General features: G+C 43.9%; 1 protein-coding gene across 2 annotated transcripts; it reads right to left on the minus strand.

Annotated features, from left to right (window-relative positions):
* Positions 1-17,981: 17,981 nt before the first annotated feature.
* LOC126252897 (protein hairy) lies at positions 17,982-50,026 on the minus strand. 2 transcript variants are annotated; one of them, XM_049953867.1, is made up of 4 exons: positions 49,479-50,026; positions 33,398-33,493; positions 23,303-23,602; positions 17,982-21,323 (listed from the first exon to the last, which is right to left on the minus strand). In XM_049953867.1, the coding sequence occupies exons 1-4, from the start codon at positions 49,659-49,661 to the stop codon at positions 20,556-20,558; spliced, it is 1,347 nt and encodes a 448-aa protein (XP_049809824.1). In that variant the 5' UTR covers positions 49,662-50,026; the 3' UTR covers positions 17,982-20,555. The 2 variants fall into 2 exon arrangements, with proteins under 2 accessions (XP_049809824.1, XP_049809825.1); XM_049953868.1 differs by lacking the exon at positions 49,479-50,026 and adding an exon at positions 38,776-38,866.
* Positions 50,027-72,089: the final 22,063 nt, after the last annotated feature.

Raw genomic sequence — 72,089 nt, forward strand, 5'->3', positions numbered from 1 at the left:
TTGGTTGTATCTGATCCTCCTTTCCCCTATATCTGCATCCAGAACCGGACCGAAGATCTTCCAAAGCACTTATCTCTCAAAAACAAGGAGCATATGGAAGTCCTGTTTCCGGATACTCCATGTCTTACATCCATATAGAACAACAGGCTGGATCAGGGTTTTGTACAGTCGAATCTTGAACTGTCTGGAAAGATATTTGGACCGAAGCAGTTGTGCTAGGCTGTGGTAAGATCGGTTTCCTGCATGTATTCTGGTATTGATCTCCGCTTCACATGACGAGTTCTCAGTGAAAAGTGCCCCTAGGTATTTGAATTCCTGCACTCTCTTGTAGGAATGGTCCCCAACCTGCAGTGAATGTAGATGATCAGCAGTCTGACAATGACCACGCGTCATAACGTCATAACAGGAGACAGACATGTCACCGGGCCGGCTCAGTGGAACATTATCAGAGGTGCGCAAACAGGTAGCGTCAGACACAGAAAGAGAGGCAACCGCATCAGATGAGGCGGGGGAAGGTCGGTGTCCGGAGGTGGAAGCTGACTGCGGATGGAGGCAGGGAAGGGCGTCGCATCGTCAGGTGGCAGGGCGTCAGAAGACAGCGCACCATCAGTAGCAGGGTCGTCATCCTGTGCAGACTTCCGATAGAAGCAGTCATCAGAAGGGGTACGGCGTTCTCTCTTCCGTTTCCTCGGCGACCGTTGCTTCCTACCATGTTGCTCCGTGTCGGACGGCGGGCGGGTACCGTCCGACATGTGGCCAGATGGCAGAAAGGCGGAGGTAGGTACACCATGGGGTCGGGACAGACAGCTTGCACCTGCTGACGGTCGTCGTTCATATGTATTTCCTCCGGCAGGGGTGTAGACAAGTGAAACGTCCATCGCGTCGTCGAGAGGAACCGACAAATGGTGCCGACTGATTCAGAGAGGGCGTAGCAGACAGCGCCGCCACAGGCGCGTAAGACAGAGGTAACACAGTGGGCGCCGCAGGAGGAGCGACGTTTCCGATCTTCGTCTGAACCAGTCTACGTCGGAGACGTTCAGAACGGACAGGGGCTTCCTGGCCGCAACCTGAACAGGTGCGCGGCTGGCCGTCGTATATCACGACAGCCATGCAGCCCTAATTCCGTAGTTTCCGCAGTTCTATTTTTATCTGACGGGCATCTCTGAGGACACGGTATATTTCAAAAATATGGTTCAACTGGCTCTGAGCACTATGGGATTTAACTTCTGAGGTCATCAGTCCCCTAGAACTTAGAACTACTTAAACCTAACTAACCTAAGGACATCACAAACAGCCATTCCCGAGACAGAATTCGAACCTGCGACCGTAGCGGTCGCGTGGCTCCAGACTGTAGCGCCTAGAACCGCCCGGCCATTCCGGCCGGCCACAACGTTCGGAGGACAAAACCAGCATGAAACAACTACGGTCTCTATATGTCCGCCAGAGTATCGGAACTTGAGATCGTCAGCGTGGTGCCGCACAACGTCGGTGCACACATCGTCATTCGCCAGCTTTTTGTACACTGTAGTACTGAGAATCGAAAAATGTATTGCGCGAGCGTCCTGTGGCGGGGGACGCATTTCATCCCGTATAAAACGTTCAACTTCATACGCTCTCGGTTATTCGTGATCTAATCGAAAAGTTAATTTAATTGTGGCTTGGCGGTAAGAAAACGCCATGATGGTCAATGAAGTCGGAATCTGAGACAAGCCGCTACGCGGAAATAAACAAACGCCCGCTCGCTCGCAAGCAGCACAACAGGCGAGATGCAAACAAGGCGTGCGCTTCTCACCACAGCCAAAGGCCGACTACGCCCTGGACTACACAAACTCAAACAACTGCTTACTTTTATCCTGGGGTTTCATCTTACACTTTCATCTTTGAACCTCCTGAAGGCTCTTGCCATCAACATGTCATTAATTGACATTTAATCATAACTAATCGTACCGAGATTGACGAGTTTGTGACAGTATATATTCATAGGAGTAAGCAAAAACGACGAAATCCAAGATAGCGTTTCCTAACTTCATCACTTGTCGATTGCTGTCACGTTTCGTCACGTCTGTTTGCCACTAAGCTCCGAGCAACACTAGCTCTGAAGCTGGACTCCTTATACCAGAAGTCGTCCGCTACTGTTGCTGATGACTTTTTTATGTAGAATTTAAGCAGTGACTGGGGTCGAACTTGTGTTCTAGGACGTTTCGGTTGCTAGTCCCTCTTATGGCGGCCAGGTGGACGAGCCGCCCCGTGCCATCTGCTGAGGATAGGTGGCTCGCGACACCAGATAGCATCGCGCCTGCCTTCTTGCAGCCAATTTCGCTCCCCCCGAAGTCACGCGCTGACCAGCCATTACTGGCGGGCCAATTTCGCGGTCCCAGGAGCAAAACACGGACCCTTTTGTGGGGAGCCGCTGCTGCGGGCGCCATGGATCCAAACACACACGCACGCACACACACACACACGGGGCGCACGCGCGCTCTCGGCCCAATAACCGGAACCCGCCCGCAGGCGGCGACACCGCTTTTTGCTCGCTGGTTGAGCCATACACGGGAGCAAGGCGTGCAGCCGTCCTCATTGTGTGCCGCGCAGAAAACTAATTAAATTTCGGAACGCCGGGCCAGCGAGGCGGCGGCCCTGTACCTTTCGAGGGTCATTTTTAAGTGGTCGTCCGGGATCTCCAAATTGACAGGCGCGAGCCGAACAGAAAGGGTACTTTGGTACGGGTGGGAGGATGATGAGGGGGAAGCACACGGGAGTGTGGCAGAACGGCTTAGGTAATAAACTCAGGGCGAATTCGCGTTCTGTTTCCTTTTGTTTCCACTTTTTGCGGCGGTAGTCGTGCCAAAGTCGCCACGCCAAACCATTCAGATGGAAAACAAGGGTAATGACATCGGCCTTTTGAAGTTTTTCGCCCGTGAAGCAAACAGAGCTCCTTTGTAATGTTCGAAAGCCTCGCCGCCTTCTGGCTATACATTTTGGTTCAACGTTCCTCGACGGTTAAAGAATTTCAAAACTTGTTCCCGTCACCCTCATAACAAACCTCGCAGAGTCAAGGACTGAGCTAGACAGTCTCTGTCAGGTGGAATGTAAACGCAGTTGAGAAAAAAAGAATTGTTATCCCTGAGAACGCCCTGAACGTGGCGAGGGAGTGAGTCCACAAGTTGCTTAGGTTGAGCACGTCCTTCTGAAGCCATTCATTGATGATTAGATACAGTAGACCTAATAAATACTGTGCTTTATGACTGCAACGTTTTAATCAATATTGCAAGCAGTCACAATTTTAGGGGGCCAATTGAGGTACGATGTTCACCAAACCAGAAACGTATGCGTTGTGAGCGCAACTGTTGTTGAGAGACTGGAGTGTTCACAGCTTTCTCCCCATGGAGAGGCAGAAGCAAGCACAACACTTGGCCACGCCGGCGTGAATGGTCGAGCGGTTCTAGGTGCTACAGTCTGGAACCGCACGACCGCTACGGTCGCAGGTTCGAATCCTGCCTCGGGCATGGCTATGTGTGATGTTCTTAGGTTAGTTAGGTTTAAGCAGTTCTAAGTTCTAGGGGTCTGATGACCTCAGAAGTTAAGTCCCATAATGCTGAGAGCCATTTGTACCATTTTTTTGAACACTTGGTCACCAATAAACATCGCAGTTCATGCACGGTAATCTGAACGTGTGGCTGCAAGTCACTGCACTAGAAACAGCTTCTAAACATTGCAGGACTACCTCCAGACTGAACTACATTAAAAAAAAAAAAAAAACAGCATTCCAATCAATCATCTCTACCATCACAAATTTATTCCTCTGCCGGTTTCGGTCCAGAAAACCATCATCCTGGAGGGAAAGCTGGACACTGGTGACTTCACCCTTCATGTTCTGCCGATTAAAAGCTTTATTGGGCATTCAGTTCACTCGACGCATTCCGTCATATGAAATGAGGCAAAATCATGACTCTTCGAATCTACACGTCTCTAGCCAGTTACTGCCCAGTTTCTGTGTTTTCTGGTCCATTTAGGACGCGTAGCTTTAGCTACCGTTGTAATCGATGACCCTTTAAGAGGCAACCGGAGCAAAATGTCCACTCGATGCAGTTCTCTATGCGCTGTTCGCTCGGTACTGCATTCTCTGTGCGAATCCTCCACGCGTGGCATGTTATTCTAACCCAGAAAATTAATTGTGACTGGAGCCACGCTTTTAAGACCCAAGTTGTGAGTTTTCTATGCACAATTTCACTGGATAATGCTAATATTTAAGGGCCCGAGCGGTAGATCCTACACTGCGGATTCACACAAAGAGTAATTAATTTAAGGGGAAGGTGCTTAATAGACACAATGTATTGTTTTAACATGTTGATTTGTTCACTAAAAACATCAGTCATGTGCATGAATTATGAGAAAATGCGCAGTTATTTACAAACACAAATTGTGGAATTTTGAATAGTGTCATTAACTGACTAGCGGTATCACTCGACTGAACCACAAACTACGAGTATGCCCTTCTGACAGTAATATCGGTCAAAAAGTGAATCTTAAAGCGAATGAATTTTGCACGAGAAACAGTGACTGTAAACCAGGCTACTAATAGCAAAACGGACACATTAGACACACTAAGGTTGAATCTGAGACATGCTCTCGCACAGAAACGCAAGGGTTCAAAGATATCCTAACACGCCGACGCTGCTATTTATGTTCAACGAAATGATGCACGAGCGTCGTGACGAACGCTGTCTTCGTGTGAATGGTCCTCGACTAAACACATAGGCGCGTTGCAATTGCTGAAACTCTACTCCCGGTCCGTCTGGTAAGACGGCTGATATGCACACAACCACGCGTTCGCATGAAAATAATCTCTGTGCAATGTCTACCGTGTCTTTAAAAAAAAGAAATTTAAAGGAAGTTACGTTGGAACTTCTCCACGTCTTCTGAGGAGGTCCCTCTACATGCAAACGCTTGCGTGTCCTCCCAAGAAGTCTTAAGCTCCGCGCTCCTCCACGTCTTCTCAAGAAGTGTTAACGTTCAATTATCTTTCCTGCCGAACTGTGCCTGCACGTCAATAGCGAAAAATGCAGAAATGAGTGGTCCAATAGCGTGAATTTTTCTACTTACGGGATCGCACCAAAAATAACATGTCGAAATCTGACGCCAATGACGCCACAGAACTCCCTCCCACTTCTAACAAACGACTGCTTCAGAGGCGTCTCCGTGACGTCTGTGGCTAAAGTGTTCTCGAGACCAGCCACTAGCCTTGCACATGCATGAAACATTCGCGTCAATTCGATCCGCCAGGAAAAAACTGAGGTATTCACCTCTGTCAAATGATCTGATGCGTATTAATAGAAGCGTACAACGTAAGCATCGACGCGGTCGTTGGTCTCCGTATGACGTGACTACACTGCGTGTTAAGAGGCCACTCCGTTGGAGCCTGGCAGCACGCTGCATATTAGCTGTGAAGGGACTGCCGCTCATTAACATCGGCGTGATAACCGGAGAGCGTCGGCATTGGCTTCAGGCTTGTGGTGGTTCTGTGCCTATCACTTTCTATCGCTTACTGCTGTTTCACAAAGCGGTGGTCCGAAAAAAGGTACATTTACTGGAGGTCGGTAACATGACTGTTCTATGGTAGAGGATGGAAGATAAAACTATCGAAAAATGTGGGCGGGAGAAAGGGAATCAGAGAGAACAAAGACTTTCGTCGTTCTACAGTACTGGTTCTGGCTGTACAAATAATATTTTGAAACAATATAGCAGAGAACATGTCACAAGATGTCAAGTAAATGATTATATTGTGCTTACAAAAAGATTTAGAAACCATTTTCTCGATCACAAAGACAATACTGATATGACCACAGGCTCCATTAAAATTGGATAGGTTGGACAGGTTGCAGATGGGCAGATCAGTTCTTCATCCACAGAAGATTAGCCCAGCCCCTCATTTTAAGTCAGTCACCAAAATTGTGACCGTCAGTACTGCGACTTGCAGATCAAAAGCCCTCTCCCAGACCGGACAATTGTGGACCTTCATCACTGCGCTCCAATTTGGCAGCAGCTTGTAAACACTTGGCGAACTAGCCAGAGCGTCCTGCAACTTAAAAGAGCGCGTCTCCCATTGGTATCTGTAATGCAGATTGAATGACCTCACGCCACGAATAAGCTTGAGGTGGGCGGAGGATTTATAGCAGGCTATGACGTGATTACTTCCACACTGTTAGCTGAATATGGTCTCATTTTCTGATCCCCTGAGCGCTCTCGGCTACGCTAGGGTTGCAGGACTCTTTTTCGAAGTTTGCATTCTGGAAGGTGCTCTTATGACATCTCTACGTGGTTACTGCTTTTAGCATCATTACAGTAGAAAATGCTGACTGCAGCCCTGTTGTCAAAGTGCTGAATCAGTTGTTCTTGGTTTCCCTCTCGTATAACCTGATGAAACGAGCTCCCAACTTGTTTGTAGTCTGCGCCTCGCATGTTGACATTCGGTTACGATACTGTTGCGTAGTCGGCAGGAGCGCCCCACTAAGCGGCATCTCCATCGACTTGAAACAAAGTTTTGTTCCTGTACTTACCATTCTACTATGCAACAATGAGAATCTAGAACGAATCTTCCACGTGCAGTAGAGAGGGCACTTTGTTAAAACTCCCTAGGAGATTTAAACTGTGTACCAGACTGGGACACTTGTAGCGAAAGACAAGAGTCCGGGTTCGAGCTGCAGCCCAGCATTAAGTTCTGATCTCCCGGAAAGTTCTAACTTCCTTTCGTGTCACGTCCTGCCATCGACCGCAGTCGGCCGCGCAGAGGTGGTGGTAGTAGATTACGGCGCAGCACGTCCATATTGGGCACCAGCTGTTTACGACCTCCGAGGCCATGCGGGAAATTGCTTTTCCATCGCACCACACCACACCACACCACAGCACATCGCTCGGAATGGAGGGTCTCGTCAAGCGCCATCTGCACGACGCGGGACGAAATACGAGCGTTCGGCGCGCTCTGAGCGGCAGGGACGCAATTAACGCGGAGAGTGGGCCGCCCACGTGCCGAGCCGACCGCCGCCGAACGCGCCGCCCAGAATCTGAATACGAACCTTTAATGAGGGCGGAATGGCGCCGCGCGTCTGAGCACTGCCCGTAGAAGGCGGCCCCGCCGTCAGCGGCGGTGGCGATCCGTTCGCCTGGGAGATGGGACCGGCAGCCTGCGAGATTTACGGGAGCGCCCGCCTTGCCGGTATAAACAGCGCGGCGGCGCGGCTGCCTTTATGATCCAGCGGCGCTCCTGTCCGAGAGACAGATGCGAGGGGTTAATGGACGGTGTAGCACTCACAAAGGCTCCGGCTAAACTGACAAAGAAAACATGCCATCTAATACAGAAATTTCTGGTGTTTCGTCATTGCACCGGGATGAGGGAAATGTGGTAATTCTTCCTCTTAATAAAGATCAGTACTCAAGAAACGTCTCACTTTGGATTTATCGTCCCGTCCGGTCAGCTCGCGCTAATACCTGAATCTAACAATTTGTCAGCACATCAAATAGAAGGCTCACTTTCAGGACATCGTAACTGAATGTTACTACACAGCCCAGTCGTGTTAATGACGTGTCAAAAGCCTGAATAACCACCTTTTATAACTTGGACTACTGCGAGACGTGCAGGAAGGGAGTCAATGAGTTTTTACTAACAGGGATGTCGAACCATGCCGATTCCAGTTCCACGGCCAGCTGCGCTAAGTTTCTCGGCTGAGAAACCATGGTGCGAATAGCCCAATCGAGGTGGTCCCACGGATTCTCGACTGGGTTTTAATGTGGAGTATGGAGGCAAGCGGAGTACGGTAAAGTCATCCTGGTGCTCTTCGAATCACGTGCGTACACTAAAAGCAGTGTGAGACCTTGCATTGTCCTGCTGGCAAACACCATAGTGCCGAGAAAAAGCATGCTGCATATCGGAGTGGACATGGTCCCCGAGGATAGATGCATATTTGTATTGATCCATTACGTCTTCCAGGATGACGATACAGCACAAGCAATGCCACGAAAACGTTCCCCAAACCAAACCGTTCCCAAGTCTGACGTGGATCCTTCTGACGATTGTCTCAGTGCGTTTGCTTTCATATGTTCCACGCCGATGGAACATAAAACGTGATTCATCTGTCGTCACAGAGCGGACGGCCAGTTGCGGCATTGCCGTGCAAATTCCAACCTTCGTCGCCAGTGAACAGCAGTCATCATGGGTGCACGAGCCAATTACCTGCTGCAGAGTCCTATACGGAGCCACGTCGTTGAAGGGGCACCGTTGTAAGCCCCTAGCTTCATCTGGGCAATCAGCTGCTCTACAGCTGCATGTCTGTTCGCCCGTACCCATTTCTCTGCAGCTCTCGTTCATCCCTGTCATCTATGGCATATGGCGCACCATAAAGTGCCTAGACGCTAGTTATCGATAGCGCCGTTTTGCTAAGCGCTGTACAGTTTAATCACGGTTGTACACGAACAGTTTACTAACGTAGCCTTTTCGGAAATCCCATCAGACTTGGCCCAAGAGCCAATGATCTTAGCCTATTGGACATCAAATAAATAGCTCCTCTTCCTCGTTACTAAATCAACTGAACTGTTGGCCGCATTCCAAGGACAACCTTTATGTTCCCTCCACTGCTACCTGTGAGTGGTTATTGCAGACGTCGAACACAGACGGTGGCCACGATAATGTGACTGGACAGTGTATTGATTCAGCCCAAACATCCACGGTAGCAGAGAACTTGATTACTGCTATAGTTATTTAAAATGGGTGACATGTTGTCCACCAATATTAGTAATTAAACACACGCTTGACAGGGCGGCACTAGAACAGAAGTGTGGCAAAACAACAAGAAATGACCAATAATATCTATTAAGAGTACCTTACAAACCTTTACTTAACTCTGGTGACAGCTTGGTGGGTGGCACGTCGTGTCCTATTCTTAATACATGGAACCCAAATAATTTGACTCTCTCTTGGCAGTCTATGATATTGTCGTTTTCACTGAACATTCGTTTGACTGTACCTGTTGCTCCATAAATGGCTACTGCTAAGTCGGAATGTAATCTTCTTAACAGAACACTTCGAACTCTGCTCCATAGGGTAACTGCAGGAACTGTACTGAGCTGGCTCTAGGTGCTGAACTGAGTTGGTTAAGTGCAGGATTAGAACTCTGTGAGTGGCCGCGGCGCGTCTTCCTTTCTGCCTGTTGGTGAGGATTTCCATCTCCGCCAGTATCAGGAGAAGCAAAGTGGTCCACAGTTGGCTGTGCTCTCTTTGGCGCGACCGAGCGAGGTGGCGCAGTGGTTAGCACACTGGACTCGCATTCGGGAGGACGACGGTTCAAACACGCGTCCGGCCATCCTGATTTAGGTTTTCCGTGATTTCCCCAGATCCCTTCAGGCAAATAACGGGATGGTTTCTTTGAAAGGGCACGGCCGATTTCCTTCCCCATCCTTCCCTAATCCGAACATGTGCTCCGTCTCTAATGACCTCGTTGTCGACGGGACGTTAAACACTAATCTCCTCTTTCTGTCTTTGTAGGATGGCAACACTGTTGACAGGCGGATACAACGCGTTCATGGACGTGGCAAGGAAACAGAAAGGGGTCCGGATTTGTGAGCGCAGTCTGGAGGCTGCTGCTCGCAAGGAAAACTCCCCATCGCACCCCCTCGGATTTGGTAGTAAGTTAGCGGAAGAAGGTTTATCGAACTGTGGAAAAAAGAAGAAAAATAGAAACAGTGAACAGTACAAATTTTATATGTGCAATATCGAGCAACAGTAAGGACAGCTGTGTCTTGGTTGTGTGGTCGTGGTATTAGACGGTGATAGAGGAAATCCGAGTTCAAATGTCCTTCGCGCGCTGCATTTCTTTTTTTTTTTTTTTCACACACTTACGAATTGTCAGTCCGGCTATTGACGTGTCCGTTCGCCGTATCCAAATTTGTGTATGTGTCGTGACGTACTGTCCGTTTGCAACAGCGACATAAAACGAAGGGACCTCCTATTAGTTTTACACAGGTACCACATGATATGCCTCTTGCGTTCCGGTTTGGAAGTTTTGACTCTCGAATTCCTTAGTTGTAACATATTTAACACCTGTTTATTTGTTGTTTTCATTTCTGTTCAAATGGTTCAAATGGCTCTGAGCACTATGGGACTTAACTTCTGAGGTCATCAGTCCCCTAGGACTTAGAACTACTTAAACCTAACTAACCTAAGGACATCACACACATCCATGCCCGAGGCAGGATTCGAACCTGCGACCGTAGCGGTCGCGCGGTTCCAGGATATAGCGCCTAGAACCGCTCGTCCACTCCGGCCGGCTTTCAATTCTGTGAGCGATCTATGCGGCAGCTCGCCTACTCACACTATTCATCACAGAATATGAGGTAAGAATATATCACCGTCGCAAGTAAATGTGATGAGGAGTGAGAGCAGGCGAGATGCCTCATAGACATCTCACAGAAATGAAAACAACAAAGAAACGGGTGTGAGCTATGTCACAACGAAGGAATTCGAGAGTCAAAACTTCCAAACCGGAACGCAAGAGGCATAACTTGTGGTCCCCGTGTAGAACAAATAAAGAGGTACGTACGTCTGGACCACCCTTCGTTACACGTCGCTGTTGCAAAAGGACATTAGGCCACGACACAGACCCAAATGTGCATACAGCGAACAGACGCGTCGATGACCGGACGGACAGTTCGTAATTTTGTGAAAAAAGGAAAATATATATATCTACGGCAAAAGGGAGATTTGAACCCGGATCTCTTTCTTCGCAGTCACTGTTTCTATTTTGTTTCTTTTTTCCGTAGTTTGATCTGTTCAGTTTTTGACGGGATATCCAACAGGCCAACTTACTATTCATTCTGAAGGGGGTGCAACGGGGCGTTTTCCCTTGTCAGAACTAAAGCCACCAGGCGAGTAATTGCGACTGTGTGCTGGCAGCCTCTTGTAGTGTTTCTTGTGCATCTCGCAAGCCTGTTAAACAACGATCTTGTACGCTCAGTCATAAGTAAAGCAGGTGATAGACTTCAGTTCATTGATAAAATACTAGAAAAATGCAGTTAGTCTACGAAGCAGACTGCCTACAAAACTCGTACATCTCATCCCAGAATATTGCCCATGCGTAAGCGGGAGCCATATCAGACAGGACTAAGTGTGGGTATGATTGTGGTGGTGGTTGGCTGATACTCGTATCAGAGTTTTGATTTTTCTCTAGTATTTCCTTTATAGTATAGGCGGAGATGCCTTTGCTAGCACATCACATCAATCCTAGCATGAAACATGCAACCACATAGATTACACTAATAGACGGTTAAGGTGTGGCTAGGCCTGGCGAAGTTTGAATCTCTGACGTTTCTCGTTTTCCAGTTTTCGACGTACTCTCTCAAAATATAAAACAGCAGTTGAAGCAGTCGAGCGGCAGCGAATACCATCTTCTGCTTTAGTGCACCAGTTACTCGGGTAATATTTCGACTCTTCAAGTTCTTCTTTAATTGATCCTTATAGCGCTTCAGTGGAACACGGCGAAATCTTCTACCTGCGCTTATTCCGCTGTAAGAGATTTGTTGAAGAAGTCTGTCATTTCTCATTCGCTAGAGGAGCCCAATCCTTCTGAGTTGGTGACCAATGACGGTGGTCACTGTTTTGTCCATCTTAGCCTTCTCAAGAACGGTAGTGTTTGATACGACGTCATCCCATTTGATATTAAGAATGTGTATATTTTCTTTTTTGTTAGCAATATTAGCTTATTCCCAAGAGTTAGCAGCTTTAACTCAGTTAATACTAGGCAGAAATGAAATCTGCATGTGGAATGCACTTCCTTGACTCTTGCGCAGAAAGGAGTGCACTATTCTGCTGCATTCATTTTCAATAAGCTACTACAAGAATTCAAAAATCTTAGCAGTAGCCCAAACACTTATAAGGCGAAACTGAAGAGCTTCCTCATGGCTCACTCCTTCTATTCTGTCGAGGAGCTCCTGGAAGAGCTGAAAAATTAAACAAATTTCAGTGTTACATTGTTGATTTTCTTTATTTAAACTTACGAACTGTCGCCTGAATACGTTTCTTATATTTCATTTTATCTGTTTCTACTATCGTGTTATAATTTCATGTATTGACTCGTTCCCTGACCATGGAGACTTCTCCTTAATTCGATCCCACGGAACAATAAATAAATCAATAAAAATGTATTCCGTTCTCCACGTCCTTTCCTGATGAGAAATTAATTGATAATGTCCTTCCTAGATAGTGGAAGTGATCTAGTTGTCGCACAGGACAAACCATTCATGTGCACTACTCAACTTACGGCTCTACAGACGTATGAACCGAAGAACGATGTCGTTTGCACATTGCAGTTCACTTATTTGAGACTTGTGATAGTTTCAGAATGGAGTCTGGACTGATTAAATAGCCCCCTGTAAATCCGTGTTTACGTTCTGTACCTGTATTGTTTACAGGAGATTTCCCATAAAGCATGGTTGCGAGATACAGGGCAAACAATAGGACACAATGCAGATGTTTCATTCTGATACAGCATTTGCCTAGAATTATCATCAGGGAAAGTTTGAATCAGTCCAACAGGGTGTTCAGAGCACCTGTAGCTCTTTCAGAACTTACACGCAGCTCCTCTGGGCGCCATATTGAACACCTTATCTAGAAAATAGAACACTGATAGTTTAGGCTTATGTTGTTCTCTGTACATCCGATGCTGTCGCGCACAGAAGATTATATCTGTATTTCCAGAGGAGGGTAGAAATCCGCTTTAAGATTCGGTAAGCACAAGCCTCGGAAAGAGTCGGGAGGCGATTCAACAAAATTACAGCAAAAATTTCAGCAGCCACAGAGGGCAAGGATATGCCAGAGTAGTTACCACAGACAGCCTTTTTTAAAAGACGGTGACAACTGTGGAGTTCTTTATGTCAGCTAGTACCCTACATGTTTCCCACATCAGAACAGGGAGAAGAGTCTGGTTTTCAGACGCAAGCCACCAGTATGAATGATATCCAAGGAAATGTTGTCAGGTCCGGATGCCGTTCTCGGTTTCGTGTTGCCTACAATCTTGATAAATGGATGAAATATCGGTGAGACTGCCATCCAAGTTTGTGCTAGGGGTTATGGGATATGTTTGAGGACATCTTCAACAGCGGTAGTACTACGGCTCGAGAGTGAACTGAAGTGCTCTTTTCAGCAACTAAAAATGTCCTGACTGTCAGTGAGGATAGTCGTACTGTCGGGGGCTTCAAGTGTTTCTGATAAGGAACGAAAAATCCATATATCTCTTTTATTCCAACGTAAAACCGCTCCGCAAGTTGCTGTCATTTGAAAGTCTTTGCAACCCTTCGCTTTATGTTGCCACGAGTTCTTCTTATTTCAATTGGACTTTTTTGTTTGAGCTCTGGAAACCTATTTTCATCTCAGTATAGGATGGATCTTAAGCAATATATAGTAAACATCTCGCTTGACACTTATGACGTTCTTAATAATTTCGTTACTGTCATCAACCTGTGAGCTTTTCTTTATTTATTATTACCAAATTAAGACGTGCACGGTAGTGAGAAACAGTCTGAAAAGCTTACAAGGATGTTTCAAGGGAGGTCGTGCTGAGAAATAATTGTTGCGCCGTTTCTGATTTATTCAGCATTGAAGTTAACCAACAAGGGAGTTTTGCGCACAAATTCAAGTACTTTTACGACCTAAAATGCGGTAACGCACAGACATCAATGGATTCGTGAGCTACCGCTTACTGAAATGATCGTTACCTGTTGAAATGTACCTTTTTCGGGAGTGATAAATTAGGTGAGCAAAATCTACGTTTCTCGGATTTTAGAAAATCAAACGAAGACCATGTTTGGCGATACCGCCTCTGGCAAGCTGCTTCAATTTGCTCGCGTGACGAACTGATTAGGTTACTTTAGTGCTAAATAACTCTGAAAAGTTGCGACGTATCGAATGTTTTTCTTAACAATTGTTTTTCAGCACAACCTCCCCAGCTACAGCCTTACAAGCTTTACAGACTGGTTCTGGCCATATTGCGTATTGAAATAAGCGAAAATTTTGCCTCCCGATTTTGTGTGTGTGCCTGAGGCGAGAGAGAGACAGATAGTCCTTAACATTATGCTCATTGTAAAGGAGTACTTTTGTGCTAGTTTAATTTGAAGGCAACATCTTTGAAACTATAACCTTCGCAGTTTACCAAAATGATGGCGACCGTTACAATAGTTTCTTGGTTTGTAAACGGACGCTAGGAGTGTAGGGATACATTCTTCCTATGTACTTGTCGGTTAAGACCACTCCGGTAGTGGCCGACTAACAGACATCCCTCGGAACTCACTGGAACGACACATAGTTTCTTGAAGGAATGAACATTAGGGTGGCACTAGCAAATAGAGCAGCAATCTGCTGGCTTCCAGCTGGAAGCGAGTTCTTAAGAAGTACTCAGCAGGACCCCCGAGCCTCCCTTTTGTCGGTGTCCTAGAACAGCCTTACATGCAGAGCACTGGTTCACCACAGAGAATTTCAAGGACGAACGGCAGACACCGTCGTCTCAACCCGGCCTGCAGACTAGGCAACGATACATCGTGCTCCACTGTCGCTTCTAATGGCCAGCACTTCCCCTTCTCTCTCGTCTCAACCTCTTAGGGGCTTTACAGATTACAGTTCTGTAACTTTGGTTTTAACTGATACTCGATAAACTGTGGGCTTGATACTGAATACTTCTTCTTGATATTGAACACTCTTGCCTCCCGATTTCAGTAACTAACATGCGTTTTGTATTACCCTGTAAGTCTGAAACGCAAACTAAATCTCAGTCATGAAGCCGTATTTGGGTTCATCCCAGTGTTATTATCGTGGTACTGCTTTTCTTGTTTACATACACTCCAAGTCAAAAAGAAGAAAAAAAAACGACGCACAACGAAGGAGTTATGTAAACTGGCCACAAATTGATATTTATATCGTCAGAAAAATTGGTTAACTTTGGCGGCCGATGGATGAATGTGTGACGCTGAAGCGCAATTTCACCGCGCAGCTGACAAGGATAGTAAACGGAAGATATGTCGATATCATGGCATAAAGTCTTCGCGAATTTCGTTCCGTGTACTCCGTTGGACAACAACTATGCCTCGCAGACAGGCACTCAATGTCTGTATTCGAGAGAGGACGCGTAATTTGGCTCAAAGAAGCCGGTTGGAGTAATAAGAGAATCGCTAAACACTTAAATGGAAGCAGTGCCACTATTCGACGATGTTGGCGGGAGTGAGTGAACCGTGCTCGAACAGAGCGTCAAGAAGGAAACGATAGTCAGAGCGACGACAGAATGTGAGGACCGACCAATCATCATATAGGCACTCAAAGCCCCGAACTTATCATTATCATCGGTTGGGCGTGCAACTGGTGCTTCAGTAACCACAAAAACCACCGGCTCACAAAAGGGGCGCTGAGCTCACGGCGCCCTGACCTCTGTACACCAGCAAGCCCGTTTGCAGTGTTGTCGGGCACATTTGGTCTGGAATTTCCATTGACAGGAGTAGAATTGTCTTCACTGATGAGTCCCTCTTCGAACTGAGTCCCATCGACCAGCGAAGACGTGTCTGGAGATGCCCCAGACAACAGTGGGTTTGACACCTGGCTATCGCCCGCCATAAGGGCCGACAACAAGGAGGGGTGATCTGGAGTGCCATTTCTATTCATAGCATGACCACTTTGTCAACGGCGGCACCCTCACAAACCACAAGTACGATATTCTACTTCCCGTTTTGTTGCCTTTCAAGACAGGCCATCTGGGCTTACATTTCAGCTAAATAACGACCCCCTGCACGCAGCGAGGGTGTCTACTGATTGTCTTCATGCCTGCCAAATCCTACCTTGGCCAGCATGATCACCGAATCTCTCCCCAATTGAGAACGTTTGGAGCATTATAAACAGGGCCATGCAACCAGCTCGGGATTTTGATTATCTAACACACCAATTGAACACAATCTAGCACGATATTCCTCAGGACATCCAACAACTCTATCAGTGGCTTGGCCTAATAACTGCTTGCATCAGTGCCAGAGGTGGAGCAACGCTTTATTGACTTGCTCAAGTTGTTACTGTTGGCGAGACATGGGTTATCCACTTAACACAAGGAATTAAGTCATTATGAACAAGTCAGGATCTAGCACGAAAAAAGCAGATGCACATCTTCACAAGGAAAAATTGTGGTCAGTATATTGTGAGATGCAGAACAGTTTATTTTTATTAATTGCCTTGCAAAGGGGCAACAATAGTTATTGGTGACTTTCAGAAGAACCATTGACTGCAGAAATAATAAAAAAACGTCTTATATTTCAACACTATAGCCCCCCTGCTACAAAGAAATGGCAACACAAAAAGTGAGACTGTAGTAAAACTTGTTGGAGGCCTTGACATTGTTCGCCAAATTTAGCACCCTCTGACTTCCAAATGTGTCCACATGTCAACAAATCTGAGTCCAGTGAAAATTCACAAATGGATATGTTTCAGATCTATTAGAGTCTCCCTGCTGCATTGTAATTCACCAATATGAAGACAGTGCACGAAGTCAGCTGACATAATTGTGGTGAAGTTGAAACATATATTTACCTAGAAAAGCAATTATATTTGGTCAGACTGAGAAATTTAACTTTGCCCAACATATAATACACTGAGTTTGAATCTTACATTGCCAGTTTGACACTTCATGTAATTATATCGGATAATATTGTATTAACTAAAGTCAACAATTGTCCCAAACAATCCTACTGGACCGTAAGTATTTATGTGATGGACCAGAACAACATGATATGACACTCACTTGACCACGCTGTCCCCTGTGGTTTCCAACTCCACTCAGGGTCTCCTCATTACTGTGAGAGAAATGTTTATTTGCAGTAGAGTGGGTCTTAAATCAGATTACCATACCAAACTAAGCTGTACTACAGAAATATAAGATACAATAAGGTTCTCAGTATTGTCTGTCATGTGGTTTCTTTGTATAAGCTACACCACTTGTCAATACATGCCATTATTCTTAATTTTTTTCATTACATCACAGTTTAGTTTACAGCAGAAAGATAATAAAACAGTTAAACACTACTAGGAAGGAATGTGCCACTTGTGTTTCAAGTTTATTACTATTTGGAATCTTCAGCGATCCACAATAATGCAGGAAATTTAAATACTGTGCTACTATAGTGAAAATCTGAAACAATCTATTCACATTACAAGTGAAAATATCCACTAAAGCTATCATGTTCCTTCCAACATTGAAGATAATCAAAGAGGTACCCACCTGCATGTCTTAATTCATTATTTTCATTTAATTTGTAGATCTTCACAGAGTATACATTCCTCATTGATTTTGATAATTAATTCTTAATGATTTAAATGTACAGTTTTTGATAATCTGTGTGGCACATTGATAATTTTCCAATTGCTTTCTTTTTGCAGAATCATTCTTTTTGGTAGTCAAATAATTCCAAACAATAACAAGCATTTCTGAAGTGTACTAGAGTTGAGCACCACTCCTGATAGGAACTTTTGCACCAGAGAAATGGAATGAAGTCTGCAAGGAAACAAATCTACTATTGGTAATGTAGTCACCACATTATTCCTGCCTTCTTGACAATCTGTGAAACTAAGTTAAGAATGTTACTGTAGAACCCCATGCCAAAACTCATGAACTCATTGAAATGTAAATTACACTGAAAGACTAATACCTTATTTGAGACACATGTTCCCTGCATGTATATGGAAAATACATTTTCTGTGTTTGTTGCTAACAAAAGGAACACATTGGCAAAACTGTAAAACATGACCAGATAATTTGGCTATATATCACAACACTGGAAATGAAGCAATCTTAAGAGATGACTTATTTCAAAAACTTGTACTTGGTGGGAAAATGATATCAATATATATCATTTTTTTGATATGAAACTTTTGCATTAAAGGATGTGTGTGAATAAATAATTAAAAGTGAAGCAGGTTCATAGTAATTTGCATTTATTTCCATAAATTTAAACATGAATATATGCATAAATAGTTTATCTTGCTATAGATTAACAAACTTTATACAACATATGTGGAAGACCTTTGTGATTTTGTTGTATAAGGCACATGATGCAAAACATATATACTAACTATTCTAAATACAAAATTATATACAACATTATCTACATAAAATTTGTGCAAAGGAATATTTACAGCAACGGAAGAAACAGGAATATTCAGTCAACTTTCTTCCTTTAATAGTTTTAACAAGAGTAGAAAAATATTTACTTTATAAAATCTAACACAGACATATATACAACATAGAATCTATTTTATATAGATGCCATCAATGTGCTCTCACATTTAATACTGAGCAAAAGATCAACATGGATAATATTTGTTACAAGATGGCAGTCATCATTATGAGCACACTTCCTCTTTTATAAGATAACTTTATTATAAAATATAAGTATCTGTTCATATGGCAGTTCAATATATAATTCATTTTTAGGAGAAGTGAAGAAGAAGTTGCAACAATGGAATTATTGGACATTTCTGTAAGTAATGACTGGAGTTATTGCAAGGATGAAATATATTCACATCAAAGGTTGGCAGGAATAGTTTGATCATTGCAGTGTTCACAAAATTGTAGCTGTTCCTTTACTTCCCAAAAGACAAAAGTCATATTACAACTATATACAGCCTGGGCTCAGCCTCCTCCTCTTTTATGTGAATCTTAAGCATAGCATATTATTCTCAAAGTTTATGAGAATTATATAAATTCAGGCTCATTTGTGACTTCGCCTGTCATATTACTTTGACAACTTTAGATTCCATTTGAGCAAAATTACAGCACTTTGCTCCCACTAAGAAAATAATTCGGAATTAGGACTCCCACAAGAGGTTTGTACCCACCCACTAAAACTGGAAGGAGAGGCTAGTACTGGCAACAATGAAATTGTAAACAGACAACAAATTAATGGAGTAATATCACTTATGGAGATCCAGAGCATGTAAATGTTAGGAATGCAATTTAATGGACGGTTCTGTGGTTCAAGAGGCAATGATTTTTCTTACAACATCAAATTATCACTTCTTGAATCTCCAATAAACATTTGTTATAAATCTGTTTTACTCCACAAGGAAGTAACTTCACAACTCTTCTGCATTTGTGAGAAGTAACATTGTCAAAAAAGGTAAAAAAATATCAACTTTACAACACTAAATTAACACATGTTTATTACATTTCAGGTGCTATACCAAGAACAATTGCAAAAAGCTAGTTTCAGTTTTAAGATATCAAAAAATAGTGTCAGGAACTGTAACCTAATTAAGGCACCTTTTTCATAATGTGGTGCTCACAACACACTTGGGTTCAAATAGTGAAACAACTGTAGGAAGGGAGATATGTCAGTAAACACTTTGGTCATTGTCTGTTAAATGATACTGCCATTCTCCATGGAGAAAAAGAGACTCATAGAAGTCCAATCAAATATGTTGTGACAACCTCTCAAGAATTTGTGGAATACATCTCATAAAAACCAAATGTCAAACGAGTTAGTCATTTACCAGGAAGTCGGTTTCTGAGTGTGTTAAGGCATAACTTCTGATTCAGATGTTCCATAAGGCCCTTAAATCACTACTGGGAAGTTTTGGAATAGTTATTTGAAATATAATCTCCTTTGTACATATTTTGAATATGGTCCCATCATCAGAAAACATGAGTACTGAGGAGCATAATGAATATCATACGAAATAAAGTAACACAGCTGCCATAAATATGTGTAACAGAGATCATGTTAGCTGAACAGATCAAATATGGCATAAAGAATTATCAAAGTGAATCAACCAAAATATTTGTAAAGATATCATAATTTAACTGAAATCCATAATTATGAAAACAGAACATAGTTTCAGAGACTGCTACTTCATTTGTGAATGGGAATGGGTATTCACAGTCCCTGACTCATTTTGACACAGTTTTTTTTCCAAAAATTTCTTTTCACATGTACAGTACTATATCTCATTCCGTTTCTCTTAAGCCAAGTTTTGATACAAGTAATAAATGCACAATTCCTCACATGAACTGCCATTAAATATCAGTGCTTTATTATTAAATAAGAACAGATTTGCAACAAGGTGTTTCTATGAATTGGTCTCACGCAGAGCAGTAGAATAATGTATAAAGTAACCTAAAAATCAGTCTGGACATTCTGGACATCGTTACTTTCCTTTCACACACCAAAATCTCTTAAGCAGAGCATACTGTAAAATAAAGAAAAAATGACAGATGACTGCATACTGGCTAAACAGTTCAGGGCCAACATACTGCTTGATGTATTGCATACCTCAAAAGAAACCACCAAAAACACATTTCATATATAAGAAACAAACTGCCACTCAAGTAAATTATATCACCCACGATGTATCTCATGATAACAAAAATGTTTATTCAGATTGACAATTTTTCAGTACGAACTTCCATCGTGAATTCTTTAGTGACGTTCTATCCAGAATTGCATATTTGTAACACCAGATGTTTAATTTACACAGTTGAATAATTTCTACATCACCATGGTCTCCAGGGTTTCTCTTCCTCAACAGGCTGTGCCGTCTTCCGGACAACTAATGAGAGAGGTTTCTGCATCGGTGGGCTATAAGGCCTCGGCTGGTAATAAAGGTTAGCTGGTGATGTAGCCACATCCCGGCACAGGACGACAGGCGAGGTGGGTGCAGGTGGCGTGGGAGGTACTGGTGACGAGACCATGGGAGGAGCAGCAACAACTACCGTCGGTGCAGGGGGACTGACTAACGGAGGTGCAGGAGGGCTACTATTGACTGCCAGCCTCTCAAAGGCCACCGGTGACACTGATGCAGATGAAGATCCCGAGGCACTGCCAGACGGAGAAGAGGATGCCGATGAGACAGAGGACATGCTTGATGTGGAGGAGGCTGCAGAAGCAGTGGAGGCAGTGCGTGTGGGTATTGGCACCAGTGTAGGCAGTACGGTGGGGGTGGATTGCTGTTGAGCCTGCTGCTGCTGCTGCTGCTGTTGTGACGGCTGCTGCTGCTGGGGTTGAGGTAGTTGCGAGCGAGGCAGCACTAGTGCGATGTCTCCATTGGGCAGCCTGGTGGGCAGGAGCTGCAACCCACCGGCACTCACTGCACCCGCTGTCGTCAGCAGCAGCGGGCCAGTCGCATGCTCCCCAGAGGTGCCCACGGCAGGTACAATGTGGACCTGCACTGCCGTGGCTGTCGCTGTTGTCGGTGCTGCAGTCACAGGCATAGCTGTTACCTGCTGTGTGGGTGCTCCCGTCACTCCAGCAGTGTTTGGTGGCTGTAAACATAAAACACAACCTTAAGCACAACGAGGAATGGGGGTACACAGGCTGTAAAAGTGTTACAGAAATGAAATGCTTCGAAGCTGAGGAAAATCCTTCTGGGTGTGTACACACGCATGTTGTCTAGCCAAAAATGGTGAATGGATTACTATTTCAGGCATTCTACAACAAATTACTACTTATGTAGCCTCAGATTCACATGGTGTAGTCACTCTCTGCTCTCTATTTATTATGTTGAATGGCTACTTGGTTACTCTTTTAGTAGTTGCAAGAAAGAATTGGGGTGAATAAATCTAAACCTCTTTACTGATGAGGCTTTGATTCTTACCTACCACTGAATCAGCGCAGGCGTTATTGTCATTAGAGGATGTGATATGAACATAGTGGTACATGGAGGTGGAACAGTACACTGCTAGTGGTCATCTCTTGTAGTCAAAACATTAGTCTCTATAGCAATATATATTGAGTTGCTGATATCAAGAACAACTTTATTTAATTGTATTTTCTTCATATACATGGTTTCTTTCATTAATAGACACTCATAGCAATGGCCATGATGCATAAATATTATCTTTATAGAATGATGGAAATAAAATGACTAAGTCTAATACTAGAAAATCTTAGATGTTATGTTCTAACTTCAGTGCAGAAAAGATATTGCACTAATGCCATCAAAGGCCAGCGTTTATTTTCCTTTAGATACACAGCTTCACTACAAATCAGCAGTCTGTGGTGCAGGTCTACATGTGAATATGATGAGGTACAGTGTATCGACATTTTTGTTGTAAGGTAACACTGACTGCTGATACTCGTCACTTGATGTGGTAGAATTTCATTCACCTTTAAAAACAAAATCACATATATAGATGGACTTGATTAGTCTTTGTTGTGTTTTGAGAGACAGGTTTCTAAAATAGCCATAAAACTGGCTGACAGCCTACGAAATGGCAAGGTTTACATGGTGAGCAGTCAAAGTGTTAATGCTTGTATCAAATGAGATACTTTTTTTTCTAAGGGATGATGAAGTTCTTTATTGGCATAAAAAAGAACTTGACGAGTTCAGTGGTACATCGCTATTAATGCTGACATTGATATATTTTGCTAAAGTATCAGGGAAATATGCTAAAATGGAAGGGAAGTGGTCCAGAATCGACTTATGTGGTGTAAGCAGTACAAACTGGGCTATAGTACCCAGTCCTAGTTCACAAGATGTCTATGTATGATCCACTACATCCAAGACACCTTTAAACTGATTGAGAAGGTAGGTTGAAACTACTACCTGATAACATGCCTGTCGTGAAGAGCAGGCTATGTATCCGGGGCTGAGAAACCGTGTTTTGCCTGCATCTCCATTGGTATGGGTGCTAGAAAGTTCTAACCTGCACAGTCCTGATACTCGTGAAGTGTGGTGTTTGTGAGACAGATTTGGTTAAAATCTATACGGTGGTTTAGGATGAGACACTGGACCCACACAGCAACATTCTGGTACTGGAACTTGCAAATGTATGTATTAAAGAAAGGCTGGTAGGATGGAAAATTCATTAACTATGCAGACATAAGCTACCATAAAGTGCAGCCCCTCGGGATTAGCCGAGCGGTCTAAGGTGCTGCAGTCATGGACTGTGCGGCCGGTCCCGGTGGAGGTTCGAGTCCTCCCTCAGGCGTGGGTGTGTGTGTTTGTCCCTAGGATGGAGGTTCGAGTCCTCCCTCGGACGTGTGTGTGTGTGTGTGTGTGTGTGTGTGTGTGTGTGTGTGTGTGTGTGTGTGTGTGTTTGTCCTTGGGATAGTTTTGGTTAAGTAGTTTGTAAGCTTAGGGACTGATGACCTTAGCAGTTAAGTCCCATAAGATTTCACACACATTTGACCATAAAGTGCACACCTACCAGATTGACCTGAATATGAGGCTAGCGAAACGATTCATTGTTGCCATCCAGAAGGCGCAAATAGTAGATGAGGCGAAGAGAGCAGTGTTTACCTGCTGCTGCTGGTCGTGGACGGAGGCGGCCTGCGCGGCTGCAGTGGCGGCCTGGGCGGCCATGGCGCTGCCGTTGAGGCAGCTGGCGAGGTGCGACAGCAGGCGGCGGCGCACGTTCGCCTCCAGCCCTGGGAAACGGCCCACCTCCCCGGCGCACTCGCTGAAGCCGGCGCGGAACTTGTTCACCACCGAGGGGTCCGTCGCCGCCGCCATCGCCGACTGCTGCCGCTGCAGCGACTCCAGGTGCTTCACCGTCATCTCCAGGATGTCCGCCTTCTCCAGCTTCGAGTGGCGCGCCGGCTGCACACAACAAAGCGAAGGTCCCCTTATAACCAACTACTACTTTCTACATCATACATTAGGTTACCGTGACACTGCCTCTTATTTATGATAAACTCAAAGAATTTGTTTTTATTCACAGTTGTCTTCTACATCTACATCTACATTAATACTCCGCAAGCCACCCAATGGTGTGTGGCGGAGGGCACTTTACGTCCCACTGTCATTACCTCCCTTTCCTGTTCCAGTTGCGTATGGTTCGCGGAAAGAACGACTGCCGGAGAGCCTCAGCGCGCTCAAATCTCTTTAATTTTACATTCGCGATCTCCTCTGGAGGTATAAGTAAGGGGAAGCAATATATTCGATACCTCATCCAGAAACGCACGCTCTCGAAACCTGGACAGCAAGCTACACCGCGATGCAGAGCGCCTTTCTTGCAGAGTCTGTCACTTGAGTTAGCTTAACATCTCCGTAACGCTATCACGCTTACTAAATAACCTTGTGACGAAACGCGCCGCTCTTCTTTGGATCTTCTCTATCTCCTCTGTCAACCCGACCTGGTACAGATCCCACATTGATGAGCAATACTCAAGTATTGGTCGAACGAGTGTTTCGTAAGCCACCTCCTTTGTTGATGGACTCTCCCAATGAATCTCAACCTGGCGCCCGCCTTACCAACAATTTTATATGATCATTCCACTTCATATCGTTCCGTACCCATACTCCCAGATATTTTACAGAAGTAATTGCTACCAGTGTTTGTTCCGCTATCATATAATCATACAATAAAGGATCCTTCTTTCTATGTATTCGCAATACATTACATTTGTCTATATTGAGGGTCAGTTGCCACTCCCCGCACCAAGTACCTATCCGCTGCAGGTCTTCCTGCATTTCGCTGCAATTTTCTAATGCTGCAACTTCTCTGTATACTAGAGCATCATCCGCGAAAAGCCGCATAGAACTTCCGGCACTATCTACTAGGTCATTTATAAATATTGTGAAAAGCAATGGTCTTGATCGCATTTGGTGGATTTCGGATAGTTTTTGGTTTGGACTGTTATGAGTCATCATTAGAACCCACCACCGTTGCGCACAGGTGATCTTCATGGGCGCTAGATGACTCCTTGAAATGCTGTTTTCGTAACAACGCACCAGCTCCGATTATCAATCGCAAGATTCCAAACCGGTGAACCGTGCTATGTCCACCACATGCATTAAGGACAATACTGAATAAACAGGTAAAACCAGATTAAGTACTCCAGTCTGACAGTGTCAGGTTGTAACACTACTATCTGAAAAGCAAAGCAGTAATACTTGTTCTCTGCAAAGGAAGATCTTGTATATAGAAAAATATAAAAAAGCCAACTATTGAAAATTATGTTCCTAAACATCTCTGAGAAATTAACTACTGCCTTATTTCAAACGCCAGTTAATGCTCCGCTTCCCGTCAGCCAATTAGGATGTGAGATGGTTAAACATAATAGTTTTTCGTGATTTCGAATTAAAAGGCAACTGTCCATTCTCCTTGTAACCTCCTCAACCCAGTCCTCCTAATCGCTCTCCTTCTCACGAAGATAGGAAATACTTATATGGTGTACCATCAGTAACGAATAAAAGGCGTTTTCCCTCAACACATGGAGTTTTCACTCGTTGCTTTAACAGAATGTTGTCAGTAGCCTGCAATTTTTAGTTTAGCTTTGGAAAATCCTCATTTTACATGTGTAGACATACCTTAAGACAAGTGAGGGAACTTCAATATTACGTTGCGAGAAAAAAAAAACCTGAAACTGTAATAGGTGCCAACAATGCTCTTCGATTAAGCAGAAATAAACTATTAATATGGATGCAACAAAGGCTGCTATGTCCCTAACATATTCACTTACTCACGCTTTGCTCAGCAGAGCAGCAAAGATTTTACACACCCCTCAGTGACATAGACGAAATGTGTATCCAATTTGTTGGAAACCGCCATAGTATTTTAACGTATCATCAACGTCTAAGACTGGAGCCACCTGAAAATAGGTGGTTGAGGAAGTGATCTCGGAATTTGCCTTAAGTCCTGGGACGGTTACATGTGGATGGCTAGACTAAGATCCGAACCGTGCTCCTTCCGATTAAGAGACCAGTGTCTCGATCATTGAGCTACGAAGTCGATGAGTATTTCTTAACTTGCACTGCAGTGAACAATGCACACTGCTTTCTGAAGCTCATCACAGGAAATTTTTGCTGTCAGTCAGCTGTCAGTCAGTGCAGAGAGTAAAGGACGCTGATACCAGCGGCGAAAGACCTTAATAAGCCCTCATTAGTGATACGTACAAAAGTCGGAAGGTTCTCGATCACTCCGTTACTTTATCGAGCGACGCTTAGTCTGATGCAAACACTGAACCGTTGCAGAATGCATGCTGGAAAAGGGCCTTGGTCTCGACGGATCAAGCCAAATAATTTACACAGGAGGACGTGACCATCGTATAACTGTTTCGTTCTGCTACTTAAAAAAAAAAATTAAAAAAACGTGCTGGCAAACTCGGGGATCCTCGGAGAAGATCGGTGTTCGACTAACGCGCAAGAACTAGTGGTTGAAATCAAAGCAGTCCATCGTACGCCCCCCGTTATCATTCGGAAAAACCCAAATCCCCCTAATCTCTCGTCCATAGCGTTAAACAGCAGTCCTGATGAGGATCAGCTCGTAATACCCCGTCTGGCTATAAGCCCGAAACACGCGAGATGCCGCAGTCTCCACTGTGGTTATCTCTGCCGGCAGCGCGTTTGCTCTCCTTATCAGCTGAACATCGCGCGCGCGTAATTACTACCCACGTGGGCCGCATTTTTATTTAGAGGAGATTTACGAACTGGTTTGCCTAGCTACAAGCTCTGCCGCTGAAAATCCCAGGATTTGTTTCGTAAGAGGTCTAAGGGTATTTACCCCACCACATACACCGCATACTACTATTCCTCTCGTACAGAGTTGGCAGTTTACAGTGTATCTTCTCGCACGAATCAGTTTTCCATCTGCCTTGTGCTTATTCATCTATTGAGCACCAAGTTTGCAATAACATACCGCCGAAAATCTCCTTTTCAGTGACTCATTTTTTTATTGTTTGTTTTGATGGCATGTCGACAGGAATTGCAGTTGCGCTGATCTTAAAATTCCAATAGCGGTCACAAATTAACACAGTGGAACGACTGATAACATAATAAAGGAGATGTGAAATAGATTTGAAACCATAACAGAATGAAGGAGATGTGAACTAGATTTGAAACCACCCGCTCCCCGAATTCGATGGTGCTGGTCATCACACTCTCCTCCCCTCCATAGCCCCTTTGCCTTTCTGAGACTGCACGAGAGGTGATGTGGCAGTGTCGTTCGCTATTCGGAGAGTAACGAACACGAGTTCAACGTCCTCCGGACGACGAAACCATTACAGAGGACGTTAACAGATTAACAGTTGACGTATACATGGTGTCCCAGGAGGAAGGGTCAACATTCAGAGATATGACAGGAACGATCATTCGAAGCAAAAAAGCCTAGTGAACACGGATTCTAAAATGTATACTTTAAGAGCTATGAGCACAAATCTTCGATACTGTGAAACAAATCTCTTCTACTGTAATCTCTTTGCTTTCCTTTGACAGGAGGTAGTATGGACCAAAACAACAAAAAATTGTCAAGTAAACATGGGTTCCAAAACGCATGCCTTAAGAGCTTTGAGAACTTGTTCAGTAGAAGAGATGGGTTTCACATTAGGAATATGAATAAGTACTCATAGCTCTTAAGATGTGCATTTTGAAGCCCATGTTTTGCAGACTTTTTTGCTTCGAGCGGACTTCCCTGTCACACACGAGAATATTGATCCTTCCTTATGGAATACCCTCTACAGATTTGTAAGGAAAATTTTCGACGAAAAGTTGCCACGTACTGCGTCTAAGGAATAGTACAGTGTCATACATCATCGGAGAGCTTGAAAAGTCGGCATTGTGACGCCAAAAGGAAACTTTACCCTCTTCCCATTTTAGGACAAATAGCCGAATTAGGAAATCTTCCTCCCAATCTCTCCATATTTTAGATCAGAAGTGAGCCTAAATTTGCCAAAAACGCTTATAACAAAAATGCATGATCCAGTCAGTGCTTTGTTCATATCCTCAACCCTTGCGTTAATATTCCAGATTACAAAGCACAATTCTTTTAAAACACGGGCAGCGTATGAAAATGAAACTTCGTAAATTCGGTAGTCATTAAATAAAAAGTCGACTACAAAACAGATTTAGTACAGTCAATTAACGGAACACGATGCGAACAGGGTGGACCGAAAGAATAGCTGCCTACATTTGTATGTCTTGCTTCGTAGGTACTGCAATCTGTGAATCTAAAGTGGACTGACATTTCTCTTGCTGGGCTTCCGTACGGGAGGCAAGAATTCAATGATGGGGAGAACTATTCCAGAGAACGCATTACCACTTAAGCTGATTCGCAATTTTACCGTCGTATTATTCTTTTTTGGGTACGTGGTTCACGAAGGTAGGTTAAAATGACTCATCATTAACGAAATCATTGGAGACTAGTTTAAAGGCGAATAGGTGAATAAACAAGCGGTGAACTACTCAAGGGACCACATCGACACTTGTCAGGGAAACACCTTAAGAACAAAATCACCATGGCAGAACCGGGTCCGGCGTTAAACCCATGCGCCACGTAACTCAGTACCCTGCGAGGTAAACAAAGTGGACAAGAAGACACTTGCGGTAGTTGTACAATCCGTCATAGAAAATGTATAGGTAGGTATAGCAGCCCTCAAACAGTCTAACGAAATCTTTCGCCGCATTAGAAAGACGCAACGCTGGCCTTATATGAGACGCGTCAGATGATTGCTGCCACCTGCCACTAACAGAGATGCCCACGGGCATACAGCGAGGATTGGGAATGTAATGAGTGTCAGGAAGAAAGACATCATCAGAAGCAGGTAGTCGAAACGAAGCCGTGCACAGAAATTAATGAGCTTCAGCTGCGCCACAGACGACGATAACTCCAAGATGGCGGCCAATACGCTGCCTTCCTCGTTACGGCACTAACGCAATGCTCCGGGGTCCGTAGATAATTAAAATTACCACTGGCTGTCCCACTTCTGCATTTATGCCCTGCCCCATGCTGGGGAGACATAAAAGATTCCGCTGCGGAGGCGCTGTTAGTTAGAGAAGGACGCATCGTTAATGCATGTCCTGTCACGCTGATTAGAGTTTCGGTGATTACTATTAACAAGGTGTCTGAATAATGCGAGCTACGTGCAATGTGCGCCCTGCTGAGGCATTCGTCGTTGCCCAAGGGGACACAGTGGTCAGGCGATGAGAATGAACAGCCGCAGCTTGCGAGTACCACTGAAACATCCCTCTGCCTCCTCACTAATACAACTCAGGACTCATTTTCAACGCACAATTTTCTGCTAACAGCGGAACTGAAACAAATCTGTTATTATTTCAAGTCGAAGAACCAATGAGTTGCCATCTGACTGAGGATCAGCGAGACGTTGCTCAGATAACACTTTCGGTAATAGTCTGGAAGGCGAAACTTCCTAGCAGACTAAAACTGTCTGCCGAACTGGGATTAGATCCTGTCTCCATGCCTTCTGCGGTCAGTTCTCTTACCGAATGAGCTATGCACGCGCAGCTCACAGTTTACTTTTACTAGTTCCTCTGTCCTACGCCATAAACTTCTCAGACGTTCTCCTGACTATCTTTCCCAGAGGAAAGGACATTCTTTCTGGAATTTGCGAGAATTCCCTCGATGGGGCAGCTCCAGTATGTAAAGAAGTGCCTGAAGCATATCTAATAAACATCTTTCTCTGAATTCACAATGTGACCAAACGCAAAAACTCTCTGGCACCACTCCTAACGGCGCCAGTAAGAAAATGCTGAAATCAGCAAACGTGGCTAAAACTCAAATGATGAACTAGGTTCAAATTACACTCAGTTGTGTAGTGTAAATCGATGAGTGTTTCCAGGTTCCTGGCAGTTTAAGTGCATTGCCGCTATCTCCTTCAACTGCAGATGGCTCCAGGTATAATCTATGCCCTCTTATACAATGTTTTCTGCACCTTGGAATTTGAGCCAGGTTTCGCCAGATTGTGGGGGTACTGATCTAGAAATGACAGGAATGACTTACATAATACTTTTCAAGGTGCATGACTGCGTCATGATGTAGCAGGAAAATTGGTTGCTCGGCTATCATCAGTCTGGCCATATTGCACACCGAGAAGAATTTTACCCATACCGAAACTAATCTTTGGGCCGGCTACAAAGTTTAAAAAATTTCTTGAAAAGTCATTGAAAATGGGGCATTTGAACTGAAAAGTCAGCTGAAATCGTTCATACGATGGATACCATTTAGTACGTCTGGATTTGAGTTTTAAAAGAAATCTAGACTAATCGAGTCTGGAAGAAAGTGTAATTAAAATGCAACAAAATACTGGAATGAGTGGTACTGTGAATATTCCTCCAACGTGGAATATGAAAGAGAAACATTGTCAGTGGTCGATGAAGATCATGGAAGCAATTGTTATTTAGTTTGAATTAATCTTGGGTTAAGTACCGTATTTACCCAGCTGTTGGTACATCTATGATTTTGGGTTCTGACAAGTAGGCTAAAACATTGGTTCATCATACGTTAACTCATAAAATAATGGATTTTAGAAAAAATGTATTATGTTTATCTCCGTAAATACATTGCTGAGTTCTCTAATACAGCAAAGATAATGTTAAAAGTTTTGAAACACGTCCCTTAAAGAGAAAAATAGCATTTTGAAATACTGGGACTTTGTAAGACGTGGACAACAGGTTCTAAATCTGGGTTTTTGTGTTTCAGATGTTTCCATATACAAGCTGGACCATTCGTACACACCCCAAGTTGAACCTCCGATCTTCCTGTAACTGTTCCCTATTGAAACACACTTCTAAATATTGTTCAAGATTCTAGTTTCACACAGTGTGGGGTTAGCAGCTACCAATGTTAGCTGTCGAAACTGTCCGTGTCCAAAAATTTTAGTAATCACTGACAGGCGACATGTTTTCCTCACTGCGTTACACAGTGTCTGATGTGAAAGTCACAAGTACGTACACGGACGATCTGCCAGAAGATCACTTATAGACTTAGACGTTCTCAGATGCAGGTCTGGAGATTGCAACATGGGCAACAAATATTGTATCTGCTGCCACTATTTTCTACGTTAAAAAGAAGACTGAAGAAAAAAATCCAATTTTTAGATCTGCCAACAACTTCTGATGAAATACATATTTATTAACTACCAGCTTTGATCATAAAATGTTTGTTCATCTGATGGTTTTATTACAGTTATTTGTCGTATTTCTCCTGGTTTCGTTCACATTCTTAACATCATGAGCCCCGTTGTAGTAGCAGAGGAACCCGTTACTTTTGAATGCTGTGCACAGCCTTCTAAAGTCACTAATTATAACATGACTTATGGAGGCTACGCGTAGTACATAAAATCGACGGTTGCACTGCTACTAGAATGGATCTGAAGGTGCGGTTATCGTTGAAACAAAAATGCGGTATGGAACGGTAGTACGAAGTTATCTACCGTCAATAGTAAAATGCAATATTCAGGCACAAGAAAAATTAATGTAATAATAGATTTGACCTTGTATTACAAATGGTTCAAATGGCTCTGAGCACTATGGGACTTAACTGCTAAGGTCATCAGTCCCGTAGAACTTAGAACTACTTAAACCTAACCAACCTAAGGACATCACACACATCCATGCCAGAGGCAGGATTCGAACCTGCGACCGTAGCGGTCGCGCGGTTCATGACTGTAGCGCCTAGAACCGCTCGGCCACTCCGGCCGGCCTTGTATTACATTTTACTATTAATGGTAGGTGACACTGTACAAACTGATGTAGGACAGTTTTTGTTTTATTTGGTGCCACAGTAAGAAGAGTGTCATAAAAGCTGCTGCCCACAATTTTATGATACGTGTAGACTATCAGATAATCGAACTCGGAATAAATAAATAGTTCTTTTTGTCAGCGTATCTAGACGGTTTCCCAGAAATTTGGCAATTTAATATCTACGAGTTGTCGAGTACGACATTAAATCCCGTAGTAAGATATTTTGGTTAATTGTTGAAACTTCGACAATTTGTCTCTATATAAGAATAAGACGAGACTGTGCAATATTAGGTAGGCTGATTAGGTAAGAAACGAGAAAGTTCTGCGCGGAATGGGAGAGGAGAAGAACATGTCGAAAACATTGACAAGAAGAAGACAGAGGATGACAGTATATGTGTTAGGTCATCAAGAAATAACTGGATGGTACCTGAGCGAACCGGATATGGTAAAAGCTGTGGGGGGAAGCAGAGACAGAAATGCATCCCAGAAATAATTGAGGAGTTCTAGGTGCAAGTGCTTCTCTGTAAGAGGTTGGCCCAGGAGAGGAATTGGTGGCCGGCCGCATTAAACCAAAAGAAGATTGAAGGCAAAAAGTACCAGTGTAAATCGCAATTTGTTCTCTTACTTCCAGTGGTGAAAGGCTTCCATTATAATGACAATCATTAGACCAAAATTAATTTAGTCAGACCGCATAAGGAATCCGCCCGCCTCCGTAGTGAGTGACCAGCGTAGTTGGCTGCTATGTGGGGGACCAGGGTTCGACTCCCGGTACTGCCAAGGATTTTTCATTCATGGGAGGACTGGCACGGTATACATTCAGTCTAGTGATACCAACAGAAGAACTACTTGACGGGGTAGTAGCGGAAAGGTGTGTTGACCACGTGTCCCTCCAAACCGCATCCGCTTGACGCAGAGGACTACACGGCAAAAATGGCTCTGAGTACTATGGTACTTAACTGCTGTGGTCATCAGTCCCCTAGAACTTAGAACTACTTAAACCTAACTAACCTAAGGACATCACACACATCCATGCCCGAGGCAGGATTCGAACCTGCGACCGTAGTGGTCACGCGGTTCCAGACTGTAGCGTCTAGAACCACACGGCCACTCCGGCCGGCTGACTACATGGCAGCTGGTGGACATCCAGTGGGCCTTATGGCCTGGCCGAGAACTCGTGTTTTACACGAGAGAGAGAGAGAGAGAGAGAGAGAGAGAGAGCTGTGTGCTACCAACAGGGTAGCAGTCAACAACAGTATGGGGCGTGCGTAAATTAATTTTCATCTGTTGCTGGTTATTATAACCGAAACCACTCACCACCAGTAGTGATGAAAATAAATTGCGATTTACACTGGTACGTTCTGTTGTTAAACGCCACCGTGTTTTGCAACACGATGGCACGTTTATCCTACGAATTTCGAAATAATGACATGAAAGCATTTTTTGGACCGAATTCTTATTCTCTTTCGCACTAAACACCTGGCAAGTACGGAGCATTCGCGAATGCCGAAATGGAGACTGGTGACATTTCCGACCGTTTTTCTGATCTCACTCTACCTCCCCTCCCATCTGCCAAATCACTTAAAATTCCTCGGTGAACAGGTAGCGCCAAGTGATTGAATAAAGGCGAGGAATACTAACGTGAGAACACGGGCGCGCTGGCCCGGTCGCCACGTGATTGGCTCCACGTTGTAATTAGAAGCCCTTCCCGGCCGTCGCTCTGCCGGCTCCCTATTAAACGCGCGGCACACCACACCTGTAATTTTCACCTGACACTTTACACGCCTAAATGACAGAGATGAGGGGGCGCCGTAATAGAGCCGCACGCACCCTCCATCACTACCAGGCAGTACGCGCATGTATTATAAATATCTATGCACACGCACACGTATGTACATATATAGAAGACATGATACTCACATCTTTCTTCATGGCGTCCAGGATGAGAGTCTTGAGCTCGTTGAGGCAGTTGTTAATCCGGGCACGTCGCCGCTTCTCCATGATGGGCTTGTTGCTCTGCAACACAAGAGAACGCCAAGTCAAAAGCTTTATACATAAACACGCATATACATACGCATGCCGCCGTGTAGTGTATCGATCGAATGGCGCGATAACGCGTCGATGGATCGATCGAGCTGGCGGCGGGTCGAAGCGCGTTCTTTCGCGCCGCCCGTAATGTGATTTGGGTGCCGGTACCACGGCACGCTCGCCCGCGGCGGAGGATGGAAACGGGTGAATTATTCATCAAGACGCCTACTAATTCAATATTTGTGACGACGCGCCGCCGTGTTTCTCCTGACGTGACCGACTGCCTCGAATCAGTGGTGTGGGAGCGATGAGGCCTGAACACGGTTAGATGAGCTCTTCATCAAAACCAAGCGACTGTCATACACCAACAGCCAATACAGTGGGCTACGTCGTGAGGATGTGTATGCATAAACACACTAAGAGAAGGAAGGTAGTGAAGGCAATGTAGAAGAGCAAAGGAACACAGCTGGCAAATGGCGGAAGGAAAAGGTAGAAAGAATCACTGTATAGATCAAGTGAGGGAAAAGAGAGAAAATGGGAAGATATAAAAGAGAGTAAGTGAGGACATAATATCACTTCAGAGAAGGGCGGAATGACTGACAGAGGCATAGTGGGAGACTACAATAAGGAAGAAGCAAGGAGGAGAGAGAGAGAGGACAGAATAAGAAAAATTGGGACAAATATCGTTATTAATTCCTTATGCTATTTCTTACTTGACACAAACAGCACAGGCTATTACAAGCGTTGTAGAAGTGAATGACAGTAGTGTCACCCTTCTTTTCAACGGTTGAGTACCTGATGCTCCGGAAACTGCCGCTCGTACTCGAATGCTTAACCCAGTCGAACGCTTAACCCCTGCAATTAACCAGAACGCAACCCGCTCGTCGTATCACTGCTAGCGTACGACACGCCAAGTGGAGACCAATTTCACAATATTTTTCTTTGTGGACCTTTACGCTAATCGATATATTCACTGTAAACGGCTACACATTGGATTCCATTAGGAAATTGTAGCCGATTGGTACTGAGGAGGCAGCAATTTAAATTAATGTTCACCAGATTGTAGCTAACTATCTTATGCTGACGAAAACGGAACGTAAGGCACTGAAACCATCCTACAGGACAACTATTTCGAAGCTCCGCTTAAGGTGATTCATAAGCCTCGACGAAATCTCAAATCATTTTCTGTTACTTTATGCATTAATTGCAACTTTGAGACAACTACTGCGTTAAGTAAATTCGCGAAAACTACCTATTGTTTTCATCCAGGATTGTGGGAAACCTACGGAAATACTTTACGAGCATCATGCTTGTAAGGCCTCTGTATAATAAGCTTGTTTAATGAACCCTTTAAAGCAAGCCTGATGTGGTCAGTGTATGTTATTTGGTCTCAGGACCACGTTAGGCCTGCGTTTCCGCAACAGATGCGGTTAGCTATCATGAAAGTGATCAACCAGATTCTGGTCTAGGCCAAAGTTATAAGCATAACATGGACTTGGTACGCGCACTGTAACACACTCCTCCGGATTTCACTACAAGGCAGTCATGTTCTGTCAATAAATTCCCTTGATGTATCAATCATGTATCGGATTGATATAATAAATCTAAACCTAAATCACGACTTCATAAAATTATTACTTCATTTAGAAAACGTAAGTGAGAGTACTTGTAGTACTACTTCGCGCTACTGATTGTTAACATCGACTCCAACAGGAAATATCTTTCTCATGGAGCATAGAAGCAGTACTGCTGACTGCGTGGATTGTAGAGGAATAAAGACACAGCCCTATGAAGAACCAGAATACCCGCCTAATTAACGGCGCAAATAAAGAATTCGTTAGCTGAAATAATGTGCACATTTATTAATTAATTCTTCGTGAAATTATCAAATCGTTTTAAAAAACACTAAACAAGACAATTTTTTTGTTTCCGACATCGTGGAAACGTTGTCGACTTTGGTTTATTGGGAGAATATTAGAAGAGGGTGGTTCACCTGTGAAGGAGACCACACGTAAGTGACTGTGGTGCTACCTATTCTTGAATACTGCTTGAGTGTTTGGGATCCTTACTAGGTCGGATTGAAGGAAGACATCGAAACAATTGAGCGAGCTTCTAGATTTGTTACCGGTAGCTTCGAACAACACCTAAGCGTTACGGAGATGCTTCCCGAACTCAAACGGGAATCTCGGAGAAAAAGCGACGATCTTTTCGAAAAACAATGTTGAGAAAATTTGGAGCTGTCTGCCGAACGATTCTACTGCCGCCAACATACAATGCGCGAAAGTACCACGAAGATAAGATCAGAGAAATTAGGGCTCATACGGAGGCGTACAGACAGTCGTTCTTCCCTCGCTCTATTTGCGAGTAGAAAAAGAAAGGAAATGACAAGTATTGGTACAAGGATACCCTCCACCACGCACCGTACGGTGCCTTCCGGTGTATCTACGAAAATTCGAAAAAGGAAACTGATACAAAGAATCTAAATCTTGTTCAGGAGATCCAGTGTTGTCAATCTTATGTATGATGATTGTGTTTTATGCAGCAGTTACGAAGATCAGTTCGCGTTTTTTGACGGTAGGTAGACATAAAGACGGTGACAAACATCCTGTGCCTAATGATTTATGACGGTCGAAGCTGGTACTAATAAAAAGGTTTGTCAAAGCAGCTGATGCAGATACAATATCATTTTCGATAAGTTTCTACAAGCTCTTTGGTGCCACTTACTGAAAATGTTTTACATATGTTATCAGTTAGGAAAATCAGGGGAAATGCTGTCTTTGGCACTGTGTTAGAATTGTTTTCGAACGATGGAGAGGAGAGAGTCACACAAATCCCGAGAAATCCTGAAAAAGCAACATAGTTGGAATAACGAGAAAATTTTATTTGGGGTTTATGACAAAGGCCTCCTCAGGCGGAACACGCAGAAGACACGGGTGTCCGTTGTTGGTTTGATATCGCAGACGGACGTAAAAATTTTTGGTAAAATCCTCTTAGCTGTTGGTACGCGTGACATAACCTCTTTAAACTTCCTGAGGCAGTATGAACACTGTATAAATTGTCAACTGCAAAAATCGCTGAAACCATTTATTCCCATAGATTACCAGTTTCGGCACTACTCTGTTGCCATTTTCGGATCTACGTTTACACCATTACACGATCTTGCCATTTGGTCCTGTACGTGATGCTATACAATGTATGTCTATATTGATATCGTGAGCTATACTACAAGTCGGCACGTCAGCTGTGAAATAACCTGCTGACGTCCCGCATCTAGTGGTCGTGCGGTAGCGTTCTCGCTTCCCACGCCCGGGTTCGATTCCCGGCGGGGTCAGGGATTTTCTCTGCCTCGTGATGGCTGGGTGTTGTGTGCTGTCCTTAGGTTAGTTAGGTTTAAGTAGTTCTAAATTCTAGGGGACTGATGACCATAGATGTTAAGTCCCATAGTGCTCGGAGCCATTTTTTTTTTTTTTTTTTTTTTTTTTTTGCTGACGTCTTGTATAGCTCGCGGTTCCAACGTACATCGTATAGCACCATTTACTGTACTGAAGGAGAAGATTGTGCAACGATGTAAATATAGATCCCAAGACGGCCACAGAGAATTGCCGAAATCGACAGGCTAAAAGATTAAATGATTTTAGCGATTTTGGCAATTGAAAATTTATTCAGTGTTAATAATACTACAGGTCACCCCCACGCTGACGATGTCAGAAGTGTATTCCTGAGGTGCATCTCGCGCTTCCTTCGCTGCCACATCCCCTAATTCCTTTCTTCGCTGGTACCTAGCAGAATGACCCGTCCTTTTCCAGCCTTTGCAGGAGTCCCGTATGCAGAGGATATATACGCCTACGGGATATTCCGTTTAATAGATTAAAGAGTACCTGAAGACTCGGAGCAGACGGCGAACTATTCAACACTGTTATTTCTCATCTGCTTCGGTGATGCAAAACCCCGTAAATAATGTGCAACGGGCTATTAACACAACGATAAATGTAAAATACCTGCACGAGAAATAAATGCTCTGTGTAATTTAAGCATGTCTGTGCAAATTCGATAACAAAGATGTACAGACTGTATTCAGTTACGGCAAAGAGATAATTATTCCATGTTGGACATTGGAAGAGAGATGTTCTATGTCGGATTGAGAGTAGATTGTTGGAAGCCGCTATTAAGGCAGTAATCTATGTTTTATGGTACTGAAGAAAATAAATACGTGTAAAAGCACAAAAGGAGTATCAGGTGTGTAGAGTTCATAACCCTTAATCATTTCAAAAGAAATATACAGTGATTATAAAGACGCAAGTCGTTCGGAAGTGTTGTGTGGTTTGATGGTGCGGACCTGCAGTTTTGCACGTTTTTGGGATTCGTCGAGAATATTTCTCCGAAGACCTAAATAATTTCACGAACTAAAGTTGGACGCCACATTCCATACACATGACACAGCTTAGCACTTGGCTGTACCGATCTATTTCCGTAGAGCGATAAATTATCTTAAGCGATTTCAGGTGGAGAAGTTCCAGCAAGGTGACTCGACGAGATCTGCTGCTGCGAAATGCATATGGTATTTCCGTATTCTTTAACTTACGAAGAACAGTAAGCAATATAGACTTCATAACCACCGCACAAATAATTCAAAGAACTCAAAAGGAGCAAACAGTGAAAAGGAATCGCTAAACCAAACCATAAATAAAAAATCAATTAATAATAATACGCAACCACAGTAATAAAACGCTCATTAAATAATAGAGAGAATAAAAATAAGAACTTTAAACAACTCTGAATCATAGTATACTCGTTAGGTAAACGAATCTTGACGACAAACTCGGTAAAGACAGCTGTGAAGTCAAGACACTCCCCCTGCTTAGATCCATTTATAAATAAAGCCATGTGGTTGTGGTACTGATTTGAAATTTAATTCAAACTCGAATTAGAAAGATCTGTAGGTGTGCTACCTCTACTGTACCGTGTTAAGTGCATAATTACTCTGGGCGTCTTCAGTAGCCAAAGTAGCAGTCGGCTCCAACTCTGGCTACTGATATTTCTGCCACAGCTTCCAAAGAGCCTCCTTTGGTCGCGACTATTTGTAAGAATAGCTTTTTGACTCCCGTTCTGCGGTTGGTCACGCGGTGCCACTAGAGCCTGAAGAAGACCCCAGCAAAGGGTTCGAAACGTCGAGTATTGTAGAAATACTGAAGAGGAATGAATATGATGGAGACAAACAATTCAGAAGATTTTTTGCCTCAATGACAAAGATATTGCCAGTTGTACTTTACCCGCATGGCGAGATGTGACTCGCGGTCGGCAGAACAGGGCCAGCGGTGCCGTGGCACGGTGAGTCGATCTCTGTTTATCGCGGCAGTCATCACAGCCGGGCAGCGGCACAGCGGAAACTAAGGCGAGGCAGAGAGGCAGGCCCTGCAGAGGGGACCGGCGGCTGCACGAGTGCGCGACACGGGCGTGAACTGGGCGGCGAAGGCGGCTTATCGCTGCCGATAGAGCGCGGGTCACGGAAGGAGGCGAAAAAACCGCCTCGGTCGCGTCGCTAGGCGAGCCGACCACGCCTTCCGGCGCGTGAGCCCGCCGGAGGTTATCCAGAGGGTCGCGGGCCGAATCCCGTCCCTGACCTCTTCGCCCGAGAAACAAACGCCGGATGTTACTGCAGGTCTGGCGATTGCGCTTATCGACACACTGCACGCTCATTTCCTCCTGGAACATCTGCTCGTCTAGGAACGATCGCATCAGCGCACACTTAACGCAGCACTCAGGCGCGTGCCTCACGGCGATCCCTCCCACTCTCTATTGGCGTATTCTGCCAAGCTGAAAAAAAAAATCGTTGCAATAAGACATCCCTAGTAACCCTGTGGCTGACGATTTGGATGACACAAAAGCACAACGCCGGGAACAACCAAAATTTGGTATATGCGTGACTCATTATTTGAGTAAAACTATATCTTTCTGCCCTGAACAGAACGATTGCAAGGGTTTGGTTTTCAATTTCACGCCGCTAAACTACATTACTTTTTTTGCGTCACGTTGGACTACAACGATTGTTCAAGTTCCCGGATTCCGTTTATAAAACATTTTGTTTAATATTGTGACCACCTGAACGCTACACATCATTTCAAACTTCAGCCAGAAGACAAAGCCATAAATCCCTGAGGTAAATACACTTTCCAACGTTTCGGCAGTTTAAGGCTATTCCTGCATTATTTTAGAGTGGGAAAGTTCCATTTAACGCATATAAGGTGTCTAAACAAATGCATGATGTGCCAGTTGGACTTTACACACGTTCGTATTTTGAGTGGTACGATGATGCTAGAGACTTTTAGAACAAACTGTCACCATGAGAATTTTTCCCGCCCGCCGTCAGCTTTCGTGACCGCAGGCGCTACTATGGCCTTCACGAGGGCTGAACGCACCCCGCCTGCCAAAAGCGATCTGGCAGATCCGGACGGTCTCCCATCCAAATACTAGCAGAGGCCGGCAGCGCTTAACTTCGGTGATCTGACGGGGATCAGTGTTACCATTGCGGCAAGGCCATTGGCAGCATAGTAGCTCTTTTATGCCTTAGTCCCTCTGTCCGTTTTAAAACAGGCCACGTAAATTGTTTAACTGGTTATAGAATGTCAAAAGCACGCCAAAGGCATTAGACTCTCGATTGTTTTATTTCAAGTCGGTGTAAGAGAGATAAACACTACCGACAATGTTGGCTATAAATGCAAGTGTAACTCAGTATAAAAAAGAACACTGTATAAAACCAGTAAATAAGTTTAATTTTGTATACTAAGAAGATAAGAGAGACCCTGTTAGCGCAAGAAAAATAAATTGCAACTATTCAAACTGGGCAATCTTAGGTGCAAGAAGGTGTCTCAATACAATTATGATGCTGATTGTGCTGAACCGTTTGACTACATGAATAAACACAAACTCGATAAACTGGCGCTATCAAGCAGGCCAGATTCGGATACTGTACGCTGCTCTCGCGTTCTTAGTAAAATGTTAAGGAGATAAACTCATTTTCTGGGGTAGTGACCACTTTCTGTACGAGTGTGGTCGATAGCTGGAAGAAAAAATAAATAGACACGTTTATTCGAACTATGCAGTTTGTAAGCGAAAATATCATGTTTCTATTATAAGTCCTAACACTAGCACCGCGATATACAACTGAATATATTTTAAAAGTGTATCATGGTTTGCATCACAACTAAAACTCCGTTTTGTTACGCCAAGCATGTTCCAAGAACCGTGACTCCGTTGTCTTGCTGACGAAGTCACTGCATCACTTACTCGGATATGAGCTAACGTGCATATCTTTGTATAGCCACCCACACACACTATCAACTGCTAACGGAAAGATAGTAACGTTGCCGAAAGATAACAAAACACGAAATAATTTTCTAGCAACTTAAATTTGCTATGGTTGGAGGATAGACACTGAGATGAAAACGTCGTAATCACAGTACGTTTACCGTGGATGCATCGTCTACTTCACTAGAAGTTAACTACACGGCATATTTTTCTAGACGCAATATATGCACAAAAATAGTGCTCAGTTATGTAAGAAGTATTTTACGGAATGTATATGGATTAACACACAGTGTTGATAGTGGCCCTGTAAACACATCAGTCAAAAAAAAAAAAAATTATTTGCACCGGCAGTAACTGCAAATTTTGAATGCAGATCAAAAATGCACCTTGAAATCACATACGTGATCAATGTAAATTTACTCTGAAAGGAGTATCAACACAACTCCAAATGATTCGACTGTGAACATCAGATCAAGGCTGTTGTGACAGGTAAATAGCCGGGATCTAAATAGTTTGATGCTAACGCCAAAGTGCATCAATCATTGCCCGCCGTCACCCACCAGAAACGTATCAGCCAAGTTCGTCGATTGTCAGCGATAGCCTCGCAGTGAGCCAATTATCGCTGCCTCTGCTCTGCTCGTTGCGACAAAGGAACGGTGAAACTGCATTTCACTAAATGGCTACAACTTTGCAGTCAAATGAAGTAAAAGTCACGTCCTAAAATCTCTCCCGACTCTGTTAAAATCTTCTCTTTGTACTGTTAGCAAATGAAACGATGGGCGGGAGATCCATATTAACTTGTAGCAAGATATAAGAATGAAAACTAGCAATACGGTGTTTTATAACAGTTTATCTACGTGACTGCCAGCCAGTAGACGAGAGGTTGATAGTGATTTTGCTTATACAATGGCCATATCGCCAGAGTTGTAGTAAAAGGTATTTAGATCGTAGCTACCAGATCTTCAGTCTAGCTTTTCCCATGTTAAACTAAACAGTAACTACATACGTACAGAGAGATACAGTACTCCCGAAATATGTTAAAGCATATGCCCAGAGCTAAGTTTATCCGTTGCCAAATCAACAAAACTTGCCGCGGCTCCCGCTCAAATTCTGAGGCGCTGACGACAGCACGGGGCTATACCAAGCGCACGATCTGTTCAAACGGCCGCCTCTCCGACGAGCAGAGTTGCTGCAAGAAGGCGACAGGTGTCACTAGTGGCTGGGTCGAGCGGAGGTCCGTTCCCGTTGGCGCTACTCGCTTCCATATAAAATACATATATTTTTTATTTTTATTTTTACGATTCGAATTCAAGAAATGCACAAAATACGACTAGAACAAGTGTCTCCTGTGTTCAGAATATCCCAACATCTTGGCCATGGGTACAGACCATCTACTGGGCATACACTTTCCCAGAGCGACGGCTGCTATACTACACCGTAAGGTAAACAGACTCCCGTATAGTGGAGATACGGAGAATATTGCAAAACAAAAGAAGAAAGGAAGGATTGAGATTTCAAGCAAAAAGAAGGAAATAGAGAATTTAGTTTCACTGCGAGGGAAGCAAGTCACCTAATCGATAGAGACGGCATTCTTTGTGTTCACCTTTCTATGGTATAATACAGTAACATCAAATTCATCGGCGAAAAATACACCTGCGTAACCACATTCCATACATGATAGATTTTTCAAAAACAGAATGAAGCATCGTTACACGGCGTCGTTACGTTCGCAGTATCTCAATTACGATAATATCTTCAACTTCAGAACTTAAAAACTAGGATGATAAGCGTCTGCCACTATCAAGTCAGTGAGTGTTCTCGCTCAACTATTCAGAACAGCGTCACTACACATTTTAACACAAGATTTGAATCGCCTGTATCTTCGCTACGTACAAAAATCTCGCAGTTACAAAAGCTACGTACAGTACCGCACCATGCCATTTAGTATCGTTTCTAGTAAATAACTCTGCTACGAATTTCAGCTTCTAGAAATTAACCATTAATAGAATTTTTTTCTCACTGCTCCCTGCAGTTATATGACTGGTTTGATGCCACTGTGTTCCTACCTCGGGCCAATATTCTCAGCACCATGTCTCTATTAGGCGATAATTTTTTTTTTTTTTTTTTTGCACTTTCCAACCCAGGCTACCTTTAAAATTTTTCCGTCTGATGTACCAATCTAAATAATCCGAAATTCCTTCAGCGTTACTGCGTCTACATATATACTCTTCGACTCATTGTAAAACTAGTTGTTATTTCGTAGCGGACATCTGGTTCCTTACAGCTCTTTTCGTGCATGGACCGTGGAAATAATGGATTCATGTAGACCTTTATTTGAGATGTGAAACCAATTTTATCTCAAAAATCTCTTGTGGAAAGAACATTTATAAATTTCTCCCTGAAGCTGGAATTTTTGATTTTCTAGGATTAACGCCTGCTTGTCGTTTGGGAATTTCCATCCTTTGCGGTACCTGTCCGCAGAAGATATTGAAAGAAAGTAGATTTTTTACCAATTGGTAAAAACCTTAGTTACCGGTATGCGTATGATACCATGATAAACCACACAGGCAGCAGAATCTGTAAAACAGCTTCACACAGTGATGGCGGTAGCACATATCTCTGCTGCCCATGTGGAGTTTCTTCCATAATTGTTTGTCATGTTTTCGTACGCCCTATCGGTGTGTATAAGGTGGACGGGGGCGCTTTCCCGCCATGCTTCAGGCTCGAAACATTATCTGCTTGCAAAGTTGCAAATTTTCACAACCTGTTATTAGCGTCCGTTAAAATGAGGCAACGTGACAATCTTCTCTCCTTGAGAATACGGCGGATGGGGGCTCAGCCGGACAGCGTAATTTCTGCCGCCGTTCTCCGACACCTCGCAACGCAATTATGCGGCCACGTAGCGGTCTGGGGCGAGGTTTTCGCGCCGGCTCACTAACGCTCTCATGAAAGTGCGGCGGCTCCGCCAGTTGACTGGCGACGTGTTTACGTGGCGCGCCTAGCTCGTCCCGCCATCAGCGGCGATTAGTGCGGCTCCTCTAACACCCGCTGAGCGGCATTTCTCGGCGGCGGACAGGGGCCGTTTCCCCGTCACAGTTCATTATGCGGTTCACAACTCTCAGGTAATCGGTAAAGATCCGCACGATCGTACAATGGCCGGGCAGACACGAAACTCTGCAGCTCAGAAATGAAATGGAATCGTCGTGCAGCGTTGATGGCGTAATCCCCGCACTCTAAATCCGCAACTCGCCATCTTTGTGCGTACATACATTTGGGCAGATGAGTCCTCTGCGCTTTGGGGACCGACAAATGCGTGCAAGAGTTTTCATAGACAACTCTTTGTTTGAAACTTCCCACCCAAATATTTACACTTTTGTGGGTAATATATTTTGAGAAGAGTATGGTTCAAATGGCTCTGAGCACTATGGGACTCAACTGCTGTGGTTATCAGTCCCCTAGAACTTAGCCGGCCGAAGTGGCCGTGCGGTTAAAGGCGCTGCAGCCTGGAACCGCGAGACCGCTACGGTCGCAGGTTCGAATCCTGCCTCGGGCATGGATGTTTGTGATGTCCTTAGGTTAGTTAGGTTTAACTAGTTCTAAGTTCTAGGGGACTAATGACCTCAGCAGTTGAGTCCCATAGTGCTCAGAGCCATTTGAACCATTTGAACCCTAGAACTTAGAACTACTTAAACCTAACTAACCTAAGGACATCACACACATCCATGCCCGAGGCAGGATTCGAACCTGCGACCGTAGCAGTCGCACCGCTCCGGACTGCGCGCCTAGAACCGCGAGACCACCGCGGCCGGCTGAGAAGAGTATCAAACAGACGTTCGGCTCAACAGTGTCGGCTCAGGTCACTTGCCAAAAATTGACAATAAAACCAAAGAAAGACAACACATGAAACGCATTCGCAGTTGCGAATATGAACCGCCTCCATCTGCATAATGGAATGACGATGAAAATTTATGCCGGACCGCGACTAGACCTCGGATTTCCCGCTTCACGCGAGCGGTCGATTTACCATGAAACTCTCCGAACACGACCCACGACCAGACCCTAACTTCCATACATCATCGTCCACGTGCCATATCTGAATTCATGCATCCCTTTAATGAGATATTATTTTTAAGTCGCAGGCCCGACACCGGTTGATAAATACAAAATTGCAGTGCCTTTATTGTGAAGTAGAACGATGCAATGTTTAAAAAAATGGTTCAAATGGCTCTGAGCACTATGGGACTTAACATCTGAGGTCATCAGTCCCCTAGAACTTAGAACTACTTAAACCTAACTAACCTAAGGACATCACACACATCCATGCCCGAGGCAGGGTTCGAACCTGCGACCGCAGCAGCCTCGCGGTTCCGGACTGAAGAGCCTAGAACCACACGGTCACTAGGGCCGACATTTTATGTTGAAACAATTGCAGTCTCACAATATCAGAATTGATCAAAACTGGACATACTTGTCGTTAGTGAGTAACCTGCTATCCTTATTTGTATAAAACCGTGCTATTTTCTGTCTGACCTGTTTCGGGCATCGTCGCCCATCTTCAGATCATTTCTCGTCTTCTTAACAGAACTATTAGTTTCACTGTCATATGCCCGAATCCATATGACAGTATCCATATGTTACTAACCCACCGGTCTGCTGACCACAAATAAAGAAACAATTAGTCATCTCGCGGTCAAATTCAAGACCATGCCCAACTTCATCCTGTAAAGATTATTCAGTCGTTATTTCTTAATCGTTGCACCACAACGCGTTTAAGATTGATGGTGATTGCGACTGAGGCAACTGTTCAGATTACGAAACTCAACTGACACCACTTAGCGTCTGACGAATTTATTACGGCGATAATGCACAAGGCACTACTTAATTGATATACAAGCCAAAATTCTTCGCAATCGTTATGTATAAATATGTGCTATTCCTTATTCTTACGGTCTTAACACTGAAAGCAGTACTCAAATCTACGTTACGACATTGAGCGATAGAGCTTTCAGGTCACAGATCGCCACCCAGACCTTCCCATCGAATTTGATAGGACCGACTCCCAGTGATTGAATAAGGGTACATTCACCACCGATTCCAAAGGGATCAATGTGAAGATCGTAACATTACTAAAAACCTAAGCAAAAGTAACAATAATACGATAGCAAAATCAAATAATGTTCCCAGAGAACTGTTAGTATCAGACGAGGTGTTATCAGTTAAAATGTTATCTGCGTCCAGCCAACCAGGAGGGTTACGAGACACTTGTTGCTGTGCCAATGCAACCCGCGTGGTGCGACGCCAACAGATACGGGGAGTTACACGCACGACCAATATCCGCTCTCGTATTCAAAATTCTCATTTTAATGGCAGCTGGATATGTTTCAGATTGCCGATATGGGCAGCACTGGTACCTTCAAAATTCATAATTATGAGGCCGTAATACTAGGACAGAGCAGCTTGGAGAACTGCAGTAAACCAGTCTTCGGCCTGAAGACCACAACAACAATACCTGTATTGGCTGACGAACGTGAATATAGAACTTATACGCTTAGTCATTTATGGTGCCTTTCAGCATAACGTAAACGCGACACAAAATAATGATAACTATTGCGCACATAAGTCTCTTTTCATTCTTACATATTCCAATGGGATATTTCCCATGTCTAAGTAAAAAGGAATAAGCTCCTAAACAAGTCTGCTAGTGCAAGTACTACCTTGGTAAATAGATTACATGCATGCAGAAAATCAGCCACATTGGTTGTAACGCAAAGGTACCAGTTGAAAACGACCATAGAACTGTCTCAAGCAGTTATATCTCTTTCTTTTATCCATTAGAAATGGTTGGTGACAGCCTTTGGCTGTAAAACTAATGGGTCTGCTTATAAAATATCTTTTTCTGACGCCTGTCACGATTTTCCTTTTATTTTCATGCACGACGCATTTCAGAAAGATTTCCATTTCCGTGTTATTACAATATCTTTGCGTGCTGTAGTTCACATGTCGAAAATATCACGCATAAATAGCATAATACACGAATAACGCACTTGAAAATCGAAATCGTTTCTGCAGACGCGTCGTGCGTGAAATAAATAAAAAGGCAGATCGTTACTGGCAGCAGAAGTAGTTATTTTGTAAACAAACCTGTCAGCTGCATCTGTGACTTTTGAATGAGGGTTCTGGTAGTCGGCAAACGTGTTTCATTGTCTCTGAATCGCTGTCTTCAGTCAAGCAGCTGTAAACCAGACACCAACGAGAAAAGTAGCGATCCAAAGTAGTGATTATAAATACGCGTAACACAACACCGCTTCTAAAAATAATGAAACATTTCCGAAGAATGTACTCCCAGGCAGCATTCTATCAATATGCAAAAGTGATTTTAAAATAAGACCGTCCTTACTTCGCAGATCAATACAATAGAAAAATTTCGAATTTGAGTTGTTCCCGTGGTACAAAAAAATAGAAAAAAACAGAGAAACGTAACAATATATTACCACCAAAAATTTGCGTGTATCTTCTCTAGACTATAGCCAGAAATATGATATTGACGCAACTTATGACTTTTTGTACGTGCTGATTCGATAGGATTACATCGATCAAAACTGCTTTGTACGCTGATCAAAACGTACACCACGGTAGTACGCGGTGCTGCGCGGCAGAAATATCTGCTCGCTTCCTAGCTTGATAACCAAAAGTGAAGTTTCGTTATTGGGGAAAGAGAGAGAGAGAGAGAGAGAGAGAGAGAGAGAGAGAGAGAGAGAGATTTGAGATCGAATTAGTGTGTGAACACGTACGATGCTAGTACGATTAACACATTCTAAACAAGATACTGCAGCACATTTTAGGAACTGTATACTGCAACGGAACACCTGTACGGGTTGTTTTACGAAACTTGTCCTAACGTGTGGGATCCGTCGTGTGGTTGATCTGTAAGCGATACATCATACTGACGTCCTTGTTGGCTGTAGCTAATATGTGAACTAGGAAACACTAAGAACGTCTTTCAGTATCTCAGAGAAAACTATCGCCAAAAACAGTAGCTTACGGAGCAAAAACACCGGAACTACTAACATCCTACACGGAGGCACATGAAGTATACGTTGTTTCCACGCTCCGTTAGTGAATTGAACTAAAAAACTACAACAAAATAAAAACCAGCACTGCCGGCCGCGGTGGTCTAGCGGTTCTAGGCGCTCCGTCCGGAACCGCGCGACTGCTACGGTCGCAGGTTCGAATCCTGCCTCGGGCATGGACGCGTGTGATGTCCTTAGGTTAGTTAGGTTTAACTAGTTCTAAGTTCTGGGGGACTAATGACCTCAGATGTTGACTCCCATAGTGCTCAGAGCCATTTGAGCCAAAAACCAGCACTACAAACTTCATTCGCTCAGTATTTACTCAGAAAGAAGAGAGGATAAAGGACGTTGCTGTCTTCATTATAAGAGGCTACACGGACATCTTCGATAAATAAACTGTGTACAACGGGCGTAGTATTTTCCGAGTTGTATTTCAAATTTTGAAGAGGAGTACATCTCGCGCAACTGTCGTAATTCTGATTCTACTGTACGACTAAACTTAGCTATGAAGGATAATTTGTAACTGCGATGAGCAGCATTACAGCATAGCGATACGGTACAGTTACCACAAGCCGATTACATCCGAAGAGAGTATCAGCTCGCCAATGTACAATACACAAATGAGACACACGCGCGTCATCCCGTACACCTGAGCGTAAAACACAGTGCCAGACGCTCTGTGATGTCAAGCTTACTGTGCCACCCACTGTCTCGCGAGTATAAAGTAGAATTAATGTCCTTTGCGCGTTGGACATATCCCACTGTGGCTCTCCGAGCTCTTGAAGAATGTATTCGGGAATGTGACAGGGAAGTCACCTTCCAATCCGTTTTCATTTACGTGAGACATAAAAACATTACGATTTTATGATGTGAAAGTGACGGACTTCCTGAAACTGCACTTTTTATTAATGTTCATGATACGTAACGCTGTCGAATTCGGAATAAACATTCCATCATCAAATGTGTCTATAAAATAAATCACAACTGCTCGGTTTGGGTAATAATGCTTCACTGTCAGTTGAGAATTCGAATGAGTTGTAAAATATAAAAAAACGCACTGTTCTAACTTTATGCGATTTTTCTACATGGTGAAGTGGAAAGACATGGTATCACTGATTATCTGCGTGGACGTATTTTACTAAATCCATGCAGATATGATCGGTGTCTCATGTGTAACTGCTGACGGATGTGTATTCCGAAATCAATTATTTTTATTGTATGAATAATCAGTATCGAGAAAGATCAGCCTGAGCAAGTCATTGCAGCAGCGTTCCTACGACATGTCATCGTCACCAACGACTGGGAGATTAAAAAACAAAGTAAGACTTCCGTAGCCGTTGTCATTGATGATAAAAATGTGTAGGTTGTCAGGCGTCGTGATGTTCAATTTCTTCTTACACAAATGACATTTCGATCTGTCTGCTGGAATCTTCTGATGTCCCCGGTGTTCGGTTAACAGGAGGCAGCAGAAGATCCCGATGACGGTCCAACCAGACGGGTCGAAACGACGATCGTGTAAGTAGAAACTGAAGAACAACCCAGAAGATGCTAGCTACTGAGCTTCTAGATAAATGACTATCGCTCGCAGCGAGACTCACCCGCCGCGTTTCGCTGGCACTGCGCCGCTGCACGGCTATCGGTCCGCCGCCGACATCGGGCGCAGGGGACGTGGAGGCTGCGGCTGCCGCCGCGGCGGCCGCAGAGCCCGGCGGGGGCGTGGGGGCGGGCGTCACGACGCACGGCGCCGGCCCCGGACCTGCAGTCGGCCCTCCGGTCACCATCACTGCGCTGCCATGCAACAACACCTCCACTGTAGCACGCACTCCGCGCTTCCTCGCTCAGCCGGTCACCCGCACACGGGGGTGGGAAAGCACGCCGCGGAAGTGAAGTGTCCTTCGCAAAACGGTAGCAACGGCGGTGGTCAGAACACACGCACACAAAAAAAATGCTCCGGTTTGTGGTTTTGTCACGGTCGCGAGCAGCAGTAATCGCCTCGCTCCGTTCCACCCGTGCGGTTTATCGGTGCGCGTAACAAGTGGTTGCCACGGCAGCTGCGTGTCGTTCCTCTTTTTGCCGCTCGGCGCGTCTTCCACGCGTCACGTTAGCGCAGGCGCTGTACCGTCCTCAACTGTCTGCGGCGCACGAGCTTCGGTCGTGGACTGAAGAAAAAGTGGCGGCGCTGTGGCCTGCCACGCTCCCGGCCCCCCACCACCGGCGGCGGCGGCTGCCCCCTCCACGGGCAGAGGCGCGCGCGTCCGGGCGCTTCCCCCACCACCGCGCGTGCCTGGGGCACCGCGGCGGCAGGCCCGCTCACAAGAGGCGCGCGAGCGCAGCTCTGTGGGAATGAATACCTGTCGCCCGGCTACCTGCGCCGCCCGGCATTCCACAGCCCTACAACTTCCAACTGACCGCGGCGGAACCCGCACGCTTCCCTACCAAAAGCTTCTCTACACCTACGGAGACAGTTCACCGTCTACGTCTAACTCGTCATCGAGCTGCTCTCATGCTCTGCTAGAATTCTCACGCTCTGCTAGACCTTTTAGATCGCTCCGCAATCTAGCGACATGTTGATCAATCTCATAGAGAAAAAGCTTCAGACAAACAGTACCTGTGCTAATGCAATGTCCTCAGTGAAAGCTTACTTTTTGTTGACTCTTACAGAGAACATAACGGCAACCAGATACTTTTCGTAACGTCATTCAGTTACATAAATAGTACCTTTACCAGTTTCGATCAGACAGGTTCATCATCAGGGAGCTTGTTCACGTAAAGATACATTTTTATTGTAGTTTCTGTTAGTTTCCACTACTTATTCGTCCGTATGATGAAAATTCCTTGGAGTGGTGGTGCCTATAACCAAAACAAGATGTGGGAAACTGTCTGCTTAACTCAGAATGAGATTTTCACTCTGCAGCGGAGTGTGCGCTGATATGAAACTTCCTGGCAGATTAAAACTGTGCGCCTGACCGAGACTCGAACTCGGGACCTTTGCCTTTCCCGTGCAAGTGCTCTACCAACTGAGCTTCCCAAGTAGGACTCACGCCCCGTCCTCACAGCTTTACTTCTGCCAGTACCTCGTCTCCTACCCTCCAAACTTTACAGAAGCTCTCCTGCTTCCTAGAGCACTTGCCCGCGAAAGGCAAAGGTCCCGAGTTCGAGTCTCGGTCCAGCACACAGTTTTAATCTGCCAGGAAGTTTCATGTCTGCTTAACTGTAATTGTAGACAGTCTCTCATAGCATGTTTTGATTATAGGGCACCAAAACACCAAGAAATTTACATAATATCGGGGAATAACAAGTGAAAATTAATGTAAACTACAATAAAAATGTATGTAAACGTGAACAAGGCGTCTCATGATGCATCTACGCGTTCGAAACTGGCTATGGCGCTATCTATGTACATAAATAGCATTACAAATAAATGGTTCAAATGGCTCTGAGCACTATGGGACTTAACTTCTGAGGTCATCAGTCCCTTAGAACTTAGAACTACTTAAACCTAACTAACCTAAGGACATCCCACACATCCATGCTCGAGGCAGAATTCGAACCTGCGACCGTAGCGGTCGCGCGGTTCCAGACTGTACCGCCTAGAACCGCTCTGCCACCCTGGCCGGCCATTACAAACAGTGTCTGACTGCTGTTACCTTCTCTCCAAGAGGCAGCTTGTATTTTGTACACAGCCATGGCTCTAAATGTCGGTTTTCGACAAAGCAGCATTGCTGTTTTGGTTGTGAGAAGGGGGCAGTCTGGAACTGCGCGACCGCTACGGTCGCAGGTTCGAATCCTGCCTCGGGCATGAATGAGTGTGATGTCCTTAGGTTAGTTAGGTTTAAGTAGTTCTAAGTTCTAGGGGACTGATGACCATAGATGTTAAGTCCCACAGTGCTCAGAGCCATTTGAACCATTGATAGGTCAACAACATTCAAAACAAAAAGGTGTACTCAGCTTATGGTAGTTAAATACGTTTACCTTCTAGATATCAATATATTGTACTTTCAAAGAAGTATGGACTCGATAATCATCAATCATTCGATATACAGTACGATTTAAGTAATACCTGTCGGATTTACTTATTGCCTCCTCCTGGATAAATTTCTGCGGACGCCCATGCTTCTTGTATATTCTTTCCACAAGTTCCTTCCATCGTCGATTCTGTGGAAAACCGCCTCATGTCTTATCTTATCCAGCCACAAAACTTCCATCCTTCTGCAGTTCCACATCTTAAACGCTTCAATTCTCTTATTTTTCGGTTTTCTCTCAGTTTATGATTCAGTTCCACGCAACGCTGTGCTCCTAATGTACATTCCCAGAAATTTCTTCCTCAAATGAGGTTCTGTGTTCGATACTAGCAGAGTTCTTTTTGCGTGGAATGCCCTCTTTGTATATGCTAGCCAGCATGTTATGCTCCCGTTGCCTCGTCCTTCGTGTAGTCTATAAATTTGCTTCCAAGGTAGCTTCACTTCGTCTACTTCGTTGCCCTCAATTTTGACAGTAAGTTTATCGCTAATTTCATTTCTGCCATTCCGTCTGGAAGTCGGCAGAAGGTTTTGCATGAGGAAGCAACATTCAAAACTTGCGAGTTTTTTAATAAACCATACGTTAATTTTGAAAGTATGTCGTCTCCCAAGGAATAAATTTGGCAGGAAGAACACAAAATTCATGTTATGTCTATGGTTTGAAAGTTATGTTCTGAGAACTTTTGAAGTAAATTACTTTGGCTCCTAAACGGTAAGCATATTTCAATATAATATGCAAAGTACATCCTTTCATGTTGTTAACGTGAATATGGATGCAACCTCTTTAATACAACAACCTAAAATTTCACCCTCATATGATTACATTCCGGATGTCCAATAATTATGAAATGAAGAAAGAAAACATTCACAAACATAATTTTTTCATGCTTCCAAAAACTTATATTGTAACTGAAAATCAAAAATCTGAAAAATGAAAAAAATTGAGAATGATTAAAAAGATTCTGCTGAATGAGAACAAAAATGTCACACTAATACTCCTCAATGTGAAGAATCAGGGAATAAATTTTGGGAAAGGTTATTCAACTGACGCCATCTATAAGAGTTTGTTTTCTTATAAAACACCACGTTCTTTTGTAAACTGTAAGCAAGCCACATTTTACTGTGCTGTTATTTTAGCTCTTCTGTCATTTTCTTTATGTTTTAATCCCAGGTTTAGCACTTTTCACCCTTTCTCTGTTGTCTTATGGCGTGCTAGTTGGAGTGACTATGTGTATCAACGCGAGTGAGGTGGGAGTGAGTGAGTGAGCGACATTTTGTAGGTTTAAGACTCACGGTATGACTTCCTTTTTATAGTCCTTTTATTTACATTTGATTCTTTTAATACTGAAAGGGCGCTGAAAACCTCGCCGTTGAGCGCTCATAAACTCCGAACACACACACACGCGCGCGCGCTATGAAACTTCACATCTCTCCACATTAATGGATTATTTGCATTACACAGAAGATTTATAACTTTTTAGTATCGAGACACATAACTGAACTATTCTGCAAGCTACATTTTTTGGGTATGTTAGACAAAGTGTAACTCATTGCCAGAATGCTTCTAAGCGAATGGGGAGAACCTCCCAAAAGCATCCTCAAATTGACTGGTAGAGTCAACTTTCAGAAGCCTGGGACTGTACCAATGTAATCGTCGTCCCTCCAGTTTGTTACATTAGCGTGCAGCATGCCAACCGGAATACAAAATTCGTAGCCCTGTTGCACCCATAGAATTTGAGAAGTTCCTAATTCTGGAGCGCACATTTTGTCGAACTCCAAATTTCACAGTTTACCCTCTCTTCCCGATCGTAAAAACTGTGTTTTCTTTTTTTTCTTCATTAATGTATTTCAAATACGTGGTTATTTTCTTCGAAGAGTACTGCAACAGCTCTGTCTTGTAAAACTGACTGCAAAATCAGCGAACCATTATGGATTTTCTTTTTACACATAGAAATGATAAACCGCTGCTGTGATTCCGTTGAGCATCGAGGGTAGGTGGCGTCCTTATGGGACTCGGGGACGAATGTTTGACATGTAACTGCTGCCCTATTTTTTGTGTAGGGAACCGATGACAGATCCCGTGCTCCAGGGTGCTGAACGGGCACTTTCTGCAGATCAGTTTCCTTGAAGAGAGTAACAACTAAGAAAACCCAAGATGTACGGTGATTGATAAAGTTCCAGTATTTCTCGCCACGCTTGGCAATTCTACATCGGCAGTGCAGTATAGTTGCAGGCAATGATTGCTGGAAATTACTGGGAATTCTATAGTGAAAAAAAAGGGGGTGTGCGCAGATACCAGGAGGCAGGAAGTTCCACCTTCTGCCGCCTTGTGAACCCCTATGCACGCTTCATTACTTTCGGCTTTCTTCGGTTTACAGGTTGTACTCATCAGATTGTACATTCAGTTCAGAATGCCTTGCAATTCTTCCTCCCTTAAACTCAGGATACCAATGTCATCAGCAAGTTTCTACGTAGAGCGTGTAATAGAGGCGAATTTCCGTGTGCGTAAAGCAGATATACAAGGCTAGAAAGTTTTCAACTAATGCAGAACATTATACAACGGAACTCTATTTATACTGCTAAATAAATAATACGAAGACATGTTCCATAAAAACACGGGAGAACTGCCGGATATCAGTAACGTTCTGCCACGATATTTCGGCGCAGAGTCTTCTGGCGATCTTCAGGTGAATGCCACTGTAGTAGTACTGGCGAGTACGCGCTGAGCTCCGCTATTTAAAGCCATACTGAGGTGACATTGCGCATGCGCTGCTCAGCGTGCGCGTTCATAACGGCTCCGTGCCTGCGCCTCGCGCCCTCCACTGTGAAAGCCTGGCGTATCGGTGTCAGGTCGATTTCCATCTTTATGCACATAACTACGTCGACTACGAAGTTTCTCTATAACAGGATTCCAAGCAGAGTTCAGCTGATAACCGCTATCTCGATTGATGAGAGTCTCGTTGTCAGACAATCTTATTTCCACAGATTCATTGATAATCGAGCTCCAAAAGTTTGATGTATGGGCCAAAATTTTTGTGTCGTCGTAATTCATGGAATGGTCTGTGGAAATACAATGTTCGGCGATTGCGGACTTGGTGGGTTGGAGAAGGCGTGTATGCCGTTGGTGTTCCACAATGCGTTCCTGCACAGTTCGTGTCGTTTGCCCTATATATGATTTGCCGCATTCACACGGAATTTTGTAAACACCTAGTTTACGCAGGCCCAGGTCGTCTTTAACGGATCCCACCAGTGATGAAATTTTGGAAGGAGGACGAAAGATGACTCTCACTTGATACTTTCTCAATATTCTGCCTATCTGTGAAGAAATATTCCCAATAAATCGTAGATAAACAGTCGACCTGAAAGCCTCTTCCTCTTCCTTGTTCCGTTAAACATCACAACACGAAGACACTCTCTGACACAAGATCTCGTATAAAGACATCTGATTTTACCGAAAACAAAAATGCTTCGAAACCTCCTCTCTCGCTCTCCATTACGGAGATGATATTAACGAACTGTCCATGAATGCCTCATGATTTTTTATTTTTATTTATTTTACAACATCCTCCATTACATTAATTGTAAATTGGAAACTTGTGGTAAGAGCTCTTGTGGGACCAAACTGCTGAGGTCATCGGTCCCTAGGCTGACACACTATTAATCTAACTTAAACGAACTCACGCTAAGGACAACACACACACCCATGCCCGAAGGAGGACTCGAACATCCGACGGGGGGAGCCGCACGGACCGTGAGAAGACGCCTAAGACCGCGCGGCTACCCCGCGCTGCTTACAATAATTGTAATACCACACGTATGCATTGCGTATGCGCGCCCTTGTGTGTGTGTGTGTGTGTGTCCTCACTGGATGTTGTGGAATGCGTTCAGAACCTTCCCACTCCAAGAATTCCGAAATGTTTAACAGAAAACGATCCCGAGACCTCTGTGTCTACAATCACCGACGCTAATCATGGAAGTAACCCTTAAATAGTGTGAAAAATTTTTTGTTAGAAACTATAAGTACTTCTGGATGAAGCTTTACGTTCAGTATCCTGCAGTTTTTATATGCTAGGCTTCCTCCAGCAAAGTTGTCAGCACTTTTCCGCAGCAAATATGAGTGTTCCAAAGAAATTTTATAATGAAAATTATCAGATTCCTCCAAGTTGTATATAAAGTGTCAGACATGAATTTGTATGATACGGAAGCCCCTGATTGTTACGACCGACAAGTTTGGGGTGAGTGGTGTACGGTACGGGAGAGCACAATTAGCGTTTGCGCCGTTTAACGTCTATGTTACTATAGATGAGTTTGGGGCCAATTGAAGCGAGGAGTCGAGACATACCCTCATCGCCATCAGAGGGGTCGCACTATTTAATAATCTCGAACGGAGGAACCGTATAGGTGCTCGCCGTTGGTAACACTGGCGCCCAGTCTCGTGTACGCGCTCACTTCTGTCTGCCGTTGTGAGATGGTTATCTCGTGGAGACACGGCCGCAGGCACTTAAGGCTTTTGCAAAGCGGCCGCAGGCTGGGACCCGACGCCGAATACCTGCTAATGGTCGGGACCGCCGGGGTTTTCCGGGAGGTGGACATGCCCTTTGTCTCGCTGTCCCTGCCTCGAGAACACCCGCTGCACTATGGCGCCGGGGAGCGGTTGCCAACACGTGGTGGCCCTGTTCTCGGCTTTCCTACAAAGACGCATCCCGATTCATATTTCACAAAGCTGTACCTTCTTCATGAAACAGAGATCTGCTTCATGAAACAGAGACTTTATATGGTTGATTTAAGAACTATAACAGGAACAAAATTTCACAGCTTTGAAAAATTCGTAATTCGTACGGGGTAAAATCGGAGTATGCATTCACCATTATCAGTATTTCACCTAGTTCTAAGATTGTTAGCACAGAACTATGCGAGCTTACAAACTGGGGAACGCTGTATCGTCCTGTCGTTTCCACTTACGCTCGGAAAAGTCAGTCTTTCCACTGTTTTCCTTATTGGAGCATCTTTATCCTTTTATTCTGCCTTCCCTCGAGTTCATATGGTTTGTCGGTTCCAACTGTGGACTCATGAACTGCGAACATTACGAATTATCACGAAGATACGACTTACTGACAAATGGCCAACATATATTCACAAAATATCGTTATTGTCGAACACAACTAGCTCTTTACTAGAAAATTGTAATTTCTTTGTGGCCACTTGTTGACAAACTACGCGTTGATTTGTGTCTCAGGTTCTTCTACTGACGTTTCTTTGACGATTTTTCTGATGTTTCGCCAGAACGAGTGGGTGGCATTGTCAAAGCTTCACCCTCTACAAACAGCAATGCAGGGTAAAGCTTTGACAATACAGCAACTCGTGCAGCCAAAGCGTCAGAAAAATCATCAAACTAACGTCTGCCGAAGACCCCAAGACAGATGTCAACAGGCAGTTAACTCTTTGTTGATACGAAGTAATGTGCTATCGATCAGATATCTCAAATTGATTCCATATTTTTATACTTTCGGAAAGCTTTTGATACTGATACCCTCAAGCGACTTCTAATCATAAGCGTGCAAATAGAGTGTCGTGTTAGGTGTACGACAGATTCGTGACAGAAAGGTCACAGTTCGTAGTAGTTGACAGAAAGTCATCGAGTAAAACGGAAGTGATATCTGGTGTTCTCCAGGGTGGCGTTATAGGCTCTCTGCTGTTCCTGATCTATACAAATGATCTAGTATACGGTCTGAGCAGTCCTCTCAGGTCGTTTACAGATAATACTGTGATTGGCCGTCTCTTAAAGTCGTCACGTGATCAAAACCAATTGCAAGATGATTTAGACAAGATATCTGTATGGTGTAAAAAGTGACAATTGCCTGCCAATAATGAAAAATATGAAGTCATCAACATGAGTCCTAAAAGGAATCCGCTAAATTTCGGTTACATTATAAATCACACAAATCTAAAGGCTGTGAATTCAGTTATATACTTAGGTATTACAATTACGAATAAATTAAATTGGAACGATTACATAGATAATGTTGTGAGGAAGCCAAACCAAAGACTGCGATTTTTTGAGAGAACAGAAAATTTTAAACAGACTCCTTACGCTACGCTTGTCCGCTATCTCCTGCAGTATTGCTGTGTGGCGTGGGATTCTCGTCGGGTAGAATTGACGGAGGACATCGAAAGTGTTCCAAAACTGGCAGCCCCTTTTGTATTATAGTACAAGAGACGAGAGAGAGAGAGAGAGTCACGGACATGGTACGCGATGGCGGTGGCCGTCATTACAATCAAGGCCTTACTCGCTGAGACAGGATCTTCCCATGAAATTTCAATCACCACTTTGATTGCGAAAGCGAAAATATATTGCTGACGCGGATCTACGTAGGAAGAAACTATCATCATAATACAATAAGGCAAATCAGAGCTCTCACGGAAACACATAGGTGTTCGTTTTTTCCGCTTGCTGTTCGAGAGTGAAATAATAGAGAATTGTTGTGCAGGTAGTTCGATGAACTCTCTGCTAGGTACTTGGGTGTGAATTGCAGTGTAGTCATGTTTGTTGTGGGATCCTTCGGGTTAATCACATTTTGCTACACTAGGTTGATGGTCATCTCCACAAACGCTGTCATCGAAGTGAACGGCGGCTCGAAGCTTGCAGCGCGCTACGGACGCAGGCTGGTGGGAGCGGTATTATGCTGTGGGAGACACTCTCCTGCGCTTGCGTGGGACCTGTAGTAGCAATCGAAGACACGCTGACTGCTGCGAACCACGTGCAGCCCTTCATGCTTGATGACTTCCCCAACGGTGATGTCAATTTGCAGCAGTATAACTGTCTGTGTAACAGCCAGAACCGAGCTATAATGGTTAGAGGAACACTGTAGTGAACTCATGTTGATGTCTGGGCGACCAAATTCGTCTGATGTAAATCCTATGGAACCTAACTGGGTCGCTCTCTGGCGCCATCATCGCGTACCAAATCAGCGGCCAGTTATTTGTGCGAATTACATTACCTATGCCAAGACATGTAATGCCACATACCTCCACAAAGTACCTACAAATTATCGGGTCTTTGGTACGTAGGATCAAAGATGTACGTCGGTCCAAATACGGACAAACAAGCTATCAAGCAGGTGGTCATAACGTTTTGAGCCCAGGCCACAGTGTTCCTGCACTAATGCCGAGTTAAAAGAGGTCCCATGATTTTTGTCACCTCAGTGTAAAGCAAATACCAATGGTTGTAACAAAAAAGCTAGTACTTTTTATTTCGATTCTTTCTGTGGCGACGGGAATTGAACAATTTTTGCGTCGAGTTTAGTCCGCTTGCCGCCTGCTGACTGTGGGAACAGGAAGGACAGCAGGGCAAGAACGGCAAGCGCGTCACAAAAGTGTTAGGCTGAAAGCCAGGGCCGGTGGCAGGTATGCTGTGGGCTGCGCCCGCTGTTTTGGGCCGGCGTTCGGCACCAGGGTGTCGCGGACAGCAGGAGATAAGGGGGCCGAAGTAAGTCTGCCGGCTGTAAACCTGCTCTCAGGAAACCAACTGACGGGACGCTTTTCCAAAGATAACATCTGCAAAGGGATGAGGCGACACGCCGCCACACTCCGAGATGCTCACTTTTTGCATCAACGTCCCTCAAGTCATTTAATTGATTCCTATTGTAAGAGCAGATGTGTCTGGGAGAACGAGTACCATATATGCCTACGTGGTAGTAATTTTCTTGCTGCTTCTCAGCTCCATCAGTTATTTGGTTAACGATAAATAAACGGTGTACGGAAGGGAGAAATCCAATTGGTTTGCGGTCGCAACATAAGTTGATATTTGGTAATCTAAAGCATACTCAAGCAAACAGAGGAAAAAAAGGGAAAACATGAAAGCTAACCAAAAGTGACGAGAAGAAGGACTCCTTCTTAATTCTGGTAAAGTTCAATCAGTTCCAGGTCCGTGACTTCTTGCTCACAGATTATGAGCCACATGCAGATTTTTAATTAACATGCAGTCTTCCTGCGATTGTACAAAGTATGGTAAACACGTTGTAATATTTCTGGCTTATTCAGCCATCATATTAGGCTCCAGGAAGCTATTCCCAGGGCAGTGGAGATGCAAGAAGCATAGAGATGACGCAATGTGGGATGAGGTACCGGTGACAGATGTTAGATTCGGTACCATTCCCCTGAGAAAGACCACCTGCATGATGCTGCTGCTCTGTGATTGGCTGCTGTGTTCGGCGGTAGGGCGCCAAAACGTTAAACTTTAGTTGCTATTATAAATTAAATCTGTCATCCAAATTACTTCACTTTTTTAAATAAACATCTCTCAACAGCCAGCTATCAATCAGTCATTTCAAAATAATTAAAATCAAAGTATTACTAAACCAAAATACTGACGATATTACTGCCGACGCACTTCGGTGGCGTTCCGGTCACGTCTTGCTGGCTGGGCGCGAAGTGTCTCGGGCGGTCCGGCTCTGCAGTTCTGACCGTTCCAGTAGACAGACATGTTGTCTGTTATAGCAGTATTTGTTTCATGCAATTTTATTTACTACAGTTCCAACCGTCGCTAGGTACGGACATGTTGTCTGTAATAGTGGTATTTGATTCTTGTAATTTTATTCTCCAGTTCTGACGGTTCCAGTAGACAGACATGTTGTCTGTGGCAGGATGTATTTCATGGTATTTTAGCCAGATATAATGACTGTGGAAAGATATGTCCAATACGTTGTGATCAAGAATAGTTTCTCGTGTCTATATCAATAAAAACGCGAGTGGCATCCCAAATGAGTTATAGTTTATCCGTAGCAGCAGTTCCTTGCGAAGTTAATTTCAGCCTCAAGAAAAAGAATCCACGACCTGCGTGCTGTTTTCTGCGCTGGGGACATCATCATCATGAAGACAGCAGGTTAGTGAAGTGTACAAGAACTTATTCCACACAGGGTAGTGGAAACAACTAGGCACCTCACGTGTACTGCATGCACAGTACAAATGTGCTCAGTGACACGTCATCTGCAGTAATGCAGAGGAGGTAAAGAAGGATGAAAGAATTAACACTATCTCACTATTATTCCTTTTTTCTTGCCGTAATGTGCAGGTAGCGAACGACATTCCGAGGTGGCCGTGAAGTCCTCTGTGACGTCGCTCCACCGCCATGTGAGGCAATGTTTTCGTTGCGCGCCTGCCGCTCCCGCTTCAGCCTTCCGATGGCCTGATCAAGCTCTGCTTAGCCACATGCCGCCGTGATTATCGAAGGTACTGTCACAGATCTTAACTGGAGCCAGTGCCCCCCACCCCCTCAGCGACGCTGTCCTGGTGAAAATATTTGCTATCATACATAAAATTCGTTGACGTCAGAGCTTGCTTAAATAAATCCACAACAGCGTCGTCAAATAACTGGAAGAGCAGATTATAGAATCATTGATTGGAACGCGCGTGAATAATCACTTCAGTCAAAGCTGACCATATTATCTCCAAGACGCACGCATTTAATTCGACTGATGAAGTCGGCTGGGTTGTTGATATGGTGCACACAGCGATCAACTTCCGAAGTAAGGAGACTGACCAGACGTTTCATTATTCTGTAAGTCCGCGACCCAGTGTGGTTTTACGATAGGAATTAGAAGTGTGTTCTTCTTTTGAACGTTTGGAAGACGATACAATGTAGGTGGTCGAGATGCCCGAGGGAGCAGATTTTTGGCATTCTCTTCCAGTGAAGACCTCTTGAGAACCTCCGACGTCTGGATGATGTATTGCCTGATGATTTTTAAAATGTGTCCTACTCCAGAATCAACCGAATCTTCCATTCCAACTTCTTCTACCTTTGTCGAGTTATTATTTTGTACGTTGATATAGTTATTTGTAACCTCATGAGCATAATAGTTACGCATTTTACCCGTTCTATGTTTAAAAGAGAAGTGCATGCATTTTAACAATAAATAGGACTTTATCGTGACTTCTTGTTTCATTCCATTAATAGACGAAACCCTACTCATTATATCTTTACGAGGCTTCGTGTCCATATATCATGTATGCCTGGACCACCCCTGTTCAGATTCAGATGTCTCATATAATTATCCGTTGTGGAACATTTGTTTAATAATTCACATGACCTTATGGGGAGTCACCTGGTTCGGATCTTAACAGGGTTACAGAGAGGCGCTTAAAGCTCAACCGTAACCTCCTATAAACTTTTGTCAAAATCAAATAGTTATTCACATGCACTACAGACTTGCTTCGATTTTTAAGCCACTGTGAGGTGGTAGCCTGTTTGCACGTGGATGTGTCGCCGTGTTCTGGTTATAGAGAGAAATTAAAAATATGTTTCTTGTATGTTCAAACAATGGAAAATCCAAGACGGAATGATGACAATATAACGAAGAGGGAACATGCTACTTACCATATAGTGGAGATGCTGAATCGCAGACAGGTACAATAAAAAGACCGTCAAACAAAGCTGCCAAGGCTGTGATCATGTGTGTGTTAGTTGCGTTTACGTCTGTGTGTGTGTCTGTGTGTGTGTGTGTGTGTGTGTGTTTTGTCTGTTCTGGTGAAGATCTACTTGGCCGAAAGCTTTGTTTGAAAGTCTTCTTGTAGCGCCTATCTGCGACTCATGGTCTCTACTATATGGTGAATAGCAAGTTCCGATTTCGTTATGTTGTTAAATGTATAGATACAGTGTCACTGCTAACAAGGGAACCTCCCCATCGCACCCCCCTCAGATTTAGTTATAAGTTGGCACAGGGATAGGCCTTGAAAAACTGAACACAGATCAATCGAGAAAACAGGAAGAAGTTGTGTGGAACTATGAAAAAAATAAGCAAAATAGACAAACTGAGTAGTCCATGCGCAAGGTAGGTAACATCAAGGAAAGTGTTGGCTTACGAGCGCCGTGGTCCCGTGGTTAGCGTGAGCAGCTGTGGAACGACAGGTCCTTGGTTCAAATCTTCTCTCGGGTGAAAATTTTAATTTTTTATTTTCAGATAATTATCAAAGTTCAGGCACTCACACATAATCAACTTCGCTCTCCAAAATTCCAGGACATGTTCAGATTTGCTTGGACATATACAGAATTTGACGGTCTACGCACGGAAACATTTGAAAACGTAAAAAACATATGTTTTGACAGAGCACAGGGAAAACTGTGCGACTCTGAAACTGTTGCATTCATTTGATGCAGTTTATGTGACAAACTCTTATGTTTTCATCACTTTTTTTGGAGTGATTATCACATCCACAAGAAAACCTAAATCGGGCAAGGTAGAAGAATCTTTTTACCCATTCGCCAAGTGTGCAAGTTAGGTGGGTCGACAACATATTCCTGTCATGTGACGCACATGCCGTCACCAGTGTCGTAAAGAATATATCAGACGTGTTTTCCTGTGGAGGAATCGGTTGACCTATGACCTTGCGATCAAATGTTTTCGGTTCCTATTGGAGAGGAACGTCCTTTCGTCTACTAATCGCACGGTTTTGCGGTGCGGTCGCAAAACACAGACACTAAACTTATTACAGTGAACAGAGACGTCAATGAATGAACGGACAGATCGTAACTTTGCGAAAATAAAGAAAGTAAAATTTTCACTCGAGGGAGGACTAAAACCAAGGACCTTTCGCTCCGCAGTTGCTCACTCTAACCACGAGACCATGGCGCTCATCGGCTAATATTCTCCTTTATGTTGCCTATCTTGCACATGGACTACTCAATTTGTATATTTTGCTTATTTTTTCATAGTTCCACACAACTTCTTCCTGTTTTCTCGATTGATCTGTGTTCAGTTTTTCAAGGCCTATCCACTGTGTCAATTTATAACTAAATCTGAGGGGGGTGCGATGGGGAGGTTCCCTTGTAAGTGCAGCGTGGTGTGTTCGCTACTACGTGGCGCTTATCGATCTTTTTTACCCTGCACGTGCTTATACAGTTTGACAAAAGTTGGCTTTTGGACAACCGTCAAGTGAATGCAGTTCAAAATGAAAACAAGGCATTCTTTTAATCCTACGTAGTTATTTAATCATTTCGGAATTGAGTATCGAAATATCGCCCGGTCCATTTCAGCACCGTTCTTCCGACCAGATGGGGGTCAAGTTGTGGAAAAGACGGACGAGAGAGCCTAAAGGGCCGCATCCCATGCTGGGTTAACAAAGTCGTGACCCGGAGGTCGTGCTCCTCTGCTGGCCATAGCGTGAGAACAAGCGAGCCAGGCCATCGGAAGTTGGCGCTTGCGCCGTGGCGGCGCTCCCAGATAATGAGGCACTTTTTTAGTAAAAAAATTCGCCAGCCACAAAGCTACTGTTACAGTGGCCTTTCTTAACTTACTCGTGATAAGACAACGTGTAAATGTGAGCTGTTGATATTATTAATAAGACTCTTGAAAGATTCCACTTCAATTAGCCCTTAGATGACGATGACAGGAGAGAAATTCGTGGCTAGACGCATCGGATATATTAGAAGAACAATGGGTGTTAACTTCGAAAGCCCAACATCTCGTTTATTTGCACCCATACCAAACCATTCCAAGACACAAAACTGTTAAGGCTTTCGTGGCCACTTGTTGACAAATTGCGTATTGCCTTCTGCCTCGGGTTTTCCGGTCGACGTTTCTTTGATACTTTTGCTGATGTTTCTTCCTTACGAGTGGCTATCAGAGCTTCACGCTCCATTGCTGGTTGTATACTGGAGTCAAGCGCGCGGCCGCAGATTATACGTACATGGCGCCCCAACGTCGAAGGGCTTTTCCGTGGTAATTTCCGCCGCGGTTCTCCCCTCGCTACCTGCAACGGGAATCCAGGTTTTCTTCTTTCTTGTTGAAACTGTTGTCATATTCACGTATTTCTACAGCTTTCTGAACCAGCGGGTGTAATAGGTCTTCTCTACAGCAAGAACTTTCGTGTCGGCCAATTTCACTATGTGGGCGGTCTCACACAGCGCGTGCTTCGCCACGACCGGTTTCTCTGCCTACCCGAACCTGCAGTTCCGCTTATGTTCGCTGATCTGATCGTCCAGACATTCCAATATAGACTTTTCTACAAGTACATGGTATTCGGCATATTCCCGACATTGCAAGCGCGTCTCTTTTCCCCTTTGACGATCTGAGACACCCTTTGATCTTCTTTGTCGGTTTCTAAATAGTTTTTACGCCGTGGTTGCGCAATATGCCACCGATTCAGTCCGTCACTCTGGGAATGTATGGCAGAAACTCTATTTCCCTTGTGTCACTTCGCCGAGTGTTTGATTCTGTGATACTTCATATGTAACTGGTGGAGTATTCATTGCTCCTCAGAACGCTTTCCAGGTGTTACATTTCGCGTCTGATGTGCTGCGGCTCACGTAATCGTCTTGCTCGCGTTACGAGCGTGTTAATCATGCCTGTTTTCTGCCTCGGGTGGTAATTTGATAGTCTGTGCAGGTATCGGTTCGTGTGTGACGGTTTTCAATGCACGCTGGGTCCCAGGTTTACGTCATCCATCGTGACCAGCACATCTAGAAGAGGTAGCTGTTTTTCCTTTTCTATCTCCATGGAAAATTTTAGGTTGGCATTGACCGGAGTTGTCTTAGGACGTCACCGGGCCGTTCCTCACAATGGTTCCACACATCTAAAGTAACGTCGACGCTTCTGTACCACATCTTAGGTTTACAAGGTGCCAAGTCCGGTGTCTATGCTTCGAAATGTTCCATAAAGGAATTGGTCACCACTGAACTAAGTGGGCTACCCATGGCGACGTCTTTCAGCTGTTGGTAGAAGTTGCCATTTCACATGAAACAGCTCTTGGTGAGACACACATGAAAGATCTTGGTGATGTCTTGAGGGGAAAATGGAACCAATATACTCCAGTAAGTCAATGAGTGACACTTTGGTGAAAAAGAAACACCACCAAAGCTCTCCAGCATGTCATTTGATCGGAGTTTTAGTTTCTTTAGCTTCTCACTCAAATGTCCCGAGTCCTTTACATATACGTAGGTCTTTCCCATGTGCAGCTGAAACACAGAAGCCAAGTGTTTCGAAGTTCATATTTTGTTGGGCCAGGAACGCCTACGATCGGTCTTAGTGGAACATTATCCTTATGGACCTTTGATAATCCATATAGCCGAGGTAGTAGGGCCTCTGTGGTGTTCAGGTTCCTATGCACGTGCGCCGAGAGAAAAGACGCCTTGATTAATCGTATTCCATGTGATCTGCTGCGTCGGATCAGCGCTTGGTTTTCGGAACGTCGTCAGATCTAGTAGGTCCCGGATCTTCCGCTCATAATCTTTGGCCTTCATTCCGATGGTTACGTTTCCCTTATCGGCATGCAGTACCAATACACTCTTGTCGGCATTAAGACTCTTGATAGCTTGTTTCAAAATAAGTGAATAATACATTTAAAACTAAGGAGGTTTCGTTGTAAAGCTCATTCAGACACACCCATTTATTCTCACATTTACGCTTACAGCCTGCAGAAAAAACCCTGGTGAAAAAGTCAGGCCTGGATAGAGAGCGTAGAATCGATCAAAATTACATGTAAAGGAGATGCTGTTTGGTAATTTCTGGCAGCCACCCAGTGCTGCGCTGATGCTCGACTGCTTCCTGTTTATATTAGTCGTGTTCGTTCCATACTCCGCTATCAAATAACCTGCGTTACTTAACACTCAAAAATTTTCCTTCGATGAGTGACGTCTAGCAAAATATTCCCTAATTACTTAACAGTAAACCATCTAGAATCACAACAGCCAAATACTTGCTCCCAATAATATACTTACGTTAGTAACACTTCTTCCCAGCAACCGCCGTAAAATTTCTCACAAAATTTAAACCACACAATCTTAATATACTAATTTCATTGATATTCAAACCAGTAAACACTTTCACCTATTTCTTTTAAGGCAAGTGCATAGTGAATGTTAAGACAAAGTATTCGCTTGACATCATAAAATTTGTTAGAACCTTTTAGATCCCAGGATTACCGCGACGGCTTTGGCTACCACTCTTTGGCTTAGAAACTAATGAAAATACGTTTGGCATACGCTAAGCACAAACGCCACGGAAACATAACGCATAATAACAGCCACATGCGGAAGATGAGTAGAATCTATTGTTGTTACTTTCCATTCACATTGCCAAACATTGTTAAGTTAAGAATATCAGTTACAATTTCTTCATTTCTACCAGGTCAGTAGCATCTTTCAGGATAATAAGTAAGTTGGATATATCAAAAACAAAGAATCTAGCAGTTCCTTGCAGTGCATCAACTTGGCTGCTGTATTTCTGTTTTGAATATGAAACTGTAATACAGTCATTTTGTGAAGCACATAACATAACGCACTTCGTGAGGCCACAGCGTCTGTCCAGATCACTCTCCATCACAGGGGAGAAGAGAATAATAAAATTAATCCTTTAATTCTGATCACAGATTCGATCTCCCAATAAAATTCCGAGTAAACTGATACCATAATCATGCCGGTCAGTTAATTAATTAACCAGTCGTCAATCTTAATTACACATTTAATGCTACTAATTTTCCCAGATCTGCAGACGCTGCCGACGTATTATCTACATAGACGAACATCAACTGGAGAGGCCGGGATAATTTTTGCATTCCCCGTTTATCTAATATAGAAAATGCCCAGGACGGCGAAATCCAGCTTGATTTTCTGACCGTTATTTCGAATCGTCGTTGAAGCGACGCGGTGATGGAAACATACACAGTTTTGCCACATTCTGAAAATACGCACCAATTTGTGCCACCCAAACTGAAGGTAGGAACTTGGCAGCTCCTGTCGGCCAGAACAGCATAAACAGTTACAGCTCCAGGCTCTGTTAGGTTGGTTAAAAGGACCTTCCCGTTGACCGCGGCATTGCAGTTCATCGACTGCATCTTTAAGTAGCCCGCAGAACAGCACTGTGCTCCTATTCCGTTGGATTTTCTAAAGGGATCGACATCGCGAGGTTCATCGTGCTGCAGTTACCGTCGTTTTACGGCACGTGTTGCTTCCCATTACGTATCGTACAGTCACGAATTAGACATCCGCGAGTTACTCGTGATGTTTAGAATTAAGAAGCACGCTGCAAAGCCACGCAGAGTGTACCGGCGCTGTAAATCGACATGTAGCGTGGTAAGTTCAATTGTCCCACCCCTGTTACTGTGTACGTATTCTTGACACACCGCTAGCTTCTTTCGTAGTAAAGATGCATATTAAGTCATTTCTCTCTCTCTCTCTCTCTCTCTCTCTCTCTCTCTCTCTCGCTCTTTCGCGGGACCGTAGACATTATAGTGTGATTTTTGTTGGTTTGTAGCTTCCCTGATGTCCCTTTTTGTTAAACAGTTCCTTACTACGCGACGTTACACGGGCTGTAAGTAAATAAATCCGATGCCTGGGACAGAAGACCAGCTGGCTAGCTATCTTCTAGGGAACAATGGTAACTGGGATATCGGCGAAGGCCACTTCTTCCACCTTTCGGTTATCTGTATTAATTCAGACTCTTAATAGGTCAGACAACAGAGACCCCAGCCATAGCTACAGCCATTCATCCTACTACACCCGCTACAAAGTGAAGAAAGTGAAAAAATAAAACTCCAAAAGCGTTAGATAATAACGCTAGAGTCTGCAGTTAACACTGATCTTCTCGCCGAGAATGAGACAGATCTGTGAGTAAAATATCCGTCACATGGAATGATCAAAGTTGAATAATAAAAACAAAAGAAGTAAATAGTAACAGAAATAAGGCATCTTGCAAAAATAGGTTGACTGCGGTGTTGAATAAATGCCACCTTCACTAGCAAAATAAACAGTGGGTTTCAAACTCTTCCCTGATACGCACACCTGACATAATGAGTGTTGTACGATGCGATCTGTACTTGTAAATGTTGAAGTCTTCTTGCACGAATACTTTATTTGTCAAGATCGCATTTGTTTACTCCTTTCGTTCTCTCTTTTCAATTTCTTCAATGTCTTTTTTTTTTTTTTTTTTTTTTAATACGAATATTTCAACCCAAGAAAGACAGTCTGGTTTTGATGATTATGTTGCAGCGTCTTAGTTTTGTGTATTTTAAGATGCATGTTTTGTTATTTTTGTAATATTTTTTGTTATATTTCTGCTTACTTCTGGTCCTCTTTTACAGTACAAATCCCCATATCGCATCAAACCAATTCATTCCACAAACTGTCCAGAAACAGCTCCCAGGTACATATAAATTTGGTATCTGTCGACGGGACCATTGTTCCTTTTTCGACGCTAACCCGTTCCCATGCCTCCATAAAGCAAAGTACAGATAGAACACAACAATATTAGCCGCGTCCCTTAGTCCTTGCGACAGCAACCGCTTTTAATGCGTCAATGTGGAATGCCGAGATTGCCTGATGAATAGTTAGAGCCGAGTTTTGTCTGCTATACATCCCGTGCAGTGTTTTGTTGTATGAGAGGCAGGAGAAGATATCTGTACGTACAACTCCTGGGGACCGATTAAAACTGCCAAGAGTGACGTCTGAGACATACAGGATTAATGACCTGTGGTGGTAGAAGACAATCACAAACTCGCAGAAAGTAAGAAACTCGAACGGTTAATAATAGCCTCCAGTCCCTAACTGAAAACGACCGGTGGCATAAGGCTAACGAATGCTGCTGACCCACAAGGTAGAGAGTACAGTGTGTTAACTAAGACGGCCGAGTTGTGAGGGGAGTGCGGGGAGAGGAGGAAGCAAGCATTGGCTGGCGAGGGGTGAGGAGCCGTTGGGGGTGGGGGTGGGACGACAAGGCACGCCTACCAGTTGCAGTGCTGGCACTACAAATTGCGCGTCATGCTTACATGAAAGCAGACGAAAGGCTTGGAAGTAAAACTCGCTTTAAATGTTGTTCGTAAACTAAACTGAAGTCGTCATATATACTGTATATATACGAGGGGCGTTCAGAAAGTAAGCTCCGATCGGTCGCGAAATGGAAACGACTATGAAAATCCGATAAAGCTTTGCACAGATGTGTTGGGTAGTGTCTCTAGTATAACCCCAGTTAGCATCACGTCGCTCTTCTCATTTCTGAGCTCGCAGTGAGTGCGTAAAGATCTCTAGAAAATAGTGTCTGCCGCCAAATACGAGGGCCTGGTGAGAAATTTCGCCTGAAGCTAACATAACATAACTGTCGTGCTGTTTCTTCTTCAAGACAATTCTCAGCCGCATTCTGCAGGGGCAATGAAGATGCTCCTGCATCGTTTTCAAATGGAAATGTGAGATTACCCACAATACAGTCCGCAATTGTCTCCCCCTGAGTTTCATCTCTGGTCACATGAACCGCTGTCTTTGAAGACAACATTTTGACACAGACAACGAGGTGTAGGCCAGCGTGGAGAATTGGCGGAAAGCACTGGCGGCTGCCTTCTATGATGAGGCTATTGAAAAGTTGGTACAACGCTATGACAAAAGTCTAAGTCAGAACGGCGACTACGTAGAGAAGTAGCTGAAAGGTGTAGCTAATTGTTACAAGTAAAACATTTCTGATGTTCACTGTGGTTTCAATTTGGCAATCAATCGGAGCTTACTTTCTGAACAGGCCTCGTATATATATATATATATATATATATATATATATATATATATATATATATATATATATATATATTCATTGTTGCCCTTGTGGACAGTGTTTGAACTCGAAAATCACATGATGACACAATTTTCACTTCTTTCCTCTCTTCCTCTTCTCTTCCCAAAATCTCTTCATCCTTTGGCTGTGCTCCTGTTTCCTTTGCTCTGTCCATAATGTTCCTGTCTTCTTTCTCTCCTTTACAATAAATTTTGCACTCCTAACTTTGTTTCTGAAGTATTTCCTGTCTCCTATCATTTGCCTGTTGATCCCTATCTGCCTTAAGTCTTCGTCTATTTCATGATACCAATTTGTTTTCTTGCTTGAGCTGTTTACTACATCAAAAATTTTCTTTGTAAGTCGGTTGTTGTCCATTCTCTGTATGTGCCCATAGAAAGTTAATCTGCGTTTTCTGATCGCGTCTGTTAGTCTGTCAGTGTGCTGGTACAGCTCTTTGGTAGGTCGCTTCATCCGTATGCCATCTCTGTGAATTGGTCCAAATATTTTTCTGAGAATTTTGCGTTCTATTTTTTCTGTGTCTATGATGCCTGATGCTCCAATTGTGGTTGTTTCTGACGCGTACAATGCTTCTGGTAATACAACTGTTTTGTAGTGCCTAAGTTTGGCCTGCCTCGATATGCTTTTCTTATTATAATGTGACCATGTGAGTTTGTATGCATATATATATATATATATATATATATATATATATATATATATATATATATGTGTGTGTGTGTGTGTGTGTGTGTGTGTCTACTATGCGCTCACAAACCATTCATCCGATTGCAATGAAGCTTTGGTGAGTTCTTCTCCGAACTGGAAGCAGTGTTCGCAGGCTCGGTACAATCTTCCGCACTGAATAAAATTCCGCTATCGTGTCGCGAATGACACGCTGGTTGAAATCATCGATCATTACTTCGATTTCTCCCCTTCTTTTCCTAAGTTAAAAGAGAGAGAAAGATTTATAAGAAAATTCCTTCTGCACTGCATGTATTTTTTTGAATTTGAAAATTTACTGTAATATGAATGTGTTTCAAAATAATACAGCAACCAGTGGTGTTTCCATACAAAGCAATACGGTAGCAAGGAAAAATGAAATATAAGGTAATTCGGACGAAATAGGGGCTCCTTCAAAGTGATCGTGAACAAAATATCTGAAATGGAAACTCACCTTTTCTTGCCAGGCGTTTGTGGTGATACGCCAGGATGATTCTTGGAAAACTGTTTGAATCTTCCAATGCTACGCATGCTTTGTCCTGTGTGTGTAGCAGCTCTCACTGAAGATTTGTAAATGAGCTGAAGCAATTTTTTCTGCTCCCTTTCCCTTTCGCAGCATTCAGTCACACGCAATATAATTTTGCGTGCATCGCTACGTAATACTGGTTTCCTTCTAACCGTAGGCCTACCGGTAGGGGTTGTTGGCGACTCCCGAGATGGGCCAGCAACTGCCTCTTCACTCATTTTGATAATGTTTAGCACAACTCCACAATAAAAACACGCAGAACAGTACAGCGCAAAACAATAACTAAGCAGACGACAATGGCTACCTTGTACAACACAGCTACGTAATGTTGGCAGCAATCGAAACTGCGTGCCTACCGAAGCCTCCCGACGTTTACCTACTTCTACCGATTCAGGACTAGGGAGAGGTCTGCCATCTAAA

Source organism: Schistocerca nitens, chromosome 4, assembly GCF_023898315.1.
Source record: "Schistocerca nitens isolate TAMUIC-IGC-003100 chromosome 4, iqSchNite1.1, whole genome shotgun sequence".
In the NCBI taxonomy this organism is placed as follows: domain Eukaryota; kingdom Metazoa; phylum Arthropoda; class Insecta; order Orthoptera; family Acrididae; genus Schistocerca; species Schistocerca nitens.

Excerpts from the sequence above, each read along its gene's own strand:
- LOC126252897 (XM_049953867.1), bottom strand. The coding sequence starts at position 49,661 with ATGGTGACCGGAGGGCCGACTGCAGGTCCGGGGCCGGCGCCGTGCGTC. Across the intron at positions 33,494-49,478 it reads GTGCCAGCGAAACGCGGCGG|AGCAACAAGCCCATCATGGA; the intron begins GTGAGTCTCGCT and ends CTTGTGTTGCAG. Across the intron at positions 21,324-23,302 it reads TCCACGACCAGCAGCAGCAG|CCACCAAACACTGCTGGAGT; the intron begins GTAAACACTGCT and ends TTATGTTTACAG.